Source organism: Varanus komodoensis, unplaced genomic scaffold, assembly GCF_004798865.1.
Source record: "Varanus komodoensis strain SLA01 unplaced genomic scaffold, ASM479886v1 scaffold36, whole genome shotgun sequence".
NCBI lineage: Eukaryota > Metazoa > Chordata > Lepidosauria > Squamata > Varanidae > Varanus > Varanus komodoensis.
In genome coordinates, this window is record NW_025335873.1 from 9,833,864 (window position 1) to 9,897,775 (window position 63,912).

Here is a 63,912-nt window from a genome sequence, read left to right on the forward strand (position 1 = left end):
TGTGCAGAAAAACCCTCTCAAAGGAGGCTTTTAAAAAATCGCATTATTTTCAATGGAGCTTTTTCCCTATTTTAGGGTTAGGGGTGTGCCCCAGGTTAGGGTTAGGGTTAGGAAAATGAGGTGTCCTGGCATGGATCTGATGGTTGGAATGCGCTTAGAAGGGGCAGAAATGTTGAGCTGTGCAGAAAAACCCTCTCAAAGAAGGCTTTTTAAAAATCGCATTATTTTCAATGGGACTTTATCCCTAATTTAGGGTTAGGAGTGTGCCCCTGCTTAGGGTTAGGGTTAGGAAAACGAGGTTTCCTGGTATGGATTTGATGTTTGGAATGTGTTTAGAAGGGGCAGAAAGGGTGAGCTGGGCAGGAAAAGCTACTCAATAAAGGCTTTTTCAAAATCGCCCTATTTCCAATGGTATTTCAGCCCTCTATTAGGGTTAGGGGTGTCCACCAGGGTAGGATTAGTGTTAGGAAAACGAGGCGTCCTGGTGGGAATTTGACAGTCGGAATGCGTTTAGAAGGCCAATCTCCAGGCAGAGCTTGGGGGTCGGGGCCCCAGCATCCAGCGAACGCCCATCTCGTCGCTGGATTCCGAGGCCCCCAGCCTGTCCTGGAAGGCTGGCATGCTCAAGCGGTTTGTTGTCCCAGTGTCATTCGCTGCCTTTTTCCTTTTTTAAGAACTCACAGTGGCTTGCATCTTTCTTCTCCGACTCCCCTGCAGCTTATCCCCGCAGCAACAGCCCTGCGAGGTAGGCTGGGGTGAATGTCTCCGAATGGCCCCACGTCACCCAGTGGGCTCCATGGCTGAGTGGGGACTCGAACCCGGATCACCGGAGTCCCTGTCCTGGGCAGTTAACCTTGGTGCGGCACAGGCTCCTGGAACTGTCCGCGGTGCTGAAGTGCTCCCATGCAGATTCCCTGGGAAAGTGACCCCCCCCCCCCGGTCCCTGGTCAAGCCCTGAGCCACACAGAAGGCCCGAAACGGTACCCCCTCCGGACCCCGTGGGGACTTGGCCCACGACCATCCCCGAACGGTGAGCCTGCGCTTCAAGCTGCGGGGAGAGCACCCCCCAGCACTGGCCGGGTCCCCGTTCCGGTCCCCGTTCTGGCATGCCTGCACTGCGTCCGTCACGCTTCCACCGGATTCATCTCTTCCCTTTGAAAACGGATGTCAAGCGGCCGCTCATGTGCTGGACGAGGGCTAGGGAAACAGCAGGGAGCGAAACGCGTGTGCGCCTTTTCCGAGCGAGCTGCCACGGTGCCGGTGCGTGTGGTACGGCCTGCGCTGGGCTGATGTGGGAGAGGCAGCAGAACCACGGGGGACGCGGGTGCCCGTTTCATGGTTTTATTTTTCAGGTCTGGGCATGAGCGTAGGCGGCTTGATTCAGCAGCTCTGCAGGGGCGGGATCTGGCGGGTTCTGCTTTTCTTCGTTAGTGGGATGATTGACAGCTGATCTAGGCTGGGAACTGTGGAATCATCTCTCCATTTCTACCCTCCACCAGCTACGTGTTTCCAAGTCTGGGATCTGGCCTCTGTACTCACTGTGGGCACGGATCTGTGGGAGGAAGGAAACACTGTCAGGGCGAGAGGCAGAGCTGGGACCGGTCCCAGGTCTTTTTGGTGGAAATAGTTCCCCTCCCTGGGCATTTATGCCCCCCCCCACAGGGCAAACTGCTCCTCAGGCTCCCCGAGGCTTGAAGGAGGGTGCAGGGGGGCTACAGCGCCCCAAGAGGGAGGTCTGGCCCAGCGCATCCCAGGACAAGCCGGCAATTTCTGTGACCTCTGCCACAACGCCCCCTTCGGCAGCGTTTCACGCCGAGGCCCAGCTGCCCGGTGCGCTGTCAGGAGCCCCGAGAGCTGGCTGGGCCTGAGAACCCGGCACCTTTACCTGTGTCATTTGGGTAGGTGACCTGCTCGAGTGGGAACTGCAAGCACTTGGCAAACGCCTCGTATTTTTTCTTCATCGCCTCCGATGCTTCCGGTGTCCTGGCTTCAGAACCAAACGAGGGGTCGCGGGACTGTAAATTGCCACGAGGAGGGGCATGCGAACGGGCAGCCCCACCTCAGCGGGGACGGCCTGGGGGAGCTCGAGCCCCGCTGCCATCCTCCACGCCTGCCCTCTTGAGGGGTGCCTGCCGAATCCTGGGGCGCTGAGGGCCGCTGTGGGCCAGCTCCAGGCAGACGGAGGGCCCGATCCAGCACGCCCCGCCACGGACGCGACTCGGTGTGCGCCGAGAAGCACTCTGTCTGTGGGCCGGACTTCGTGTTTAGTGCACACAGACCAGAGCTGCGAGCCAGACTCCACTCCGGACTGGCAGAGAAGCGGTGACCGGAGGGGAGGCCCCTCCTCGCCCCACTTCAAATGGCTAAGCAGTGGGAACAGCCCCATGTGGTCATTTTCGGGGAAGAGCAGTCAGATTTGCATCTTCGGGAAGATGGGCAGGGATCGCCCTTGCTCCCCGCTCCCACTCCGCCACACTTACAGTAGAGCAGCAGTGCTGACATTGTCAATAACTCCTTGGCAACGATGCTGTAGGTGCTGTAATCCGTGTCCACCAGGTACAGGTTACTCACGTCCTCCCCTGCAACTGAAGCACAGAAGCGCTCGGAAGGACGGTGGAATCGCGCGGTCCGTGTGACGCACCGGCCGAGCCTGTGCCCAGGCCTGGAGTGCGGCCGATGAGCCCAGACGCGGCCGGGAAGAGTCTCGCGTGGCCGGAGCGCTCACGGCTTGGCCCCCGAAGGACAAGCCTCTCTGAGCTGCGGCTCAAGTCTTTCAGAGGCAAGAAGTGGCCGTTTATAAACGGCAGCGGTGACGAGTCGAGTCGGGAGGGATGAAATGCAGAAGAGAAGGAGCAGCAGGGAACGCTGACCTCCTGCACTGTAGCGATTCTTGCCCTGCAGAGCTGACCGAGGCGCGCAGAGCGAGGAAAAGCAGTGCTGAATCCCTTGGGCGATTTGCCACGGGGTGGCAGCTGTGTGGGGAGGGGGCCGCCCCCCCCAGGCCTAAATGGGGGTGGGCAACCACTCAGGCTTACCATGTTTGTATCTTCCAGGCTTCCAGTCCATCTGAAAAGTCAGCTGGTTCTTCTGACAATCATTTCTGGAAAGGTGAGGGGACCGTATGGCGCCGGGCAGGGGCACCAGGCTTCCCATCTGCCCCCAAACACACGTGCAGCACTCAGGGCCCCCTGGACAGATCTGGGGGCCCAGCAGAAGCCCACGAGCCCCGGGGAAACTTACTCGGGCACCTCGAACTCAAGAAGCAGCGACCCGTTGAGCTGAGGAGTCATCGTAACCGGGTAGTAGTTCAAGCTTCCGCTCTTGCCTCGGTCCAGCATGAACCCAACATTGAACCATTTCCCGGAGAGCTGGGAAGAGCAATCCCGGCATCATTGGGGTGGCTGCCTGGCAGACGGGGGCCTCTCCCTATGGGCCGGCCTGCACTGCCGCGCAAGCGAGGGGGGCCCTTGGGCGATGCAGCCGTGGGGAGCCCCTCTCCTTCTCCGGGCTTCCGGGAAAAGCTTCGAGCTCTTTGCCACCGCCGGTCCCATTTGACAGCCTGGTCTCCCCGACAGGGCGAGGGCCCGGGGGGCTTCCTCCCGAGCAGGCGGTCCTGGCCTGGGAGAGCCCGGCCCTCTTACCTTCTTGATGTCAAGGTCTCGGATGAAGGCAAAGGCCCTGGCTGTTGGGAGCGCACACAAGCTGCCCAGCACAGCCGCCCAGAGCACGGCGTTCATCTTTGCAGCAGGATCCTGCGCACAAGAAGCGATGCCGGGCAGCTGCTGCCTCGCTTTATATCATTTATCTCCCCGACGGTCAGTCACGCGACTCCATCTCCTGCCTGGACGTCAGTGGCCTTCGAGCGGGATCACCGGGTCCTGCCGAGCAGCCGTTGCTCCGCCAGTGGGCACGGTCTGAGGACACCCGAACGAGACGTGCTCTGCCCGTGCGGCAGGAAAAGCCTTTGATCGCGCCGGGCCGTGTCCTTGCCTGGGGGTGGGCGGCGGGTCCAGGTGTGGGACAGCTGGAACCATGTGTCCCAAGCCCCGGATGCCTCTGGAGGCCAAAGGGCTGCCGGGGGGCTGCCAGCCGTGCCTCCCCTGCATTTCCCAGGAGGGCTGGGGGGCTCCACCCCCCTCCACGGCAGGGTCTGGCAGTCGCCAGCTGCCCCGGGAGGGCCTGCTGCCCCACGCCCCAGCCTCGGCCCCGCAGTGCCCTCGTGGGTCGGGGCCGGGTCGTGTGGGCAGACTGCCTTGAGAGCGGGGGGAGCCACGGACTGGCCTGCCCCCCCTTCCAGCGGCCCAGCTGGTGGCCGTCCCCGCGGCTCCTCCGGGCTTCCGCTCCTGGGCCAGGCCGGCCCGCGTGGGGCAGCCTGGGCGCAACGGGCCGTGCGTGTGGGTGTTCCATTGGCGCTTCCGCCTGTATGGGTGCTGCAAAGGCCACTGGGCACTTTTGCGCCTGCCTTTCAGGCTTTTATTTCTCCAGCCCTGGCCATGGAGGCCACACAGTTGGCGGAATCAGAGCGCAGAATTGGAGCGGTGTGTGAGGGGGCACAGGTTCGTGGCTTGGCCTGGCCTGGCCTGGCCTTCCAGAGGAGGCAGTGCCTGCTTGCTGTCGGCTTGCACAGCTGGGCCGTGGCCACCCGTCCTCTGCTCCAGCAAGTGCGTCCTTCCAAGCGGGCGGATTTTGTGCCCGTGCTCATGATGGACGCCATCCTGCGGAAGGAGAGAGCCGATGTCGTCGGAGCAGGATGTGCCAGTGGGCCCAGGAGGCAGAACCTCCCGAGGCTGACCCGGTTCCTGTCAGGAGCTGGACCTCTGGCCCACAGAACCAAATTGGTGCATGCTAGTTTCGGTGCGCTCCGAAGTCCAGCCGTGTCTGCCGGGGACTCTGCCAGCTACGGACACGCCTGTTTGTCAAAGAAGTGGGGGGCACAGATGAGGGAGGGCATTTGGTGTCAGGCCAGCAGAGGAGAAAGCAGGCAGGAGGAGGGCTGAGGGGAGCAGACAGTGAAACACGCCTGGCCAAAAGGCCTCGGGGCTCCGCACTTGGGCTTCTGCGCTGCCCTCGGAGCGTGGAGCGCCGGGGCGGGTGGCCTCCCGCAGGCCTGGGCTCTGAGGGAAGGGCTCCAGGCACGAGGCGCTGCCCCCTGACACTCCTCTGCACGTGAAGTGGCCGCTTTTCTTGCACACCTGCCCCGGGAGAGGCCGGATAGCCGCTCCAGCCGTGCGGTGATCCAGGCGTGTGTTTCTCCTGCCTTCTCCCCATCTTGCACAAACACGTGTGCGATCGCTCCCTCTTGTACCACGGGCAACGAGATCAAATCGAAGGTCGGGAAAGGTTCCTACTCAGCCCTCTGTGTATGCACAATGGTGGTCTCTCGTCTCCAAAGGTTCCGCTGTCAGGCGATAACCGATGTTGGTCAGCAACCCCGTGGCAGCCACGGCTATTCCTGTGGCGTTCCATTTTCCGGAAAACTAGGGGAGAAGTTAGCACGCCATCTCGGTGCTCAAGGACCCCTGCTCCTTTTCCATGCTGGAGTTTAGGAGTTAAGCGAGGGGGGACTGAAGACCCCCGGAGAAGACCGCTGGGTCCGTGCAGGCAGCCGGGGCCTCCCCGGTCCTTCGCGCCAGGTGAGATGGCGCTGCAATTTTGGCTCTTTTTGGCACCCTGCCTCTTTCCTGTGTCGGGCAGTGACTCAGGGGCAGTAATTCCACGGGCCGAGGAGGCCATGCCTCCCTTTACATCCCGCTGTGCCCACCCAGACCATCCAAGGAAATCCACCTCTGCCCAGAAATGGATCCCGCTTGGGCCGAGTGGGCTTTTTTCAGAAGACGCGGCTTCGCTGGTGGACCACGTCCCGAGAACCCCAGGATCTCGGGGGACGTCGTTTTGATCCAGCGGACCTGGGCTCCTGCCCAGCCAGGGTGGTGGTCCACACTGGGCTTAGCCCCACCGGCTAGCTGGCCTGCGAGGAGGGCTGCTGGGACCGACCCTTCAAGATTCTGGTCTGCGCGCATGTGCTGGGGGGCTAAATTGTTGGCGTCCTGGAGTTGCATTTAAGAAAATCACTGCTCCTGTGGGGGGTTAGAGAGACTTCGTGCCCACCGGGGCACCTCCCTTCCTGGTGTGCGAGGGACGCCTCCCCACTGATCAGCCCGGGGCATACCAGAGCGCGGAGGCCTGGCTCTCCTGAGCCCACTGGATTTCCCGCCCAGTGGCAAGATCAGGAGCAGCTTGCTTTCTTTTCACAGGCTTGCGTCTCCAGGACCGACTGCCGTACATGCAGCATTTCTAGCTGCTGATGGCATTTGCTCCCATATGTGCTGCTCCAGCGTGATTTGTGTGAAACCGGCCCAATTCGCACAAATGAGCAAATTGGTGAATCCTGCACCAAGCGTGGCAAAGCCAGATGGTGCTTAGTGGTGTAGATTTCGCTGGTGGTTTTACACATATGCCGATTGTGGTCCGTCACAGAGACAGACGCTGAATGCTGAAAAGCACTGATCCCAGATCACAGTTGTATGTCTTTATTTGCCAGGAGTACAAGGAAGGAGCAAATTTTGGAAGGCGGGAAGTTTGAAGTAAATGGGGCAAATTTGCGGAAGGTCTGCAGACTGGGAATTCAAGGAACATCCAACTCCTCCGGGGACATGCCAGCGAAATTCTCTTAGACATTCAGCGTTGGCCACTGGAACTCGTTCTTACAGGAATTGGTGGGGTATTCTAGGATTATCCCCCCCCCCCACACACACACACACACAATACTTCCAAGATACTCAAGCATTCCTAGACGTTGGTCTCTAGCGGCATGCATCTGTGGAAGAAAGAACGCAGTTATGACCGGAAGAAACGGAGCTGGGCCCCCCAGAAGGCAGGCAGTGTCTCTAGCAGGCCCTGTGCTTTCTAGAGCAGCCAGGTGTGCTGAAGCTCTTGTCTGCCTGTGCCTGTGCTTTATGATACCCCCAGAAAGGTATCGTTTGTTAAAGACAGGACTCGGATCCACCTTTTGGATGAGTTGGGACCCCCCTGGACACCTCAGCTGATGCTTATCTGTGTGTTGCCACCCCTCGGCCCCCTAGGAGACCCCTTCCACCCCGGGTGGAAGCAGCAAAGCTCGCCTGCCCGTCTTTACTTGCCCCCGAACGAGGGCAGGCAGAACCCCATGCGCCAGCTGCTCTTACCAGCCCTGGGAGTATCAAAGATCTTGTCCTCGGAGAAACCCAGCGACGTGGCGAGCGTCTTGAATATGTCCTTTACGTCATCCGACACTTGGGGATCTCTGGCTTCAGACCCAAACAAGGAGTTAACTGTGATTTCAGGGCATGGTTCAGACTGGAACAATTGGGCCTGGAGGGCCGAGCACTCCTCTGAGCAGAGGAAGAGGGAATGGCGGGCCCCCGCGATGCATATTTTGGCTGATTCATGGTAAGGCACAGGGCCGGGCAGGGTGCAGAACTCTGCTTCGGCACCTGAGCAGGCAGATCTTTCCATGTCAAGTGCCAGGGACATCGGCCTCAGACGCAACCGATTTCAGATTTATATGGATCCATCCCATAGATCCTGCCACGGACTGCAGTGGACAGGCTGGGACTGGTGCAGGGGCCCCTTTTCCAGTGGGAGAGGTGAAGGAAATTGGGAAAAATCCAGTTGGATCAATGAGCAGGTGACAGGACAAAAGAGGGAAAGATGGAGGGACCCGATTGAACAAAGCCCAGGCATTCCTTTTAAAAATTGTAAGCCGTCCTGAGATCTTGTATAATAGGACGGCATACAAAAGCTTTTAATAAATTAATACATTCCTAGCTTAAGTCCAGCTTTGATCTAGAAATTTTCTGCAAATCCCCACCCCTTGTAAAGTAGAGATGGACACTTCATATGATATTGATTTCTGTTTTTTTTCCAATGTTATGTTTGTCTCATCTCAAAATGCAGCAGTTTTCCCTAGGACCAGTTCCTCGGTACACAGTTTTGCTTGCGTTTCTCCGCACTGGGCAGGGAATGGCTTTCTCCCCGGTCTCTGTTCCGAAGCTATTCCCCAGAAGAAAGGAGGGGGCCTCAGGGGTCTGCTGTGTGAATTGGCACTCGGCGTACAGCCCGCTGGCCCCGTGGGTGTCGGCCCCGCACCTCGAAAGGCTTACCTTCCAGGTGGAGTACGTTGCCATGCGCGGTTTCGACAAGGTGAGCTTGGTAGGTCTTGTAATCTGTCGCTACGATGCTGATGTTGTCGCCCACTTCATTGCAAAGAAAACCACAACAGAGTCAGCACAGAACATGCATTTTCAAGCTGAGAACTTCAATATCCGTAGCTTTCCTTTTCCCTTCGTACTCCCCCGAGATCACAGAAGCGTGCTTGGGCGGTTCCTGCTTTGACCCTGCCCGCTGGCCAGCTCTGCTCATGAGAGGGCAAAGCTGCTCCGAAGTTCATGCTCCATCTTCTTCAAGACCAGTCCTCCATACTTACCTGTATTTTTAAACCTGCCGGGCTGGTCGGTGTGGAAAAAAGTTGTCGTCGTTTCGCCGCATTCTCCATTGCTGCAAAGAAAGCAAAATTACTGTGCGAGCCGCGGAGTGGAACGGTGCCCCCCATTGCCTTCAGAACCACGGAAAGCCTGGTGGGAAGGGGACTCCTGAGCCCACCCCAGAGGGTGGCTTGCACCGGCCCAGGGCAACTTCACCCGAGAGCCTCCCTTGATTATGTTAAGGACACAGGACTGCAGTAAGAGCCGGGCTGGATCAGGCCCCGGGTCTGTCTCGGCCAGCATCGTTTCCCCACCATGGCCAGCCACTTCCGCATCGTGAGCAGGCTGGGGGGGGGGGGGGAGTGCCCCCCCCCCCTTTTTCCCCCGCCCCAAAATAGCTAGCCTTTCTCCCCCCCCCCCGGTGGTGGAGGAAGCACAGAGCCACCCACACACAGAGGACGGCCCCGGTGCAAGGCTTCGGCAAAGCGGAGCAGGGTGGCCGGGAGGAGCGCCCTCCGAGGAGGGCAACCGGGTGCTCCAGCTGGGCAGGCCGGTGGCGTTTTGGTGTCTTTTGCAAGCCCAGAGGGAAAAGACTGGATCCAGTTCAGTGGAGCTCTACTTCCCCAAGCCCAATCTTCCACTTGGCTGAACTTGCAGACTGCAGTTCTCAAGGATGAAGATGGACGGCGGGTTGGCCCCCCCAAAAAAGAAAAGAAAACAGGAAAAACGCATCGGCGCCATCTCAGAAATGCTCTTACATAATCCACTGGATGTTCATCTCTATGTCTCCGTTCGGCAAGAGCACGGCTGTTTTCCCAGTAATGTTCGCTTTCGCCACTGGAAGTGTTTCCGACGCCAACTGAATCGGGTACCAATTTCCAGCAAACTAAACAGAGGGAATTCTCTTAAGGCGCAACAGGTATTGTCGCTTTTAAATTTTAATTTCTGTGATGTTTCTGTGGTTGCTTGCATTTTATAATGTATTATAGGTGCTGCCCAAAGAGCTTTGGCTATCAGGCAGTACAAGAAGAAAAGTAATATTAATATTGCAGTAATTCCAGATTGCAATTTCCAAGGGCTGAGCCACTGCGAGCAAACCTAAGGGCCAGGCTGGCACCTGAGCGGCAGGGATGCCGCTCCCCTGCCCACCGCCCTCCCTCCTCGGTGCCGCCTTTCTGCTTACGAGTGTATAAACGCCTTTTGCACCAGCGTGCTTCGAACGAGCACCTGCACATTTATGCGAAGTGGCACCCTCCCTGCTCGGTCCTCTTTTGTGGGCCAGACGTCGGGGCAGCCTGAGTGGCCAGGGGGGACCAGACGTCCTGTCCGGAAGCATTACCTTCCTGGCATCGAAGTCGGGCTGCATGGGGGTGTCGGCAGCAGAGCGACTGGAGCAGGCCAAGAGCAGCGCAATGCTCCAGAGTGCGCGGCACATCCTCACCCGCATCTGTGGTGGATCCTGTGAGGACACTTTGCGGCAGACAAGGGAGGCAGCGCTCTTGGCCCATGCACAGCCCTTTATAGCCCTCCCCTCGCGTTCCCAGCGGCCACCCAAGCGGATCTGTCTCACCCCCCGGGGGATAATGGCCCGGGCGTGGGAGAGAGAATAGCCTGACCAGTGGAAACGCTCTGGAGAGGGAGAACATCGCGGCAGTCACAGGCTGTTCTGCAGGCCGTGTGCGGGGAGAACCTGCGGCTGTGCGTCCCCTGCCCTCGTCTCGCCGGGGCTCCATGCCCCTCCGTGCCGGCCCGCCATCAAAGCTGCTGGTCCGCCTCGCCGTGGGGCCTCTCCAGAGCGCTCTGCCTCTCCTGGGAGCTGCTGGCACCTCTTCCCGGCCTCTGCTGCTGGGAAGGGGCTGCAGGTTGCGGGCAGTTCGATCGCCTGCCTTCTCCAGACCCCCAAAGGCTCCTGCACTGAGATTTTGCTGGTCTGCAGACGTATTTATGTCCATGTGCCTCTTAACTCCGCGTGCCGACGGGAGAGAGAGGAGCACGTAGCACGTGGCTGATTTCTGGGGGCAGCCGAGCTAGCACGCACGCCTCGCTCGAGCACTGCTGCTGCGCACCGCCGGGAGGTGCCGCTGGGCACTCGATCAGGCCTTTGCTTCTTTGACGCACTGGCGGATTGCGGTGGGCGCATTGCTCTCTGCTTCTCGCTGCGTCCGAGTAGTTGGGTCAGACACTGCAGGACCTTCCCCAGGCCGGCTCCCAAAGATCGTTTAACCAGGAGGCCCCTGCCCAGTCCTTGGATTCTGCAAGCCTCGACCTTGTGATCCGCATCCCCTCCCCTCCCCTCCCCTCCCCGCACCCACATGCACAAACACACACATGAGAATGGGAGTTGCTGAATCTAAAGCTATTTATTAAAAGCATGAGACATTTTCTCTCCCTGGAGGTTGGCAAAGGCCCAGGGGGCTCGGTGCGGAGCAGAGGGGCGCGTCCAGGAAGGAGCCCACGGCTTCTGGTCTTCTCAGTTGCCGGCCCTGGAAGCCTGCAAGACAAACAGTTCCTTGCCAATCACGGACCCACTGAGCCATCCGGGACCGCCGTTGGACATTGGTTCTGCTGGATGGGTCTCTTTAGGAAACGGGCAGACGGTCTCCCCACTCCGTCTGTCCCAGTACTGCTGACACGGACTGGCAGCAGCAGCTTTCCAGGATTCCAAGCGAGAGTTTTACCAACTATATCCGGAGAAGTTACCCCCAGAGATGGAACATGGCACCTTCTGCATGGAAAGTATGAGTCCTGCCACTCAGCTATGGACCATCCCTTAACATTAGCCAAGTTTCTAGTCCTTATAATTCTAAATGCGGGGCTGAACAGAACAGAACTGTGAAGGTGGCATGCAGGGCACACTCTGCCGCTAAGCCTTGGCTACTGCCAGGCAGAAGGTGGCAGGACTCCGGCCTGGATCCAGGCCGTTCCCAGGCGGAGCTGCCGGTGGTGCGTGGCCGCTGCCAGAACAGGCGGTGCCCACAAGATGCTGGTGCCACCCGCTCCCGCCGGCCCCCCTGCGGGCAAGGGCTGCTCAGGATGCCTGCCACCTCCACCCTTCGCCTTCTTCGCACCCCCCCCCCCGCAGCCAAGGGAAGCGGCTGAAGGGGCGGCGTGCCGGTGCCCCGGGGCCACAGGCCAGTTGTGCCCAGCGCGGCCGCCCTCCCTCCGGTTGCAGCTGGCCTGCCCAGGGGCCTATGCGGGAGACACTCGCTCGGGAATGCGGCCAGAGGCCCCTGCGCCCCAGGAACCTCGTCCTTCGCCTCGCACAGAGCCGACGCTCGGGAACGCGTGCATGCGACTCACCTACTCCGATTTATCGCAGGCCACTGCAAGGCAAAACGAGAGGGGCAGATTATTTTCTCTACCAAGCTACTGGCAATTCAGTCAGCATTTGGTGAAGGGGAAAGCGGGGGGAGAGGGCGGAGAAGGGGCTATTCTGTCCGCTCCGATTCAGGGACATCCCCCCGGAGATCAAGTCTTATTCTGGAAGGCACGGGAGATGCCTGCTGCCCCATCTCCAGCCAGCACCGGAGAACTCTGGCTACATTCTGCGCATGCCCAGGGGCATGCTTCTCATGGGCTGCTTCATTCACAGCCCTGCAGTGGGGTAACCGATTCTAGTTTCTGAAATGTTGAGCCCTGGGGGTGAAAGAGAGGAAGCAGAAGCAGCTGGCGGGATGGAAGTGAGATCGGGCCCTGGGACGTTTTGGGCTTGGCTTCTGCACAGCCCAGCACCCTGCGCCTGCGGGAGGAGGGCCGGAGGAGCGCGGCCTCCCTGGGCGCATCGAGCGCCTGACAGATCCCGGCCGGGGCTGCTCCGCTCTGAACCAGCACGCAGCAAGCGGGTCTTACGGTCGGTATGCGAGATGATGATCTGGTCGTCGGTCAGGCCCATCTCCTTGGCCTTGGCTCGGAATTTCTCCTCAATCTCCGGAGTCAGCGGCAGCGTCCTGACTGCAGAAGGAGCAGTGGAGACGGACATGAGTCCCGCAGGGCCGGGCCGGCACAGTGGGGGAGAGAGGCCGGCCTAGTCTTCAGGGCTGGGGTGCCCCTGGGGGTGCAGTCCTCGTTTTGTGGATCCGAAGAAAACCAGGGTTCAGCAGTGTGCAGTTTCGGACCAAAATGGCCGGTTGAGAATGGGATGAGTGGATTTGGGAAGGGCCTGGGGCACTCCCTGCGCATGCCCCCCCCTTGCTGCTGGTGCGCTGTGGGAGGGCAGCTGAGGCTGCGGGGGCCCCTGTGGGACCCGCGGCCCCTGGGTTCCCCCCACCCTGCCCTCCCCCAGCCTGTGCCCTCACTCCCACTGCCCTGGCCCCGCTCCACTGGGGAGCCAAGGCCCACTTAGTGGATGTGCCCCCTCCGCCTTCTGCGGTGAACCTCGGTGCAGCTGGGGGTCCCCAAGGGGCCCCTCTCCGGGCACGGGCTCGCCAGCCCCCTAGCGGCTACGGACAGGAAAATGGCACAAAAATCATGGGCGATGCCAAATAACCGCAATGCCCCCCCCCCCCCCCGGTATTCCCTCTCTAGAGGAAGCTGGAAGGTCTCTTGGAGCACGTACCGGCAACCGACACCATCACGGAGGTCTTTTTCGATTTCGATTTCGATTTTGTTTTCTTAATTCTAATGACGGTAATGGCATAGCTCTTGTTGTCTGTGTCCATTGTGTCGACGTATTTCTCACCCCACTCTGCAAGGACAACAGAATTAGCTGCCTCAATCACCAGAGGGGGCCAGAGGCGGGCGGGCTGCACCGGTCCCCATGGTGGCTGCCGGTCCGGTCGGCCACACTGGCCGGCCACCGCCAGCACGGCAAGCCAAGGGCGGGGGGCCGTGCTGGGAGCCCTGAGGCCGGGCTGCCCCCAAGGCCCCGACCGGCACAGCCAGGACGCCCCGCTCGCTGGTTGTCCAGAGCTGGCGAACCCGGCCCTCCTCTGCTCGGCTGCCAGCGGCTTTGCCGGCTTCCAGGAGCAGCGGCCGAGAGCTGCCGTCCGCATCGCCCGCAGTGTGTCCCCTTTTCCCGGGAGGCGCTGCCGGGCATTGACCGTGGGCCCTTCTGCGTGCTGCCTGGTTCCCCCCTCCTCAGACTCGGGTCCCCCCCAAACCCGTCGGGCTCCAGCATCCGCTAGCAAGACATTTCAAGCATACGGACCACATTTATGGGCGTAGACCCCGTCTTCTTGCTGGTGGAAGTTCATTTCTATATCTTTGCACCCGTTGGGCCTGCGGAAGGAGAGCGGAGAAACGTCAGAGAGTGAGGTTGGTCGTGCCTCGGCAGACGCCACAGCCACTTTGGTATTCCGCTGGCACCGGACGGCACCCTTCCTCCAGCTCCAGGCAGGCCCATTTCACGATTGCAAGAACAGAAAGTCTTCCCCAAAGAACAAGCACGCTCTGAGCTTTGGAAGTGCTTGCATGTGGAAATCCTACTCATGTAATTGGATCGCTAGCCTGAAATGTCTATTCCCCAATGCAAACATTTTGCAACATCTCCGAAAGCGGATGCTGCTGGCTTTAGACACGGTGACCCTTAAGTCGGTCACCACGACATTTTGACCAGCGTGCCTTACAACACGCTTGTATGTTTTCTTCTCTCTCTCTCCAGAAAATCTCAGTGTGTGACATCTGTGCTCTGAAATCCAGAATCTCCGCAATTTCAGCCCAGCCACAAAACATGGACAGCCACATCTTTGGCACGTTTTGGGCATGATAGAAGGGCAGTAGGAAAAGAGGCTGCTACCTGGCCCTGTTTTATCCAGTGTGTTGATTTCTGACTGCCTGTGTTTAAAACTGCCTTTGCAGTTTCAGCTACCTTTGCCGTTTCCCTTCTGTGTTTTAGGAGAAAGGTGGGAAGAAAATTTAACGCACAAACACGAACGAAGAGGAATGGACCAAGCAGCCACGGCACTTACAGCTGGAGGCTGGTCTTAATTTTGATGCTGCCGTCCTCCTGCTTGTGCAGGAAAAGAGGAACTGTCTTCATGTTCTTCCCGTGCTTCAGAATCTTCTCGCATTCCGTTGCAATGCCGGCCACGTACCACTTCCCTTCAGCCTGAAGAGGAAAGGGGCCGTTGGGGACCCTTCTTGGAAGGGGCCGGGAAAGCAGGGGGCAAGGAAGGGGCGCGCCCCCGTCCCGCCCTGGAGGGTCTGCTGGAGGGCTTTGTGTGTGAAGGTGTGCAAGGCTCAGCGGAGCGCTCCGTGCCCCCAAGGACCAAGGACAGCTCCCGCAGGCCGGGCCCTCCCTCCCACAACCCGCATGAGCCCCAGGCTGGAGGGCCTTTCTCCACCCCCGGAGAGAGAAAAGGGACCTGTGGGTTTCACGGGAGCTGATGCCCAGAGGACGGGCCGTGCCGCTGGAGGGCAGCGTCTGAGGCGGTCCTGCTCCACCGAGCCCCCAAGGCGGGCGTGAGCACCGTGTCTGCCTTCCCGACGGCCCTGGCCGGGCATCCCACCCTCTGCCCCTGCAGTGGCCACGCTCGGGTTGCTGGGGGCCCTTCAGGGAGGCGGACACCGCCATGGGCGCTGGCAGCCATGGGCAGCCGCCTCCTTCATGACGCCCTCCCTGAAGCCACCCAGGTTGGCGGCCGACCCGCACGGGTCTTGGCTGCGACTCGGCTCGGCTCTGCCCTGGGCCTCCCGCTGGTCAGTGTCGTGCGCCGACCCCTTTGGGTTCTACTCTCAGGAGAGAGGAAGGACGGACGGAGTCTCCAGAGACTCCCCTTCCCAAGGACCCGGCCTGGATCTGTTACCTCCTTGCTGGCAAAGCCAGTGGCTCCCTGGAAGAGGCCAAGGAGGGCCAAGCCCAGCCCGATCAGACAGAACTTCATCATCCTTCTCTGTATTCGGCAGGTCGACCACAGGGAATGCTCCGGTGCTGGAGGACGCTGGTGCCGTGACGGCGGGGTCTCCTGCTTTTATGCCGCTCTGAAGCACCCCGCTCCACGCCCAGGGCTGGCGTCCCGCCCTGCCCAGCAGCCACGTCAGCAGCCACCCCGGGAGGGGGGATTATTCTTGGCACGGGCACCGTGGCCCCAGTGGGCCTTTTGACGGATGACCTGACACCGCACAACGAGCCGCTGCAGGGGGACGTTTGCCTTGGCCGGGGACCCAGCAGGCACCTGGCCCGCGACCAACACCAAGGGTTATCTAACACCAGGAAAGGGAGACGCCGAAGCGCTGCGCCACCCCGGCACCCGCCGGCCCTGCGGTCGGCTCGGAGGGCAGCGCGGGTGCGGACTCGGGGCGGGCGGGCGGGCAGGTGCTCGCCACATGGGCAGAGGTGGCGCGGCAGCACCGGCTCCAGGGCCTGGGGAGCAGAAGCCGAACGGGGAAGGAACAGGCCGCCTTGAGGGGGAGGCTGGCCAGCCTGTCTCCGGGGCCGTCCTGCTTGGAGTGAGCGCCCATGAAATGCTAGCATGGGGCTGCAGGGGGTGCCGAACGTGGGCCTGGGGCCGCTGCCCCTCCTCTCCGCAGGGGTCACGCCAGCCGAGGGAAGAGGTGAGTGGGGGGGCAAGGTGGAGGCACCCAGGGCGGAAGGGATGTTCGCCTCCCTCCTCCGTCGCGCTGGTCCCCGTGGGGCTGCTGGGCAGGCGGAGGCGGACGCACCTCTTCACACAGCACGTGAGTGTGTGAGCGCCGGGCCCAGAACCTCTCCCGGAGCCGGCGTCGAGGCTCGACCCATGCTCTGCATGCCAGTGGAATGACGTGAAGAGGACCTGGGCTGGGCGGATCCGTCCTTCGCCTGGCCGCGGCCACGAAGCAGAAGTGGAAGCGGAGCGCCCAGCTCAGCCCCTGCCCCCTGCCGGGCCCCTGTGGGCGCCACTTGGCCAAAGGGGGCAGGCGCCTCCACCACAGCTGCCCTTGTCGCCAAGCCACCTTCCTGGCTCAGGGGGAAGCACGCGGCGAGGTCTGGGGGCACGGGAAGGTGACTTCAGACCCAGTCCATCTGAGCAACAGACAGGCGGTTCACCAAGGTGCAGAGGGGTGATTTGGGGGGCCCCCCGGCACAGCCTCCCCCCATCTGCTGAGATGCACCGACGGGCCGCACAGGGCTGCCCGCCAAGGCTTTGATCTGGCGGTGCCGACGTGGCTGCCGAGGACAGAGCCTGCTTTCATCCCGCTGACTCCTTGCCGGTAGCTCTTGGCCGGCTTCCCTGCCCCGGGGCTGCTTCTCTTCGCGACAGAAGTGGCCCATTCAGTCATGATGCGCGGAAGGGCAGCAGGTCATGCGCTGTTTTCTGGCGAGACAAAGGGCACTTTCACTCGCAGGCGTGCGCGTCGGCCTCCTCTGTAGCTGCCGACTCTGTTGCTGGTGCCCTTTGCGGCTTCGCTGAACGCAGAGGGGCGGAGAGGGCGGCAGGTGTGTGAGCGGATCACCTGCCGGCAGGGAAGGGCGCTGGCCCAGGGTGGCTGTGGCTTGGAGGCTCGGCGCGCAGCGAGGGGCACGTGCCCCTGGGGAGAGGCCGGCATGCCCGCTCCCTTTGGGGCGTCCAGGCGATGGGGAGAGAGGCACGAGGGCGAGCAACCCTTCGGTGCAAGGCAGGCCCGCCTTCCCTTGTGGGAGGAGGTTTTTCTACTGGGAGAGCGGGCTGCAGGCAGCTCCGGGGGCAAAGCTTTGGCAGCACCCCGGAGCCGGGGCCAGTGCCGGGGGAGGCGGCAGCGCTTGCAATCCGCTGCCACTCGGCGTGTCCGAGCCTGTGTCGCACCATCGTGGTCCAGTCGGCCATTCCCTGGTCCACCAGCCGCCGGCAAAACGTTTCCCTTGTCCAGGACCAGGTTAGAATCGTGGCAAAGGGAAAAGGCCAGCCGGAAGTCGGGAAGGCTCAGGGCTCCCCGTGGATCCGAGCGTGGCCACCCGAGAAGAGCGACTGCGCTCTTTGTTTTCTCACATTTGTCCGTGCAGCAGAGTTCCTGCCTTTACTTCTTTGGGAACCTTTTGGGCCAAGCTTTCCTGTTTGCTTTTCTGCAGAAGGAAAAGGCCCCCTGGCTTTGCCCACCCTTCCCTGGGGCTGCTCCAGGCCGTGCTGCCTGAGGGGGCTTGTTGGGCCGGACACTTGGCTCATGTGTGACTTGGAAAAGGTTTGGTTCCCCCAAGCGCTCAGTTTCATTCCACCCATGGGTCAGGCTTCCCCATTGTAAGGAGTAAATGCCAGTAGTGACGATACGGAGGCAAAGTACCAAGCAGTACAGTTTAATTCGTTCTTGCAAGAGCGGGCGCCCACCACACAGGTAGCGCGCGGTTTACACAGAAGACATTGCTTCTTATCCCCTTTTCCCGGCTCGCAGACCCTGCCTCTTTTTCCCCATTGGCTGGGCTACTCAATCGGTACAGTCTTCTCCGTCTGCCTACGTCATACGACCCCTCGATCTGGTCCCCCTCCCGCTCATGCATCCCATGTTCATGCTGATGCGCCCATCACCTATGAGAGGTGTGCCAGTTGCTCTTCATGCGTGCGCAGTTCCTTCTAAGAGTTCGACAGACCTGCTTGGCCTTGTAGCTTCTCTCTTGATGCCCACTTGCTTCTTAAATCTTGTGGGAGGATGAGATCGGACGAACAGGCCTTCCTCCAGCTCGTTATCACCAGTTGTAAGAGGCAAACAATTTCCTACTCTCTTCCACTGACGGGGACAGTTTTACCGCTGCCCCCCAATTCTACCCTCTCTGGCATTTTTCAGGACTTTGATGTAAGAAACACGATTACTTTTAGTACGACTATTTACGTGGTTCTGTCCTCAGGCCTTTTGGCCTCCAGGGACTTCAATGATCCCACCCTAGCCCTGCATTTCACCCTTTCTTTGGTTTTCCCCTTACCACTTAGTAACATTTCATTTCTCACACCATCCATCCGCATTTGGAAATACGTTATTCCTACCAGGATTAATTTTCCCAGTGAGACTTTTCCGAGTCCTGCGCCTAGCGCCCTGGGAGGGGTGTCTTCCAGGCTTCTGGCAAATCTGTAGGGTCTGGTTCCCCCAAACTCTGGTTAGGACACGTAACTCTACATTCGCCTTTCCTCCTGGCCTTTTCCTGAAGGCCCAGAATGGATTACGTTGTGATATCGTTGGAAGCGCTAAGAAATGCCTTCAATTAGGCTTGAGGCGGGTGGAGATTTTGGTGGAGGTAGGTAAATATTACTCTACACGCAGCAAGAAATTCCTGTCATTCAAGCTGGGTTCCGAAAAGGAAGAGGCACTTGCGATCGCAGTGCAAACAGAGAGGGCGCCAAAAAATGTATACACATTTTCAGAAAAGAAAGACTGTATTAAAAACTGTCTTATGGTGATGCTGGCATTCGTTTGATTAGCGCCATCTTTTGCATGATCGTGCTACACACTGCGACTGTGACTCAGTTCAACCTTGCAAAGAAATACGTAGATGACTGCTCTTAAAATGTGTATACATTTTGGCACCCCCTGTACATGCTGGCTGCCAAAGAATTTCAGAAAAAGATCCGTCTGTGCTTTATAGACTAGAGGGGTGGGGGGCTCCCCAACACAGAAGGCATTCAAGGCGAAACTGGGCAGCCCTCTGAGTGGGATGGTGCGAACTGGTGTCCTGCAACAGCAGGAGGTGGTCTGGATGGCCTTCATGGCCCCCTCCAGTTCCACTCTTCCATGATTCTGTGGTTCTGCGATCTGTGATTCTGTGACTGCAGCAAAGCCTTTGGCTGCGTGGATCATGGGACGCTCGGGAGGGGGTGCTCTGCACTTGAGTGTCCTGATGCGTCACGGCCAGGGAGGGAAGGGGGCGCCTGCATGTGCTTGTTTCTCTTGGTGCCCGTGTAGAATGAGAGGATCCAAGACGAGCCGACACGCCCGGCGCCTGCTCAGGGCAGGCCTTCGGCTCGAGCTCCCCGAGAGACTGCTGGCCCGCTGCCTCCTGGACGCAGAAGGGGGCCTGGGCGGAGGGCTTTCTCTGCCACAGCGCCCGATTAGGGGCCAGCTCCCCAGAGACGCATGCCCAGCACCAACAGGCTCCCCTGTTTGGCTCCAGGCCAAGAGCCTTTCTCTTGCTCCAAGTCTTAATGGTTAGAAAGTTTTCTCTTTTAGAGTCTGGTGACTGCCGTGGAATAATCGCTTTTGTGATGTAGGTATTTTGTAATTTTTGCTTAGCTTGGGTGATCGATCTAATTGTCTTCTGGTAGCATTTCAGAATTTAAGCACTGGGATTTGCTTCCATTGTTATGTCAAGCAGAATCCCGCTGGCTGCGTGAGGACACGAGGTGGGCCGCCGAGGGGCGTTTGGGTCTTGTACTGGGCTCCTCCCCGGCCAGGTGCCAGAGGGCCAAGGAGGCCTGCAGGTGTGCGCGCCGTGGCTCCAGCGCGGGCGAGCGGGGGCCTCGTCTCACAGGGCCAGCCTCCGAGCCGCGTGCTTCCGCCGTCCCGGGGTCTCGGGCAGGGGACCTTTCCAAGCCCGGGGAAGCCGGAGGCTGCCATCTCCCAGGACCGCCCTTTGCCGGGTTGTCCTTGGACTCGCTCCCAGCCGTCACTCGGGCGCAGAGTTGGCACCGCTCTTTGAGCGCAGACAGCCCACGTGTGACTCTGCTGCCTGATCCCGGCGGGTGCATCCTCTGAGGAAGGGGGACGTTTCAGCCCGCCGTGGGGCCGGCTGCCGAGCCAGGGCTCCCCCCCTCCCCAGACACACAAGAACTGGAGCTGCAGGGTCTGAATCTATTTATTAAGAGCGTGAGGCATCTTCCAGCCCCCCAAGGGCACGGAGCAGACAGGGAGGCCTCCAAGCATCAGTGGCGATGTCTGAGCGGCTCTTCGCTTCTGGTTTCATCACCTGCAAGGCAGAAGGTGCGTGAGAGGGAGTGGGGGGCGTTCTGCACATGCTCACTTCGCCTGAGCGTCAAATTACAACCCTCCCCCCCCCATGCTGTAGACACTCACCTATTCTTTTTTTATGCAGGCCGCTGTGAAAACAAAATATGGGGAAGGGGGAATGATTGTATCTGAGAGGCTGAGGACGGGGGGGGGGCAAAGCCGGGAGAGGGAGAGGCCCCTGTTGCTCACCTGCTGGCGTGCATGTTCCCCCCCTCCCCGAAATTACGCCTGTGCCTGTCTCCCGGACAGCCTCTCGGGACCCCCGCGATGCCGCCTTCCCTGCGGCGCCCGCCTTTCCCCAGCAGACCATCCCCAAGCCGAGCCTGTGGCCCCGAACGACCGTGTCTTCCTCCCATGGAGGCCCACCTGTGCCACGTTTGGGACACGGAGGGTGGCGGGCAGGGCCTCCGGATGGGTTCCCGGAGGAGAGGCACCCGGCCGCAGCTGGCAGCGGGGGGGCCCTGCACTTCCGGGAGCCACTGGACTCTTCTGCAGAGATGGCACCCAAGGCGCCCTGGCTGATGCCCCGGGTCGTTGCACAGGGAACCCCGGGGCTGCTCTGCTGGGAGCCCCGCTGTTGAACGCGTCCCGTTCTTACGTTCTGGGGCCATCTTCTGGATCTGCTCGTCGCTCATGCCCAGCTCCTTGGCAAGCTTCATGAACATCTGCTCGGTCTCTGGGGTCATGTACGGAGTCCTGCCTGCGCCAACGAGAGCAGGGGCGAGCCTTGAGTCCTCGGCCCTCCATGTTCCCCGCTCGGGGCAGGACTCACGTCGTGCCACGGGGCACTGGGCGCATCACAGGGCCGCTTTCCCTGGGGGTTCGGGCAAACCTGGAGCACAGCCATGGCCTGCAGCTGCCAGGAAGGGGCGCGGGCCAGCAACCCGGGGGCCAGAGGGCCTGGCACAGGTCACGGGGACAGGAGAGAAGGCCGTCCAACTAGAGGGGGCGCACTGCCCGGGGGCTGGCCTGCTCCAGAAGGGCTCTCCCAGAGGGACAGGGAGCTGCATCATTTCGAAGGAGGGTCCTCGAAGTCACATGCTCAGAGACTCTTTCTTCCCTGGCAATGCTCTACTGGGTGAATGTTGAGAAGAGCGGGCTTTTGGCAGAGAGCGGCCTGTGCTTTTGAAAGTGCAAGGGGGGGGGGGCAGCTCCCGGCAACTCCACCAAGCGTCCTTGCGCTGGACTGCCACCCCCTTGACCGAAAGGGGCCGAAAGCGGCTGCGGCGGGCAAACGAGCTGGCGCTGCCCCAGCCACTTCTCCCCTCCAGGGGACGGCCGGGAGCTGGCTGGCCACGCACCGTAGAGCGTCACGGCCATGGTGCTGCTCCCGTCCAGCTCATTCCTGATGACGCTGATCATGTAGCTCTTGCAGTCCGACCTCGCCAGGTCCACCGTCTGCTCGCCCCAGGCTGCGGGAAAGGACAGAAGTGCCCGTTAATGGCTGGACCGATGTCTTGCGCTGTGGGGCAGGCTGGGAGAAGAGCGAGATGTAGCCCCACAAGAAAGCCGCTCTTCCTTGATGTCGCAAAAGCCCCACAACTTTTAAAAACCATGACTTGGGGCTGCAAAACCATTATGGGGCCATTTGAAAACCTCCCCCTGCCAAAATCGGTGCCCTAAGCACCTCGGGGGCATACACCCCTCTTTTGAAAGCAGATTGCAGTGGGGACAAGAGTGGCGCCCCACAACAAGCTTCCAGAGAGCCACCGCTTCCCCCGCACGGACCGGATGAGCCGACGAGCGCCCCATCTTCCCGCCTCTCGAAGTCTATCTCCACGTTCTGGCATCCAAATGGCCTGCAAGAGAAGGCAAGAAGAGGTGTCCTGAGCCACGGGGAGACGCGCACCAGGCCGCTTTGCTTCCAAGGGCAACGGGGCCGTGTCAGCATCCAAATTTGCCCTGGGGGGGACGATGATGCCGCCATTCCATTCCCGGGCCGAGGATAAAGGACCCCCTGCACTGTGCCCCGTGCTGGGCTCCGCTCTCCTGTTTCAGGCGCAGGAAATGCACGAGGGCTGGACCGCCGCCCCCATCCCTGGGGGACGGGCCGCGGCCAAGCCGCTGTGGGAGACACCGAGGTGGTGCTCACAGCCAAAGCAGCTCTCCTCTAGCGAGCGACTGGGCAACCCTCCTCCACGGTCACGGCCTGCCACGTTCTGCCTCTCAGGAATGGCCGCGGCAAACAGAACAGAGGGCCCCGGCAGAGGAGCTTACGTGGGGACGTTGGTCGAAATTCGGAAGGTCCCTTCCTCAGTTATGCTGAAGGTAGCCAACACCATTTCCATGTCTTCCAGATGGCTCATCATCCACGAGCAGTTGCTTGCGAAGGCGAGCAGGTACCAGCCCCCTAGAAGCTGGAGGCAGAAGACGTTTGGCCTGCCAGAGGAGCCCTTCCAGAAGCATGGGAGAGCCCAGCGAAAAGCCATCCAAGCTCCCCCAGGAGAGGGGTCCCACCCTGGGCTTGTGCGGGCAGCCCCTCCGCCGGGGCTCCCACCTCAGCTCGAGTCGAGGTGCCCCCAAAAGGTGCTTTTTCGGCTCCCTGAGCTCAGTAAGCATCCGTCCCAGGTGGACGCAGCGTGGGCTCAAAAAACAGCCTTCTGGGGCAAGCCTAACATTCTAATATTTCTAAAGACGATGGGAGAGAACCTCCTGAAGCTGCTTTTTAACCAAAGGAAATAGTTTGAATTGTTCAAGTCCTGCACGGTGCCAGACGTGATCGCAATGTCTTCCCAGAGGTATTAAGGGCAGTGGGCTCCTAGCTTTAGCCCAGTCCTTAATTTGCCCTTACCAGTCACGCAAACCGAGTCGCCCTTCCTGTGGATTAATTGGTAGGCTCAGAGAGGCATTCTGGCCTGGATTTCCAATTTGTGCAGACAAAGCGAGGATGACATGAAGAAAAAAGTTGGGATGCCTCCCTCCTCTTTTGCTTGCCCCCTTCCCCCAGTACACATTTCTGCAATCCATTTTCTCCACTCTAACACTTTCTCAGTATTATTTTCAGAAATATTCCAACTTTGTATGCATTTTATGGGTACTGCAACCTTGGGAGAAGTGGTTTCACAGGATAAATCGCGCCTTGATGGTCCATCGCTGTGAAGCATTTGCATCCAACAGCCAAGCGATGCGCTTCACCCCCATCCTCAAAAGAGCCAGGGAAGAGAACAACCTGGGCTTAGTGGGCCAGCAGGGAGGGATTCTCCCCGGAACAGCGGGGGATTTTGGGAGTGGCTGGGAGACCCCTCGCTGCAGCATATGGGGCGGCACAGCCCCTCCGGGGTGCCCCCTGTGCAAGCAGAAACGCTGGCTCGGAGTCACTCCTGGGTAGATACACCTGGGACCACCCGAGCGATGCTTGCCCTTTTCCATTTCCGCTGTGCAAATGTGCTTCACCGTGACCTCATGCTGGAGCCCTTCCAAAGGGGAGCCAAATCCTTGGGGGCTCTCCAAAGGGCAGGGGGTGTCCAGAGCACCTCGGAGAAGCCCTGCCCCTCCTGGCCCACCAGCCTGGGGTCGTTACCTTTTCCGGGGGGCAGCGCTCTGCGTCGTACACCACGGCAGAGCCGGTGCAGAGCAGGGCGATGCCCAGCGCGACCAAGCAGACCTTCATCTCCCGTGGCCACTCCCTCGTTCCCAGGCAGAGGCTACGCTGGCGCTGAGAGGCAGAGGGTGGGGCCCGTGCCGGGGCAGCCCGGCTTTATAGGGTGCGGGGCCTGCCCCCCCCCCCTGCAGGTCTCCTTGCACCCGCCTCCGCTCTCCCCCAGCGGCCGGGGGGGTGAGGGCACGGACCACGTGGCAGCGGCTGGCAGGAGCACGTGGCCCGGCCGGCCCGTGGGGAGGGGGAGGCCCCGCGGGAAGAGCCGCTTGGCACAGGCGACGTGGACATGTGGCTGGAGGCCAGCTGGAGGAAGCGCTGCTCCGAGGAGCCGGGGGGGCAGTGGGGAGGCTCCCCCCGGAGGCACCGACAAGCCCCGGCAGCCGCTGCCCTCCGCCCTGGGCGCCCCAGGGACGCGCGGCGGAGGGCCGGGTCCCAGCCAGGCTCCGGCAGGGCGATGGAGGTGCCGCCTCTGCTCCCTCCTGGAAGCCGGGAGTGGGCGCGGGAGCAGCTCTGCAGTTGTGCCCCCCCCCGAAGCGGCACAACAGTTCGCATCAGCCTGCTCACCCGGTCTGTCCCAGATCGCCCAGTGCTTCGCCCAGTTCCCCCCAGTTGCCACGCATGCTCTGCACAGCGCGAGGCTTCTAGGCCCGGGCCGGCTGCTGGGGGCCAGGTCTCCCCCCGCCTCTCCCGCCTTCCTTCCGTCTGAGGCTGCCCTGCCTCCCTGGGAGAAGACGAGGGGCTCCGAGAAGAGGATTCGGGGCACCCCATGTGGAGGCGAGCCTGGCTTCGTTCCGAGGGGAAAACTCTGCTCGTGCTCCTGGGCAGAAAAGCAGGCGCGCAGCCAGCGGTTCCAAACCCAGCACGGCGTCTGGCCTGACGTCTGAAGGGGCCAGAACGGGCAGGGGGACAGACGGCTTCCAAATCCAGAGCGTCTCGTCACGGGGGGCCCTGGCACCGCAGGAGCGCCAGGACTTTTGCTGGAGGCCTGGAAGTGGCATCTGGGGAGGGCCAGGAAAACCTGTCCAAAATGCCCAAAATTGGGCCGCGCTGCTGACCCGCAGGTCACGGCCCCGAAAGGGTCTGCAAAGGGCAGGTTGGCCGAATACTTCCAAATTCACAGTGTTGGCTCGGAGGGGTCCCCTGATACCTGCGGTGCATCGGCGCTTCTGCCGGACCCCTGGAAGGGGGGGTCTGGGGAACGCCTGCAAAATCTGTCCAAAATGCCCAAAATCGCCCTGCGACGGCTACCCAGAGAAGCCCGAGGCGGCGTTTGTGTTTGTGAGCGCGGTTTATTCAGGGGAGGGGGGTGCGCAGTGGGGCAGACGTGGCCTGGGGCTCGTGTGGCCGCAGGAGACCGACTCGCGCGGTGAGGGGCGAAAGCGGCGGGCAGCCCCGCGTTCTTGCTCGGAGAAGCTCCTGCTGCGGGGCGAGCGCGAGGTCTGGCTGCTGGAGACTGGGATCCCATCAGCCACTGCAACACAAGAGTAGGACACTGTGGGCAGGTGCCCTCGTATCTGAGGTGTCCCCTGTGGTCCTGCCCCTTAGGCCGGGTCCGGCTTCAGGCCAGCCACAGGCTCTCAGCCCAGCCTACCCTGCAGGGTCGTTGTTGCGGGGAGAAGATTTGGACAGCAGGCGCACAGTGTGTGAGCCCCCTTCGGGGACGGAGCCCTGACAACATGCCGAGGCCAAGCCCGCTCTGACCCCGCACGGTCCCGATCCGTCGGGGGAGGCCGGTGCCCAGCCCCGCGTGGCGAGGAGGGCAGGCCCCGTTCCTGGCCACTCACCTCAGGTGCTGGAGGCAGACGTCTGCAAGGCAAGAGAGAGGCGTGAGCGACGGAGCCCGGGAAGGGGGCGCAGTGGCACGGGTGGGGGGCCCCGGCTCGCCTTGGCCTCTCCGCTCGAGCTGCAGCCGCTGCCCCCCTCGGCTGTGCCCACAGCGCGGAGAAGCGGCCGTGCCGGGGGAGCCCCTGCCGGGCCCCTGAGACCGGGGCGGCTGCCCGCGCTCCAGTCCCAGTGCGCCCCCTCCTGGCCGCCCTTCCTTTGGGCAGCGTCACGTCGGTGGCCCCCGCGGGGCCGGGCACGCTCTCGCGCTGGCTCGGGACAGTTTGGGGGGCAGTGCAGGGGGGCCCGTGGCGACCCCTGCCGGGCCCGGAGAGTTGGAAAGGGAAGGGAGGCCAGCCTGGCGCGCGCACTCACCGGATCGGGGCAGGACGGCCATCAGGTCATCGGTCAGCCCCACCCTGCGGAAGTGTTCCCGGAAGTCGCCCATGACCGCTTCGACCACGCCGGGGTGCCTGGCTGTACCGACGGAAGGGGAGGAAGGGCCCTGTCACGCCTCTGCGGTGTGGCCCGCCGGCCCGGGCCTTTCGTGAGAGTGCAGGACTTTCCTGGGGGCAGGACCAGGTGGCCAGCCCTGCCACTGGGGCTCAGCCCCAGACCGGGCCAGGGCCGGCCACATGCCCGAGCCCCCAGGCCACCGTGTCTGCTCCCCGCTGGACCCCAGCCCCCCTCCCGGCGCCAGAGCGGCAGGGGAGCTCTCCAAGGTCCTGCTTCCTCCGCCGGCTGTAGGTCAGGGCCGGCAGGCCGCGGGGCCCCCCTCCGTTCCTCGGCACCCACCGTAGAGCTGGACGGTGAGGCTGCGCTCCCCCGCGGCTTCCTTGCAGACATAGACGAAGGCGAAGCTGGCGTAGTCCGTGGCCAGCACCCGCAGGTCTTGCCTGGCGCCCTTTTCTGCGGGGAAGCGGGCGAAGCCCATCAGTCTGGCCCGGAGCTGCAGCCCCAAGGCCCGCGGCCCGCCCTCCATCTCTGGCCGTGGAGCCGTGCGGGCCTGCCCCTGAGCGAGCGCCTGGCTGGGCCCCCGGCTGCGGTGAGTGGTGCCTTGAAGAGGCCCTCTGTGCATGCTTCAGGACACTCTGCCCTTTGGAGTTTTTCAGCCCTTGCTCCCCGCTGCCGGAGGCACCCAGGGCAACGAGTTGCGCTTTCGCGCGTTTTGTGCGCACTTTCCATGCTTACCGTCGCTGGTGAAATGCCCGGGCTGCTCCGTCTTCTTAAAGTGCATCTTCACCGTCCGGCATTCCTCAGACCTGGGAAAGGCATCATGGAGAGGAAGAAGAGGGAGGGAGCAGCTCTGGACCACAGAGGAAGGGCCTTGAGCCGCGGGGGCCGTTGTTCCAGGGCCACTGGGCAGCATATTCATGCCGTGTTTCATCCTGAGCTTCTGTGGTGCTGGCACGCCCCCTGCCCCATCCACCGGACCACCGTTCGTTTCCCGGCCTTTTGAAAAGGCCGGCGGTGCTTTCGGCTAAAATCCGCGGGCAGAGTCTGCATGGGCGTCTGCCGGCTTGCCTCGGACCCCTCCAAGTGGCCCCCCAACGGTGCCACGCACCACGCAGCCCGTCCCGCCACGTGCCCTGGCCCTGACCTTGCATGGAAGGGGGGCATGTCTCAGAAGGGGGCCTTCCTCCCCGCCAGTTGTCCTCCCCCCGCATTGTGAGAGCACCCGTCTCTGCTGGGCTGCCCCACGGCGGGGCAGGGACTCACACGGGGAAGCCGGTCAGGATGCTCATATCTCCGTCGGGCAGGGCTGTCACCTTGGCCACCGACGTCTTCATGACCCCCCTCATGCTCTGGAAGGTGGAGCAGTTGGACACGGCCGCCACGACGTGCCACGTCCCTGAGAACTAGAGAGGTCCGGCTCCAGGGGGCGAAGGGCGCAGGGCGGCCCCGCTGCCCCCCGAGAAGGCGCCCCTCGTCAGCGTCCGCAGGCGTGCCCGTTCGAGGCACAGCTTTCGCTCTTTCCCCCCCTGGCGCTCATTTCGACTCCTTCTCCTCGCTTCCCAGTGGATTTTTTTCGGAGCTGGAAAGGGGCATGCTCCTCCAGAGAGAGACACACCCCCCCCCCGCTCACCCCACTCATTCTAGGGTGAAACCCAGGGCCAGAGGGAATGGCGCCTTTTAGATGCAAGTGAGAAATGCGAGCAGGTGACCTGCGGCGTTTGCTTGGAGCGAGGCAAGTTCCTTGCGCATAAACAGAGTTCTCATGCTCCTGTAACTCTGGAGGCTCGGGTGGGGGGGGGGGACTTTGAAAATCCTCGCAGGGGAACCCAAGACCATGTGGCCGCACCATCCAGCCCCATGGGCAGTCACGCCACCCGGGTAGAGCCTGCCGCCGGGGGGCAGCCGGACACCTCCAGAAAGCCAGCTGGAGGCTGTAGCAGCAGCAGCCACAGAGCCTTCCCCAACTGGTGCCCCCCACCATGTGCTGGGCTATCATCCCAGCATTCCCTGGGGACGATGGGAGTTGCAGTCCTACGCCCAGGAGGGCACCAAGAGGGGGAAGGCTGTGGGGAGCCCTTGCCCAGCTCTCCAGCCAGGGAGACGACGCGTCTCCCACAGAGCGGGGCCTGCTTCTCCCACAGCCCCCCGCGCCGTACCTTCTCCACATCGAAGCCCGGCTGCACCGCCACGTCGGCCTGGGCGCAGGACAGGCAGAGCAGGAGCACCAGGAGGCTGAGCGGGCCGGCCCTCATTCTCGCGCTGGCCCCGATCCGTGCGTGCCGGACAGAACCAGTGGGGCAGAGGAAGGTGCTGCGACTGCGGAGGCACCGGCCTTATATCGCTCTGCTCGGGCGCGGCGTGGGCGGGCGCCCAGGGCTTATGCAACCTTTTGGACAGGTGCGACCTGCTATCTGGGCCGGCGGTGTCAGGTATCCCGGAGCCAGCGATAAGCTAAGCGCTGGTCTGTGCCTGGATAGCAGACCCTGGCCCACCCACGGAAGAAAACAGGCCAGGCGAGGGGGGGGGGCGGAGCAAGATCTGCAGGGCCCAAAACGCCCCCAAGGCCTCGGGTGCTTCCGGACTGGCAGTGCAGGAGCAGCCAGCCTGCCTCCTGCCAGATGGCGCTGGCTAAAATCCACCATCCCCACTGGCCGAGGCCCATGGGAGCTGGAGTGCAGAAGCAGCTGGAGGGCAGCGGGTTGCCCCCTTTCCCTCAGCAGCCGACCCACAGGCCCTGGGAGTCCTTCCGCCTTGGGCCTTGCAAAGGGGCAGCGGCGGGGGGGGGGGAACATGGGGGAGGCAAGGTCCCCTTTCCTGGCTCGTACCAACGGCAGGTGGGGCTGCCCCACATGTTGCTTGTTCGGAGAGGGAGCCACGCTCCCCAAGGGAGGGGAGGGTGAGGCCTGTGCCGGCGGGCGAGGTGGGGGCCCGGTGGGGGCAGCGGGCAGTCCTGGTGGGACCGTGGGTGGGTTGGGCTGGGCCACAAGGAGGGCTCGGGGGCAGCCGTACATGAGTCGGGGGGGGGCATCGCTGGGGCCTGTGCCAGGAGGTGCTCCCTGATGCCAGGGAGGGACATCTGCCCCCCCCCCACAGCCAGGAAGGAGGCGGATGGCAAGCTGATCCGCGGTTATCTAAATCCCCTCCTAACCCTCTCCAAATCCCAGCGGGGCGAACAAGGCCCTCTCTCAGGAGCACAAAGCAAACAGTGGATCACTTCCCAGCGCTGCCACGGAAGCGCGGAGTGGGCTGGGGTGCCATGCCTGCTGCAAAGAGCCAAGGGCCCCCTCCACTGAAAATGTGCCCCCCCCCCCCAAGAAGCAGAATCCGGCCCTTGGGCTGAGAGATGCCGCGCGTCGTCGACGCAGAGGGCCAGGGTGGCGCGGGAGCAATGAGCGCAGGGCCAGGCCTCGGGCGACCCGGTTCTGGCCCCTGCCTGCCCGTGGAACCAGCAGGGCGACTGGGCCAGAGATAGATGCTCGGCCTAACCCGCCTCGCAGGGGGGTTGTTGCGGAGGGAAACTTGAGAGCTGGAGGAGGAGGGGAGGAAAGGGGGCGATGCCGGGGCGGGAGGCACACGCGGGCAAGGAGGGGCCGCCTCCAAGCAGAGGTCCCCCAGCAGACATGCCGGCCCATCCCCGCACACGAACGGAGGCGGCGGCACCCCTTCTCCGGCTTACAATTTTATTTTAACTCAGGGGAGGCCTTGCCACACTATTGGGAGAGGAAGACGCACAAGGCTTCTCGGGAGGGCTCGCTACTGCGACTGCGGGGAAATTCAGGGTGGCAGACCAAGGTGCCGAGCGTCCTTCTTCCATCTCGAGATGCGACCCGGGCTGCGGCGCGGGACCTCGGAAAGGAGAGCCAGGGAGGGGGAGGCGGGAGCGCCGGTAAAGGGCCCTGCGCAGATGTGTTCCCCACAGCCGCCCCCGACGCAGCCGAGCCCTTCCCAAGCGGCCCCCTGCCCCCCCCCCCAGCCGGGGGCCCTGCAAGGCAGCTGCCTGCTCCGCGGAGCCCACAGGGAGCACGGAGCCCACGGCCACCGCGGGGCCCTTGGCTTGAGGGGCTTCGAAAGGGGCAGCGGGGGCACCGGCCCACCCTGGTCCCTCCCAGATGTGCTGCATTCCCTGGGGATGATGGGACCGGCAGTGCGCACTCCTGGCCGTCAGTGGCTGTGGGACCCTCTGCCCACTACGCACAGGAGTCCGAAGGGGCTGGACCGCCGCCCTGCCAGCTGACTCACCTACACCGACTCTGGCATGCACTGATCTGCCCGGAGAGAAGACACAGGCGAGGGTCAGGAGAGGCGCTGGGGCACCTGGGGGGGGGGCGCTAGGGGGACCCGGCCCCCGGGATCCCAGCTGTGGGACGAGCTCCCCGAGAGCTCTGCCAGGAGAGCCCGGCTGAGGCTGCTCGGCAAAAGTGCCCCCTCCCGGGCACGAGGCCCAAAGGGGCGCGCAGCAATCACGGGCCAGAGGGGCATCGGCCTGGGGCCCGTGCCAGAAGGAGCACCGTTCCCCTTGGGGGCCACACTGCCACCCACCCACCTCGCCTTGCCCCCCCCGCCCCCCAAGAGCTCCACCCCGGCTCATACCTGTCTGGGGCAGGATCAGGACGTCCTCCGGGGCGAGACCCTCCGCCAAGGCTGCCTGCCGGAACTTCTCCTGCAGCTCAGGCCTCAGCTGCCGGCTCCTCCCTGCAGCCGGACGAGGCGGCCATTGAAGGAGGCCCCAGTGGGCAAGCCGGGAGGGCGGGGGCCCAGTACGCCCAAGCCACTGGGCCCAGCAGGACGGTGTGCCCCCACCGGCAAGACCACACGGCACCCCCTGCTTCCCGTTCACACATTTCCCCAGGCAGCGAGATGCCCGAGCCATTTCGGCAGGACTGCGGGAGCTCTGCGGGCCGAGCAGGCGGCCACTGCACAGGTGCAGCGGAAGAGCACACGGCAGCACCACCCCCTTTGCCCTGGCCTCTGGCAGAAGCCGTGCAGGGCATTTCTGCCAGGCCACAGCCTAGTGAGGTCCCTTGCCCCCTCCACACACATGTGGGGCACAGCCGTGGCTGGGCAGGGCGGGGCCGCTGGGGAGAAAGGGGGCGGCAGGGGGCACGCGTACCGTACAGAGTCACCATGGTGGAAGTCCCTGCGCCCTTGGCGGTCTTGGCCAGCAGCAGTGCGTACTCATGGCGGTTGATGTCCAGCACCTGCACGGTGTGGACGCTTCCTGATCCTGGAATGGGAGCGGGTGTGACGCTCGCCGGCCCCACAGCACCCCCACGGCTGGGCCAAGGGGGCCCAGGGAGCGCCGTGCCAAGCGGGGACGAGCACCCACGGCCCCCGAAGCCCAGCCAGTGCCGTCTCCACGGTGCCGTGGATGCGAACAGCGCAGGGTCGGGGGGGGGGGGGGGGGCGAAAGAGGCGGGCGGCCGGTCAGCAGGGCTGGCGGGGGCCGAGCTCCCAACCTCGTGCCTCACCGAGGGCCCTGCCCGGGACGACGAAGCTCAGCCAGCTGCCTCGGCCCAGCATCGCCGGCTCCGACAACTGGCTGGCGCTGTGCTCCGTGGGGCAGGGTGAGGGAGGGCGGGGGGGGGGGATAGGGCAAGCGGCACGCCTGCCTGCTGAGCCCGCGGCTCCCGGCCCGGCCACAAGGCCCGCCGTGCCCCCAGCCGGCCCAGTGTGGCTGGCGGCGCTCGCTCACGTGGGCTGGTGTAGCTGAAGAGGCCGGGCTGCTCCGTCCGGAGGAAAGAGCTCTTCCGGGTCTCGCACTGGTCCTGCCTGCCGGACACAGAGGGCTGAGCCAGGGATGCGCCAGGGGGCCGCTCTGCCCCACACCGGGGCGGGCCGGCCTCAGGCAAGCTGGCTGTGGGAAGCCAGGTGGGGTTGGGAGCCAGAGGCCCATTGGTCTGGTCGCCCTACCTGGGGTAGGTGTAGGTGACCTCCAGATTCCCGTCTCCGGTGGGGGCCACCACCACGGTGCTCATCTTCATCACGGCCTTCTTCTCCTGGAACCAGGGAGCATCCGAGGCCAAGCCGATGCTGTACCATCCCCCTGAGAACTGCGTGAACAAGACGGGGCTGCAGCGGCCTGGCTGGGGGGGGGGGGCACGGGGGGGGACCCTGTGGCTCCAAGGGCAGGGCGAGGGTGGCTTGTGCTGCAGGTGAGGCTTCCTGGCGGCAGGTGGGGGGGTCTCCCTCGCTGGAGGGATTTAGGCAGAGCTGGGCACCCCGCCAGGGAAACCACAGCAGAGCCTGCCCGAAACAGGGGGCGGGGGGGGGGTCTCCGTGCCGGCGGTGCGTGCCTGCTGCTCCCAGCGGCTCCCCTCCCCTCCCCGCTCGCCAGGTGGACGCCTTCGCGTGCGATTGGGAGCTTCCTCGGCTTGGGAAGGCGGCTGGAAAATGGCCCCGGAGCACCCCAAGGTCCTGCGGCCGCCGCCAGGGGGGTCTCCCCCACCTCCCCTCCCTCCGCAGCCCCCTCGAGGGCAGGCGGGTGGCGAGCGGAGCCGCTCGCGCAAAAGGCCCGGCGGAGGAAACGGCGCACGGGGCGTGCGGAAACGCGGCGGGGGCGCGCCTGCTCTGGGCTCCGCGGGGCTGCACTTTCCGCCACGACGCCGCCGGCGAGCAGCGACGCCGGGACGCCGGGACGCAGGGCCGCGGGAGGGACGCCCGCCCGGTTACCTGTTCCAGCTGGAAGTCCGACTGGGGCCGGACCAGGCCGCCGAGGGCCAGAGCCAGGAAGATGCAGAGGAGCCCCTTCATGTCGGACGCGGCGCGGCTCGGCTCGGCTGCGGGCGGCCCTGTGCGCGACCTGCCTGGAACGGGGCGCGTGTGGGGCTGGGACCCGGCCGGGCAGCTATTTATCCCCACGGGGGGAGCACTGCTCAGCCCTCTCCCCCCCGCCGAGGCCGATTACGCAAGACAGGCAGTGCGTGCAGCGGGGCCAGGGCAGCGGGGATGCCTCCCCCCGTCAGATGACCGCTCCGCCGTGGCCTGGAGCACTGGAACGTTCCAGCCCCCGCGAACATGGCATTCCAGCCGCGGCCCGGGGGGACAGGGCGGTGAGCCAGCGGTGGCAGCGTGCAGGGGGCTGCCTCTTCCAAACCGCCTGCCCTGTGCCAAGACCCGCGCTGGCCCCCCCACAGGCTGATCTGTGAGCAGCCGAGAAAGGGGTTCTGCCGGAGGAGGAGCCGCTCGGAGGCTCGCACCGCGTCCCCACCATGGCCTCGCGCAGAGGGGGAGCATCGGGCACAAGGGGGCTCGGTAGGAGCCCGAGCGAAGGACCGGCGCTGCCAGCTCAGCCCCATCGGGGCTCCGTGGCCCACAAGCAGCCCTGCGAGGGCCCTGCCCCTCTTCGCCAGCACCGGGAGACGGCGCAGCCAGCCAGCCTTGGGGGGCCTGCCTGCCTCTCTGGGCAAAGCATGTCGGAGGGGCCTTAATGGAGTGTCTGGCCCCTTCGGACTGGGCCTGGAATGGTGCAGTGGCGTTAAACTGGGAAGGGCAGGCGCTGGCCACGGTGGCCTGGGCCGACCCTTCCAGGAGAGCCACGCTGGCAGCCCCGTGAGCAGGTCTTCCGCCGTGCATTGGAGCCTGCGGTGCCCAGGCTGTCCCAGAAACACTTTGCACAATAGCAGAGAGTCCTTGTCCAGTACAATGTGACAGGCAGAAGCTCAACAGGCGCAGCTTCACCCTTCCCCAGAAGTGATGTCTGGGAACTTCTACTTGCAAATGCTCCACATCTTTCTTTGCAAGAAGCCGTAACTGGCAGCTGGTGACAAACAGCTTTGGGGGTTAACAGCGAGGGCCAACCCAACCCTTTCTGCCTTCAGGGGTTGGCACTTTACAGCTTGGCTTTGAAGAACCAGTGGGCTTTTATGGCCCTTTGGAATTGTGGGAAAGAATCCCCGATCTCATCCAACCGGCACACGTGCCCCATCTTGCAGCGCCGCTTTGGAGTTGCCTTCCCTCCGTGGGGGCTTGGCACGCGTCCTAATCGAATCCCATTCCATTGCTGTCAGCCCAGAGTTCAGGTCGATCCAGTTTTATCCCCACCGAGCACCTCCATGCCCTTCAGGGCTCTCGTCTTCTGGCAGGAGGAGAGCTTGTCTTCCAGCCCCTTTCGCACTGGGGGCTTCCTTGGAGCAGAGTTCCTCGCTGCCTTTCTCTCCGCAGAAAGGATAACATCAGCCCATGCAAATGCCCGAGTTTGCCCCCGCCCGAAAGGTGCGCCTCCCTGCGCATCCTGATCTGCACGCATGCCCAGCCCGCCAGGAAACGGCCCGGTGCATAGTTAGACAGGAAAGCAACCCTACAGCTTCCAAGCACCCCCCAGCGGCCGAGAATGGCTGCCTCTCAGCCTACTAAGAGGTGGTAGTGAGGAAAAATTCCCCGACAGATGCACAGTTCAACAGGTGCAGCTTCAAAAGATGCATCTCTGGAAGCTGCTATGATTGGAAGAGACTGGTGATTCTTTCCCGGTTAGGGGCTTCCCTGTTGGACACGCTGAGGCTCGGCGCAAAGCCCCCGACAGTGCAAGGCCCGCGGTTCCGTGGGGTAAACAAACATGTGCAAACAGACCGAGCGGGGATGAGCAAATAAATGAGGCTTTGCTAACACGCACACTCTGCAGGGGAGGCTCAGCACAGACCCACAAAGCTGCCAGCTCAGCACAAGCCCCGGTGCTCCGGAACATTCCAGCCCCGAAGCAAGGGGCGGCGGGAGCACCTGACTTCCCTGCAGCGGGTGAAAGCTGTGCGGGCGGGGAGGGGCGCATTCCTTTCTTCCCTCTCCCATTTCCAAAGCCCTGTGGAGAGGAGGCCTTCCTGAGAACCCCAGTGCCTGGGAGCGAGCGAGGGGAGGTGCAGAGGGCACCAGGTTGGGGAATGGTGGACTGCGGAAAGGAAGCCGAGTGCGATCGGAAAGGCAGAGCAGGTGGGAAGTCCGTTCTGCATCTCCCTACCCCGTCTGGAGCCTCCGTTTCAGGACCGCTGAGTGGGGTGCCCTCCGCCTCGGGGGTTCATTGCATTTTGGCTGCAAAGCACGATTTTGGCCGCCAGCTAGAATCTGATTGTGCGTCTTGCAAAGTGGCCAGGCCAGTGCAAGTCCAAACACGGGCCCCCCCGGATGCATCTGCCCCCCGCAAAGCTAACTCGCGCTTGGCAGTGCGGCTCAGATCCTCTCTTCCCACCAGGCCCCCCCAAAGCGTCACCTGCCCCTTCCTGGGCCTTGAGAAGCCCTGCCAGATGGGGCCTGCTGAGCCGAGGGCAGCTTTTGCTGGCCCCCTAAGCTTTGCAAGCCGTCCCAGGTTCTGTTCCGGTCCAGGGTGGCCACACCATCCTCCTCCAGACTAGTGCTCTACCACTGTGTCGGACTACAACTCCCATCAACCTGACGCATCACAGGCAGAAGGCCGCTGGTACGTAAGATGGAAACCAACCATCTTGTGCGGCACGGCAACCCACACCAACTTTTCTCTCTCTCTCTCTCAAGCATTTGAACACTTCTTGAATCCACTTTATTGGTGAGGCCGGCAGGTCTTGGGTGTCCGCGTGAGGAAGGGCCAGACGGGGCAGAGGGTGCGCCATCCCGCACGGGCCTCTTCACATCCTCCCGGTATACTTGGTGTCTGCACAGAGGAAAGGGAGGTTGGGGAGCCGCACGGCCTGTCTCCCCGCCAGGCCGGCTCTGCAGCCCGTGGCGGCCTTTCAGCAGCTGCTTTCGGTGAGGCTTCCCGCCTGCTTTTCCTAATCATGTTCATGAGCAGCGAGCAAAGAGGAGAGAGCAGCGCCCTCAGCGCTCCCTAGGACTCTGCGTGCCTTCAGACCTACTCCCACCATCATAAGGGCGAGCAGTTCAATTGTGCGTGCTTTCGAAAGACTGCTCCGTCGTGCCAGCCTCCGCCAAAAGGAAAACAAGCTGCAACCTGGAGGGCCAGGACTGTCTGGCTGTGGACTCTCCTGAGCCACGGAGAGCCCGTTTGCACCGCTGCAAAACAGCCACTCAATTTGCCCAAAAGAGCAAACTGCGCACATAGCCCTGTTTCCGCGGCCAGTGGAGCTGGAAGAGCGATGCACAGGCATGAACTCACCATCCAGCAAGTGGAACTGGTCGGCCGAGTCACAGAAGCCTGCAGGGTGGGAGCAAAACAGGGTGAATCAGGAAAGGGTCTCCCTCGTGCTGCCAGGGGGCCGCTCAGTTCCCGCCTGAGCCACCTGAGAGACTCTGGCTCCTTCCCCGATCCTTGGACCTGGAGGCGCGGGGGCTGAGTCGGGCGCCTTGGCACGCCAAGCGGGGGCTCCGGCAAGGCGTGCGTGTGCCCCACGTGCCTTGCAGGCACCGGCGGCATCCACAGCTCACCGTAGACGGGGAAGTAGAAGATCGAGTCCTCATTCATGCCCACGGCGGCCACGCGCTGCTCGAAGGTGGCCATGACAGCGTCGCTGACCCGGACGGCTCGCCCTGCCAGAGACGACACGGAGAGGCACTGCCCTCGCTGCTGGCCCGCTTTCCAAAACCTCCACCCTCGGCAGCTCCTTGGAGGGCAGAGACCGCTCTGCCCTTGGCTGGGGTGTGATCAGAAATAACCACCCGGCAGAGCCGCGTTTGCCCAGAGGCTGCCGCCACCGCCTTTCTGGCCAGGACAGAAGGCACCCCCCGCCCTCCTCCAGCCACGCCTGGCTCACAGGCAGCCCTGCAGCCGCATCGCTCGGCCCTGGGCCCCGTGCATCAAGCGTTCCCACCATAAAGCTTTGCCGAGATCTTGCGGTCCTTCTGGTAGTACAGGATGGCATAGCTGCTGTAGTCCGTCTGCACCACCACGTCGACCAGCTTCCTGCGGCCTGCCGGGGAAGCACAGGGACCGGGGGAGCCCGCTGTTGGCCCAGAGGAGCTGTGCCCCCCCTGCCCCGGCACCGCGGCCAAGGCACCCACCAATTTACCCCACCCTCCCTAAATGATGGTGCTCAAATGCAGGAAACTGTGGGTGGCCAGGAACAGACCCCGTGGGCAGGAGGATGGGACGTTCCTAGCAAATCTCCTTTTGTTCTGAAATGTCCTTCACAACGTGCACCGGAAGGCGGATCTCAGGGCTGCAGGAGAGGAAGCCCTGGCAGGCCCACCAGCCCGAGGCCAGCCAACCTCCCCACACAGCTCAAGAGGTGCCCTGGCCCAGCCCAGGGCAACCCGGGCCCCTCCATGCAGGGACGGCAACACCGGTCTGCTTTCTGCTGTTGCTGCATGGATTACAGAGCGATGGACCAGCAAATAATACGCCTGCAGGAAAGCTCAGCATTGCCCCCGGATCTGGCATAGCCTCCAACAGGGGCCCTGCAAGAGGGCAGCTGAGGGTGCCCCCCCTTTCGGAAGAGCCCCCCCCCCATGTCCCAGGGGGTACCTTTCAGCTGGAACCGGCCCGGAGTCTTGGTGGGGAAGTACATTTGCTTGATGTTCCAGCAGTGGCCGTCCCTGCGGAGGCGGAGAAAGAGGCGCAGCGCTGAAGACGGGGGGGCCGGCCGGGGCCACCCTGCAGAGGGCACTGCCAAGAGCAGCCTCCACCAGCCCACCAGCGGGGCGCCAGCAACTGCGGGCCGACACATCCGAGGGCATCCACTCTGCTGCTGTTGAAGTGCCCGTCTAGCTGCTACCATTTACAGGTATCCGATCTATCAATCGGACAGGTGGCTTTATATTGTAGGAACTCAAAATAGAAAAAAGATCCTTAAAAATGCAGCTAGTGTTGACACAGACAAAGTCCAAGGGGATAGACCCAAACAGCGGGGGGGGGGGGAGATTTTTTGTTTCCTTGTTTGTCTTGTTAATCCGTTACAGCTTTGATCAAGCTTTATTGAGCTCCGAGAGCCACCGGGGTGCTCCCCCCCCCCACGCACAAGACCAGGGCTGAGCAGCACCCGCCTCGGCCATACTCACAGTGGGCGGAAGGTGTCCACCAGCAAGCCCGCGGGAAGGGCCCGGGTGCTGGGCACGGAGACCACGATGTTTGTGGCTTCGAGGTTGTCGCTGTTCTCGCTCAGGTGGGCGCACCGGGCAGCCACGCTGACCAGGAACCATTTGCCTGCAAACTGGCGGGGAAGAGAGGCTGTCGCTTCGCAAGCCCAGCCAGTCCCAAGAGCAACCAGGAAGGCGGCCTGCGGAATCCCAAGGCGGCCCACAGAGGAGGGTCCCGGCTCGGAAGGCGCTCGAGCAGCTGTTGAGGGGAGGAAGGGACACCCTTCCCAAGTCCTCCAGGTGCCATTCTTCGAACACCTGAGGCAAGCCGGTGGCCACACTCTCCCGCCAGATGGCAAGGCGCTGGGGTGACCGGCAAAGCCAGCGTGGGGACAGTGGGACAAGGGCCGGGGCGTCCGCTGATTCCAGATCCAGCCCTTCCACATGTCCGTTCATTCCATTTTTAGATCATCCCAAAGCCCAAGCGTTTGCAGTCCATAAAAGGATGCAGTAAAACGCCAGGGAAATTCCCCAAAATACGGCAACGTAAACACCACTTAAAAACAGCTACCCCAACACGCAACTCCGAACAGGCCCACAGGCACCGGGAATGGCCATTCCACACAAGCCACTGGCCCTCCTTGTGTGCCTTTACATGCCTCAGCGCCCCCCCCCCCCCCCCACATCCAGCCCTCCTGGGGCGTCGAGACCAGCGATCTCGCTTTCCCTGCGCACTGGGACACGCGCCCCTCCGGCTGCCCCCGGGTGCCTCACCTGGGCAGCGTCGAAGTTCTCCTGGGCCCTGATCTTGTCGATGGGGTTCTCCGGAGGCGGCCGCTTCCTGGGGCGCCGGGTGCCGGCAGGAGAAGCCAGCAGCAGCAGCAGCAGCGGCAGGAGGAATGCGCTGGGCGCCATGGCTGAAGGGCAGTGGCTGGCAGACCCAGGGCCAGCGATGAATCAGCCCAGCGAACCTTTGGACCGGGCTGAAGGTCAGCGTCACAGAAGCAGGTCCCAGGTCACTTCAGAAGTTGTGACCGGCACACAATCCCAGGAGGGACCCAGGCCCAAAGCACACACAAAACTCCGGCTGCCCTTTCCCAGCCGCTGTGCCCTTGGATGCGCTGTTTGGGCCGAGCTTTGCTTCTGCCTTCTGTCCTTGCAATGCGGCCGCGAGGGGGATGAGCCAGCCCTGTGCACGCCGGTGGCCCCCCCGGATCGGGGCTGCGAGGCCCCGGCAGGCGCCTTCCGACCTCTGCGGGCTCCATGCAGCGATCCACGCAGCGGGCGATGGAAAGGATGAGGGCAGCAGGTGGAAGCGTGACCCAGGTAAGACAGAGGTGTGGTCGACAGGCGAGTCCTCTGCCCAGGTGGGTCAGACCCGTCCTGTCCTGGAGGGGGTTTGGGTGTGCTGCTGGACCCAGAGCCGTCTGGAGTGCCAGTGGGATCCGTGGCCAGGAGCACCTGGGCAGGCAGAACCGAGCAGCCCGCGCCCGTGCCCTGGCAACCCCACATCTGGACAACTGCAGCATGTGCCTGCTGGGGCTGGCCTTGATATGGTCCAGATACTTCAGCTGGTTCAGGGCAGGACTGCTCGCCCTAAAATGCCAGCCCTTTATCATCTGCACTCGTTACCGATGGAAGTTTAAAGCGCTCCCTTTGACATATGAAGCCCAAAATGGGTTAAGGCCTGAATGCCTGGAGGAACGTTTCCCCCTGTGCGTGCCCACCCAGACCTGAGCATCTTCCACGGAGGCCCCTCTCCAGGAGCCACCGTGGCCCCCAGCAGCGGGATCGGCTCCCCAGAGGGGTGTGCCCGGGGCCGGCTAAAACACTGCTTCTCAGTGCCAGGCTAAAACCTTGTTTTCCCTGCATTGTAATTGTCAAACAGGGCAACAGTGTTGTGTCACTGTATCCTGCATTTTATACTGTTGCTGGCTGCTGCTTGTTTATATTTGTCCATGTACTTCACTGCGATGGCTTGGAAGGACTTGGGGTGTGTGTCCAGCCGGGTACATTGTCTGCTTGCACTGGGGGTTTTAGTCTTGTTGCAAACCGTTGCGAGCAAAAGAGCGCGTCGGCTCCTTGCGGGTGGAACGCTGCACCAACACTCGAGCTCAGGCTCCCTCGGCCGGAGCTGGCGGCGAGGGGCCGGGCCGGGCCGCCCCCCCCCCCCCGGGGGCTGGGAGCAGCTGATCTGCGCGAGGCAGCGCAGGCGGGACGGCGGAAGCGAGGCGAGCGAGGGGAAGTGACGGAGGCGCGGCGGCCGGGCGGGCGGGCAGCCGGTGGGGAAGGAAGGGAAGGGAAGGGGGTGACGGGGGACAGCGGTGCTTGGATGGGGAGGGCCAGCGGTGGGGGCTTGGGGGACACACGTCCGGGTGAACAGCGGGGCAGGCCAGGGCGGCACGGGAGAGGGCAGGGCCCGCAGCAGGGGAGAGGGGGGCACGGGGGTGGGGGGCCTTGCGGGGGAAGGAGAGGGCTCTGCAGGAGCCAGAGGCACAGGAGGGGGCCGGGGAGGCTCTATGGGGGAAGAGGTGGAGGGAGGGACAGGGGAGCGCATCCCCTGCGGGGGGAGGCAAGGGCCAGCAGGTGCAATGGTCAGGGCACTTGGCTTGGGCTCGGTGCCCCCACAGCCGCCCGTCCGTGGCTGGCCGAATGTGCTTTTATGCCGTTCCAGGCTGCCTAGGGGCCTCAGCAAGCGTAGGCGGCCTATACACACGTCGATAAAGTAAAATAAAATAAAATAGATAACGAAAGTGGCTCACCTCGCAGGAATGCTGTGCCACCCGAGGCCCAGGGGAAGGGCAGGCTAGAGCCTCACCTGTCTCCCCCTCTGGCCTTCCAGGGACCCGGGCAACTGCAGGATGATGAGACCTGGACGGCGCCCCCCGCCTCGGCTCCCCGACAGCGTCCTCATCGAGATCTTCCTGCACTTGGACTACGCGGACGTCCTCTCTGCGGGGCTGGCCTGCCGGCAGTGGCACGCAGTGGCCCAAGACGAGGTCCTCTGGAGAGAGCTCTTCTACAAGTACTACCGGGTCGCTCGGGACGTCCCGCGGCACCCAGGTGGGCCTGCCTCTCCTCTCTCCAGGGGCGGGGGGCTCTGGGCCCCGCCGGGCTCCGGCTGCAGGGGGACGCCCGCGGCAGCCTTGCTCGCTCACCAGGAAGGGCAGGCACTTCTGCTGGGAGCCGGGTTCTGGGGGTGACGGTGCCCGGAGAAGAGGTGGTGCGGCGCCTCCTCCGTCTCCCAAGCGGGGCCCTCCGTCTCCTCGGTGGGGCTTCTTCGGGGCCGGACGGCTGGGCTCGGCAGGGTGCGGGCGGTTGGTTTGCTCTTGAGGAGGAGCCAGGAAATCCCACATGGCGTGCCCCATCTGTCAAGACCTGCTCTGGAAGCCCCCAGGTTCCCCCACACACCCCTCTGGAGTTGGCAGGTCGTTGCTGGAGAGGGTCCTTTTCCGGGGCAGTCCTCGAGCGGCGGCAGGGGCCCTCAGAGAAGCGCGCCAGGCCCTCCGCAACGGCTCAGGCCTGGGACCAGGGTCTGCCCTGCTGTTTCCCTTCATCTCCCCTCCTGATTGTCGTCTTCACCATTATTACGTTTGTGTGGCTTCTGACAACATTCCAGGCCCTTCCGGCGGCTCCGGTGCATTTTCCCCCATGGCTGGAGCATCCCCTTGATGTCTCCTTGTTTCCCTCAGAAGCCGCGTCAGTCCGCTCTTGCTTCTTTTGGTTCTCTGCGAAGCTCTTCCGGGGCGAAATGAGCCCCGGGGGGGGGCAGGGGGGTGTCCGTGCCAGGAGGGCAGCCTCCCAGTGGGCAGCCGGCGCTTGCGTGAGCGGCCCCCTCTCCCGCCCCAGCTGCCTCCTCCTGGTACGGGGAGTTCCAGCGGCTGTTCGACACCATCCCCTGCGTCGAGGCGGAGACTCTGACGGAGCACAGCGACCAGGTCGTGCACCTGAGCTTCTCCCACGACGGCTGCCTGTTCGCCTCCTGCTCCAAGGACTGCACCATCAAGGTGAGGGGGGCGGCCCCACGGGGCAGGTGGCTGGTGCAGGCGGCCTGGACCACGGGCCCCGTTGCCTGGGGGGAGTTTGTGGTCTTGGGGCCCCAAGAGCGGTCCGGGTGGGCTAGGACGGGAAGGGAAAGAACAGCGCAAGGACTGGCGCGGCGGATACAGCAACCCAGAATCCTCTGTGGGCTTTCAGCATTTCAGCAGGCACTGCCCCCCCGTTTCAAACCTGCCTCCACAACCATGAGGGATAGGAACTTGTGTCCTAAAGCAGAAAGAGCACGAGATGAAATATTGCAGCCAGTCCTGCACAGTGCAGACTTTCCACCCCGCCACACTTGATCTGCGGCTGCGGAAATCTCCCCCCCACGACCCTCTACTAAGACAGGGGGGCGTCTGAATTAAAGGGCCTGAAAACCGCCTTGCTCCCGCCCAGGTGTGGCGCAACGACCTGCAGCCCTCCTTGCTGCACAGCGCCAGCCTGAAGGAGTTCAACTGGAGCTACACGCAATTTTCGGAGTTCAACGCAGACGACTCGCTGCTGCTCGTCTCGGGGGTCTTCGCGGGGCCGCACTCCTCCTCCTCGTCCGGCGAGATCGCAGTCATCAGCTTGGGTAAAAAACGGCCTCGCGATTCGGGGCTCCCGGATGCCCGGCCAGAATCCGTCCCGTGGCCGGGCACCGCGGGAAGAGGGCCCCACACCGGCCGGCCCCTCGGCCTGACCCAGCGGGCGCTGCTTCCGCGCAAGCGTGGGCGGACTCGGGGCTCTTCCGGCACGCGGGGACCAGCCTCCTCGCGCGCTGCTGCGGCCCTGCGGCTCAGGCCGGCGGCCAGGTGTGTGGGGGGCCCCCGGTGGGTGGGTGGGCAGCCTGCAGCCTCTCCCCTCCTCCTTCCAGAGGACTTCCAGCTCCTCTCGCGGGTGCACAACAAGCCCGCCGAGGTGTTCGGCTGCTGGCTCAACGAGACCCACCTGATCTCAGGCAACCTGCACCGCATCGGCTACCTCACCTCCTGCTCCGTGCTGTGGCTGAGCAACGCCTTCCAGGTGCCCGGGGGTGGGGGAGGTGGCTGCAGTGGCGGGGGGTGTCCCGGCCTCGGCCTCCTCACCCCCTGCCTCTCTGCTCGCAGGGGATTGAGTCCGAGAACATGAACGTGGTCAAGAGGCTGTTCAAGATCCAGAACCTGAACGCGAGCACCATCCGGGCCGCGATGGTGGTGGATTGCGGCCGCTACGGCCCCCCTGGCCCCCCGCCCGGGCACAAGGAGCCCCCGCAGGGCGAGGCGGCCGCCCCCTGCAGGGTCGTCGACCTCGGCAGCGACAGCGAGGACGAGGAGGAGGAGGGGCGCCCGCAGCGGGTGGCCCGGCAGCCGGGCCCCGAGGACTCCCTGTGGGCAGGGGCCGGAGGCGGGCTGGGCCACCTCCCAACGGACACGCTGGAGGGGCCCGCGCAGCCCGGCGCGACGGAGCTGGAGCTGGAGACGAAGGTGGCCCGGCTGCTGGCGAAGACCAGGACGCGGCCCCCGCAGCCCGACCTGCTCTCCGGGGCGGGCAGCGACAAGAAGTACTTGATCTTCACCACCGGCTGCCTCACCTACCTGCCCCACCAGATCGGTGAGCGGCCTTGGGGCCCGCCCCTGGGATGGGGGCAGAGGCGGCTCTCAAGGGGCAGTGCGGCGGAGCGGGGCAGAACCCATGAGGCCCGGGGCAGCCGGACTCTGGGAAGGAGGCCTTGCCTCGGGGGCTCCCGGGAGCAGGATGCGGTGCTGGAGGGCCGCGTGGGCCAATCCCCGGGGGTCCCAAGACGGCCGGAGGCTCCTCTGCTCAGCTCCGCCTTCTCCCCCCCCCCCCCACATCCTCCTGCAGGGATTAAGCAGATCCTGCCTCACCAGATGACCACCACTGGCCCCGTCCTTGAGGAGGAGAGGAATTCGGATAGGTTCTTCGATTCCCTGGACCACGTCATTGACTTCCATGGGTGCATCATTGGCATGGGCCTCTCCCCCGACCACAGGTGGGCACTCCGCAGCGGCCCAGCGATCCCCCGGCACCGCCTCTTGTGTAGGAAGCACCTGGGAAAGTTAGACCGGCAGCCTAACTCGGAGTGGGGCCATTGTGAGGCTCTGCTGAGACCCCGGGGCAGAACGCCAGCGATGTCAGGAACAGCCCTGGCCTTGCCTGCCTGCCTGCCGCCTCACCAGAGCTGCTGGACACTGACCGGCAGCTCTCCAGGGTTTCCGGAGAGGTGCGGGGATTGACCCGGGATGCTCTGTGGCAAAGCAGCGGCTCTCCCACAGACCAGGGCGCCTGGCAGCATCACCCGCTGCAGCGTTCCCAGGTGGTAGCGCTGGCAAGGACCCTCCCTCTCTGCCCACCTGCCCCCGCGGAGCTGCCGCCGGAGGTTTCCTGGGCTTTCCCTTGCTAGAAAAACAGAGCGAACGGAAATGGCTGGCGACGATCTGCACATAAACCGGGACTGCCCGTTAGAAGCAGAATTTGGCAGGAATTTGTGCCGGGCAGGAGGCCCATGTGGAGGGCGACCCAAGCCTTGCAAATCCCCGGCCCATTCCAAGGGCTGCTGGGCACAGGGCCTCGGGGGGGGGGGCTCTGCAGCTGGACACGCGGGGACGGGGGGCGAGCTGGGCCTCCTGAACGCAAGGCCCGTGCCGGGCCTGGCTCTCCCCAGGCAAGCCCACCGCCGCCACCTACCCGCCCTCCCCAGGTACCTGTACGTGAACAGCCGCGCCTGGCCCCCCGGCTGCGTCGTTTCCGACCCTTTGCGGCCGCCCCCAGCTGCCCGCGAGGTCGACCTCCACGTGCTGGACCTGAAGACCATGACGGAAGCGAAGCGGGTGCTGCGGGCTCACCGGGCCCACGCGCCCCCCGACGAGGGCTTCATATTCCTGGACGTCAGCAAAGATTTCGTGGCCAGGTGAGCTCCTGGGCGCGTGCAGAAGGCAGAGGTGCCCCACGGTCTGGGATGACGGCGCTTCCCTTCCCTCCAGGCGAGGGGGGCGTTCGCCTTCCCCCTCCCTGCATGCCTAGCCAGCTGCTGAAGGGGGCATGCACGCCTGGCGGGAAGGGAGGAGCTCCCTCAAACGGCGTTCCCCAAACACGCACAGCGGGGGCATGGCCCCCTTTTTCAGAAACCCACAGCGCTGCCCTCTCAGCCCAGAAATGCAGCTCTCCAAGCGAATGGGGGAACTAGGCATGTGTATGTGAGCAGTAAACAGAGACCTGTAGGATTAATTCTGAGTTGCCAAATTTTCTTGCCCCGTAATTCAACATCGTTTTGGCTATCGCTGCCGGTCACTTCTGCGCTGAGGACTAGCAGGCTGATGAGTTTGTAACTGCCGGGCTGGGCTGAATGCAGCACTGCTCCTCCGTGAAAAGGCCCCCGTGCGGCCGCCTTTTGACCGTGCCTGTCTCTCGCCTCCTGCGCAGCGGGGCCGAGGATCACCACAGCTACATCTGGGACCGGCACTACGACATCTGCGTGGCCAAGCTGCGGCACGACGATGTGGTCCACTCGGTGGCCTTCAGCCCCGTGGAACAGGAACTGCTGCTGACCGCCGGCGCTGACAGCACCATCAAAGTGTGGCGCTCGCCCCGCATGGCCCGGATCCTGCAGGCCGAGCGGCCCAGGCCGCGACGGCCCCTCCTCTCCTGGGCCACGAACCAGATGCTGTGAGCCCGCTCACCCCGGAGGGCCTCTCCCTCGCCCCAGCTGCCTCGGCCCGCAGGTGCGTCTCCGGCGGTGGCCCAGCGCTCGCCAGCTGCCAACATGGGGCTCCGCCGCCTCCGGCGAGGGCCGAGACCCATCGGGAGAGCCGAGGGCTGGCGAGGAGGCCCGGCCTGCCTTCGCACGACGCTCACCGCTCGGCTCGCGCAGGCCGGCTCCCAGCAGCGTCTCCAGCGGGCCAGGGCAGCCGTGCCGAGGAGCCGCCTGGTGCCTCACGGCAAGCGGCCCGGCCCAGGGAGTGGCTCTCAGAGCAAAGCTTCATGCTGCTCCGACAGCAGCCAGCCACGCACACCCACACCTGGCCCTGCTGCGCTGCCGGGCTGAGAGCACCACCACTGCCTTTTGGAGCGGAGGACGCCACTGCGGCGCGAAGCCGAGCGAGGGCTCCTGGCTGTGCTCCGGCCCGGAAACCTCAGGATAAAACAGAGCCGGGCCGGAGGGGGGCCCAAGCCGGGCTGAGCCCCTTCCTGGCTCCCCACTGGGAGGGCTGCCTTCTGGCCACCCCCTCAGCGGCCGCTTTTCAGCAGCTGGTAGCGCAAGAGGGGCAGGAGGGCAGGTGTGGGGAGGCCCAGACGCTGGTGCCCGAGACCTCCATATGGAAAGCAGCCACCTCCTCCCAGCCCTCCAAGGACGAAAGCACCCAGATTCACCGTTGCATGCTGTGGACTTGCTCCCGAGAGCGCAGGGGGCGGGAGCTTCCTGCAACGCACAGGGCTTGCTCAGCGCCACCCGGCCGCATTAAAGCTTCTCCAAGCACGAGCGGGTTCCCCCTCCTTGGCGCATTTGCGGGGCGGCTGCCGGGAAGCGGCCTGGGGGGCAGGCCGTGCCTCCCCTCCCAGTGGCCCTGCTCGCCACGCATGGGACCGTGGCGGCAGCCGCCTGCAGCGAGGACCCGTGTGGGCTAGCTGGGGCGGGGAGGTGGGCGAGGAGCCCCGGCCCGGAGAAGGCAGGCGGCTCCAAGAGGCAGCTGGGAGGCCCCACACGCCCGCCCAGCCGAGAACGGCGACGGCACTTCCTTTCCTCGGAGACAGGCGAGCCGTCTTCCACATCGCTTTATTAGTTACTGTGATGGTTCCGCACCTGCGCAGGAAGCGCGTTTCCAGGACTCGCCGCGACGGGCTGCTCAGGGCGCGTGGGGCCACTCGCTCGGTGTGGCAGCAGAGGGGCCGAGCTGCCCGGGTGCAGGCAGGCGCGCTCCGCGAGAGCCTGTTCCGCCGAAGCCGAAGGAGCGAGCCCCTGGCCCAGTCTCCCGCCTCCGGGGGCAGAAGGCCCTCCGTGAGGACAGACCCTCGCACTACCCCCGGGCCCCCCGCTGGCCGTGGCGGTGCTTGCGGGCCCCCCGGCCGGGGAGCAGCTGCCCCTCGGGGCCAGGCCGCCTCTCTGGGGACGCTGCCCTGCGGGGCCCCTCACCCGCCCACCCGGGGGAACCTGCCTGTGGCTGGGCTCCCTTGAAACAGCCTCTCCCGCATTCGGCACCCAGAAAAGGCCCCAGCGGGGCCACGGGGCTTCCCGAGTCCCGCCTCCCCTCTGGCTTTAACAAGCGAGTTCTGCCGTGCCGGCGTGTGGCCGTGGCCCAGAAGGCCCAGGACTGGCAGCTTGCTGGGGGGGGGGACTGGGGGGGGCAATGCCCTGCCTTGCAGCTTGCCCTTCTCCATAACTAGCAGAAACCAAATGAATTATGAAGACAGCTAAGATGCACTCCAGAGATTTAAAAAAAAATGAGCAATACTAAGGTGTGCAAAACTGACTCCGGCGGAGACCGGGCCAGGCGTCTCCTCCCCTTGCGCAGGGTGAGCGCCAGCCTTTGCTGGCCGGGACACGGCGCCTGGCCCGCTCCCCCGAAAAGCTCCGGAGGACCTCACCCAGCAGGCCAGCCGCGTTTCCAGAGAGGCCGAGGGGCCCCGCGGATTCGGCACCGCTCAGCCAGCGCCGCCGGAAGACCCAGTCGCCCTTGTGCGGCCAGCGTGTATCGGGGCGCTGCGACCCCCCCACTGAGGTGCCACCTCTCCAGCTACTCGCATTGCTTGCTTTCGTGCCGCCAGGCTGGTGCGGAACCGGGGTGCCCCATCTGGCCAGCCGTTTTGGCGTCACTGAGCTGCGGGCCGCCGCGTCCCCTTGAGAGAGGAGGAAGAATCACAACGGGCTCAGCCCCACACGTGCAGAGCTGGGCTCAGGCGAAAGGGGGCAGGAGGGGAGTGTGCTGCGAGGAACGGCCAGGCCTTCCGACCCTCCGCACCCGACCTCCTGCCTCTGGCCAGGCCTGCCGCTCGGGGGCTCCGTCTTCACATCAAAACACCCAGCCACTCAGACATCGAAGGTATGAATAATGAGCAGAATCTGACTTTATGCAGGGTAATAAGAAAGGATTATGAATTTGGTGCACAGAAAGGTGCTCGCCCCTCCTTCTGCAGAGACCATGCGGAAAATCTCTGAAGGCAGCAGAGCTGCGGGGGGGTGGGCGGCTCCGAGGCCCCCAAACGGCCAGGCTGACGCAGCCACGTCTCCACGAAAAAGGCTCCGTCGGGCCTGCAGAAAGCTGTCCCAAGTGGCCGCTTCCCATCGCGGCCAGTCAGAGGCCTGGACTGGTGGGGAGGGGGCTTGAGGCAGAAGGCTGGAAGGCCCTCCGAGCACCCACTTCCTCCCCCCGGACTGCCGGGACGCCCGGCCTGCCCTGCAGAGCCGTAGGCCGCCGAGGGAGCGGGCCGGCAGCCGTGGCGTGGCTGCTGCCAAGGATGGCTGCTGCCACGGAATGAACTAGCCTGACTTGGTGGACCTTCACTGCCCCGCAAGCCCCTGCGGCAGAGAAACCTCAGGGCCTGAGGGGCCCAGCTCAGGGACCTGCACTCTGCCCGGCTGGCCCTCCGGCTGCAGCTCAGCAGGGAGGGCTGCCTACCCGGGTGGGTCAGGGTCGGGAACAGCACAGGAAGGCACCCATGGTCGCATCCCATGCTCTTTGCGAGGGCCACAAGCAGCCCGGGACCCACTCCAGGGACCACGCAGAGGGGACTCAGGCGGGGCACGGTGAGGCGGGCCCGGCTCCCGGCCCCCCAGCTTCCTCCCCATCTCTGCTCTGCTCGGCTCCTTCAGCGGGTCCTGCCGAGCCCTCGGACAACGCTCCTCTCGGCCACGTCTGGCCCACTCGCTCGCCCGTTGCCGCCAGCAGGGCTCCGGCAAGGCTCCCTCCTCCCCGGAGGGTGGCTCTTCAGGCGGGCCGCGGCCATCCTGGCCCCTTCCCTGCCGGGCCGGGGCAACCCGTCCACGAGCACGAGCCACGCCGAGGAAGAACACAGAAGCCCCTTTCGTGCGCCAAGGCACCCGGGCCTCTGCGGAGAGGCGGGCAGGGACAGCCAGCTCCCAGCAGGCACACGATCCACGGCAAGGTGGCCGGCGTGTCCGAGGCCACGGAGGCCTGGCAGGAGGCCCCGCTTCCTCCGCCGGCCGGGAGGGTCCTCCTCTTCCGGAGTGACACACGCCGCCCTCGCCAGGGGCAGGGGCCACACGGCAGGAGCGGCGGGAGCGCTAGAGGCCCGCGAGGTCGACGATGGCCTTGACGAAGATGGTGTCGTCCCGCACGTATGAGTGCTTGCTCTCCATCTTGGCGATGGGGCAGAAGAGCGGGCAGCCGCTGGCAATGTTCATCTCGCTGACCGGCCGGTGGAAGGACGAGGAAGTCACGTCGGGGCGGAAAGCGTCGATCACGTGCTCCCGGTTGTTCTGGTCCAGGAGCATCAGGGTGACCTGAGGGGGGCGGAGGCCGCGTGAAGCCCCAGGCGGGGCAGCCCACGGCTTGACCGCGCGGCGCCTGGCGCCAAGGGGGCAGCACGCGGCCGCCGGTCTGCCCCGCGTCTCGCTCCCACCCGCCTCAAGCGCTCCCTCGCGGCCCCAGGCAGAATCCGCCACGCCGCCCGCCTCGGCCCGGCCCGCCCCCCGCCCCGAGGCCTGCGCACCCACCTTCTGGTTGAAAGGCCACTTCAGCAGGGCATCGCTGGGCCCCTTCATCACGACGAAGAAGAGGGACAGGTGGGTGCCGCGCCCGGTCCCGTCCCCGTTGAGGTAGATGCGTAGGCACATCTTGTAGCCATATTTGCTCGTGTAGAAAGCTGCCGGAGCACAGAGACGCGCGGGGTGGAGGTGCGGGCAGAGGCAACGAGGGGAGGGGGGTTCTGGAGCCACGAACAGCTCTGGGGAGAATGGGCCCCTCCTGCCTGCACCAGTCCTCCAACGCACATCTAGCTGAGGCCACCCAGCTCCAGAGGAAGAAGCCAAAGGGCGCAGGACCCGTCCCAGGTGCCCCTCACCCCCCCCCTCCCGGAGCACCCCGCGGTCCACCCCAAGGAACCCCCCCCCCCCCCCCCCCGCAACACATCCGAAGTCCCCCTCCACCCACACGCACCCGGAGAGAAGATGGCCGGTGAGCGGCCGGCAACGGCTTCCTGGCGCTTCCGGGCGAAGTCCGAGATCTTCCAGATGAAGACGCCGTCGTAGGTGGAGGCCTCCAGCTCCTGGACCGTGTGCTCCATCTCGGCCAGGGCCAGGTCCTTGAGCGCGATGCTCCGCTCCAGCTGCCGGATCTGAGTGAGCGAAAGGGATGGGCTGAGGCCGACTCCACCACGGAGCGCCCCCCCGTCAGCACACGGCCCCCAGCGAGCCTTCCCTGCGCCGCCACCCTCCTCCGCCTTCGATCCATCGGGCAAGGGAAGCGAGTCTGCCTGGCCTTTCACTGCCCGCACCTCACCCTGCGGCTGTTCCCTCCCCGGTCTTGGGGCCCCGGGGCCTGTCCAGCCACGTTCCCAGGCCCTGCGCTTCCAGCAGGAGGGAGAGGGGCCACGCTCGGGAAGGCAGCTCAGGTCTCCCAGAGCGAGCCCCAGCCCTCCGTGCCCCTGCTGAGGGGAGGCTGCCACGGGCTCGCACACGTCTCCTGGCCGCGCTTCACACGGCCCTTTGCTCCCCGCCAGGCCGGCCCCCCCGCTGACCTCCCGCACCCCCGCGGCCGCCCGGGGAGCAAACGCAGACCTTGCTGCTGAGCGCCTCGATCTTCTCCTGGTCCAGCTGGTGCTGCCGGCTGCAGGCCTCGGCCGTGAGGGACACCCGCTCCACCTCGCGGTTGAGCACGCAGACGATGTTCTCGAAGGTGATGGTCTTCCGCTCCAGAGCCTCGCACCTGCCCAGGAGCTCCACGGAGCCGGAGAGCTCCGCCTCGGAGACCAAGGGCTGGCCGCCCAGCAGCCCCGCACCGGACTCGACCGACGGGAGGCTCGCCGGGGGCCGCGGCTTGCCGGGCTCAGCGCCCAGGCTCAGCACGAAGTTCAGCAGCATACAGAGGTGCTCCCCCACGCACTTGCTCTCGTGCTCACACAGCTTCTCGTTCTCCACCTGCGCGAGACAAGGAAGCGCTTTTCTCCGCTGCAGCAGAGGCCGATTTCGGCAGCCGCGGCTCCAGCGGGATTTAGCAGGAGGCGACTGTCGGGAAAGGCGGGCTGCGCTGGACGTGGGCTTCCCTGCCGGGGCTCGAGGCGCCCCGATCGCGGCGAGAGCGGAAGGCGCGGCGAGCGGACCGCCTGCCGCTGCCCGGCACGCGTGACTGGATGCCGGCTGGAGGGGGTGGCTCGGCGGGGAGGGGCCCTTCTGCCAGGCAACCGTCCCCGCCGGGGCAGCGCGTGGACCTCCCCGCCTGGGAACGCTTCCTCGGTGCACTGGGGGCGAAGGCTGCCCCTCGCAAGCCACGCCCTGCTTGAGGGGGCTCTGGGCGGCACGGCCCAGGCGGACTGAGGGGCTTCTGTCCCCGGCCCCCCTCCCTGCAGAGACTCGCCCCCCGATCCCCGGCTTCGGGGCACACGGCTCTGCTGTGCTGGGAGGGACGGGGCTTACCACTTCGGAGCAACCGACCGGCTGGAATCGGCAAGGAGCTTTACACTTGCTGCAGGTCTTGAAGTGCTCTAGAAACTGCCGAGGGAGGGAAGCGCCAGTTTGCGATGGAGCCAGCACGCCCGTGGCCTCCCTTGCCCGGGCCTGAGCGCCAAGGGGGTTCTTCGCAGCGCTTCCAGCCTGCCTCCCTTCCGGCCCGGCCTGGCGGCATCGCCTGCGGTCCCAAGGGGCCCCTCACCCGGCTTGCTCAGCGGCAGCGGGCCGGTTCCATCGTGTGCCATCGGTCCATGGGCCGGAACACACCGTGCGGCCCAGCCCGGAGGATGCTCTCTGGAGCTCATCCTGCTCCGTGCAAAGCGCCCGAGGCCCAGGCCCCACCCATGCCGTCTCCGGTCAAAGGATCGGGTCAGGATGTGGGGAAGGCCCCTCTTTAGCAGGCGGAGAAGAGCCGGGGAGCCAGGCTGGCCTCTGCCGTCTCTACGCGGCAGGCTGTGGAGTCGCACACAGCCCGGGCCCCGGGACGCGGCTGCAGCGGGCCGAAGCACGGCTTCCGCCAGAGCGCTCCTGGCTTCTGCGCCACACTCCCAGCTGCCTGGTGCACGAAGGAGAGCGCAGGGCTCTGGGGGTGTGGGGAGAGCTACTCTTCGTGTCCCCGCAGCACACTTCTGGGTAGGGATGCCGCGAGTGGGTACCTTTTCTCGCGGGATCTTCTTCTTTCCACAGCCCTCACAGGTGAGAGGAAATTTGGGACACACCTCATCATGGGCCTGGCAAGACAGAAGGGAGAGACATTTTCAAAATAGGCCTCAGGCACGCAGGCAGAACCAGCAGCCAGGAACCGCCTGCCTTTTGGGCAGCGGGCAACCAGTGGACCAGACTTTTGCCTAACCCAGGAAGATCCTGCATCATCCTCCAGATGCAGTTTTTAAAACTGAACAAGGTACTTTTCAAATGAATTCACAGTGGAACCGCTTGCCCTGTGAGGAGGCGGGCAGCTTCTGACGAGCCACTCACACGCCCATCGAGGCCTCTCTGTTCTGCAGGAGCCTCTTTCCTCCTGGAAAAGCACGAAAAGGCCACCATTTCCTCTTAATCTTCCATCAGGGCCCTTTTACCCCATCCAGGACTCGGCAACCGCCCTCTCAGGGTCTGTTCCTGAAAGCAGCGCCCGGTCTGTTCGGAGAAGGACAGCCTGGGTGCCTTGGCCAGGGAGACACGGTCGGCTGCCGCATCCCAGGGAGCAACGCTACCTTCCGTCCTCCGCAAACAAGAGGCCCAGAGGCCAGCAAAAGCGCCTGGAACTTCCCTCTCGCACCGAGTCTGAAAGAGTGCTTCTAGGGAGTGGGGAGCAGTCTCACCCCACAGTCCCCGGCCATCGCCAGTCCCTGACCTTCCTGTCTCCTTCCCAAGTGCTTCCGACCCGGAGCGGCGATGCTGAACAAGGGAGCAGCAGCTGCCCTCAGGCGTCTGAAAGCCTCGCGGCCTCAGCGGAAGCGATCAGGACCCTCTGCTGCCGCGAGGAACAGAAGAGGGTCTGCTGAAGAGGGGCTTCTCTGGGCCCAGTAAAAGCGAGATGCAGTTATTAACGTCTTTCAACCACACACAACCACACAGCCTAAAGGGAGGAGATGAGCAGAAGAAAAACGAGCTGGCGCGCAGGGGGCCTGCAGGAGGCGCAGCGGACGCGCTCCCCGATGCTCGGAACGGGCTGGTGCAACCTGCCCCTCAGCTGACTGCAGCCGAATCCGGGGAGAAGCTCCCCAGGCGAAGCTGTCCGGACGCCTCCGCCTCAGGGCGTCACAACAGCCGGACCGGGCTCCTTCCCGTGGGTGGCTGGAACATGTGGGGCGTTGCGGGACTCCAGTCTGGCCAAACATGCACAGGATCGCAATAAAATACCCGTCGTGTGGTGCTCAGAATTCAAACACATCTCCAGAGCAATGCCCCAGTTTGTCCACCTGCCTCATGTTTTCTGAAATCAGGTGGACAGACACTCTTGTTTTGTTTGGGGTTTTTGGCAAAATACTGAACCCACCCCTACAAGGCAAGTGAACCTAGCCAAGGCGGCCTAAATCTTTAGGATTTAAGGCAATGCCTTGCACGCACCTTGACGAGCTTAACCAGCTTCTGCGTCCGCAGACCCAACCCTCAACTGCGAGACGGGGTGCCGTTATTCTACTCCTGGAGTCTAATTCTACGCTGCAACATTACACCACGGGGAATCCCCTCTCCCCCCCCCACCTCTCCCGGCTGCAGCAGGGGGTTGTCTTACACACGCTCTGGCCGTCCCACAGCTCAGGGACTGAAATTACCACACGCCTCACTCGAACCGTGTTGCAGGGGCCTAGAACCGCAGCACGTGGGGGTGGGGGAAGAGATGCGACGAGGGGGATTAAATAGGGGGAAGCAAAGGGTTGGGCAGAGTAGGGAGCAGCGGATCACATGCGCAGCCAGAGGCGACCCGCTGCCCTGCCCAGGCGCACCTCGTGAGGAGAGGAGGCAGCGCACTGCACTCCTCCACGCCTGTGCAAGGCCTGTAGGTCGACAGCCCGGCCCCAGGCGGCAGAGCAGCAGGGCACCGTCGGGAGGAGACCCACGGCCCCCCTCGCTCGCCCTTCCCTCAGGTCCCCCCCACTCCATCCGCTGACCAGTGGGGAGTCGCAAGACTCTCCGTCTCCCTGTCTCCGCTTGAAATCTCTCCAGCAACTGCTCCGGCCTCCCTGGCATCCTTGGATTGAACGGCCCTGATAAGGTCGAGACCTTCAGAGCTCGGCAGCTGGAACTCTTAGACGCCACGAATGCTCCTGTGATGGGGCCGTCTAGTTCGGCTCATGCCTCGCAATTATCCAGGCGCCTTCGTGACGCATGTTGCTGGCTTTTTGTGAAAAACTAGCGTTCGACGTGCAGGGAGCTGGTGAGGACCTCGGCTGCCTAGGGACCTGGCCCCAGCACAGCTGGTGGGAGGAATTCTGGGACCTGCCCCAGATGTCCAGACAAACGCAACAGGGAAGGCTGGGGAAGGCTGGGCTAGCTCCTGCGGGACTCTGCTTGTCTGGGAGAGCTGCAGTTTAGGATAGTTGGGGGGTAGCAACCCCCACGGGACCCCTGGGCAGGGGTTACCCCATCCCAGGATTAGCTGCCTGCAGCTCTGACTTCCAGCTGCACCGTGACTCAGGCCACGGGAACGCAACAGCACAGCAGCCGGAACTGAGTGGTGGTGGGGCTGCCCCGCGCCCGGCCCCCACACGAGGACAGCTCCCACGATGCCGCCCCGTGCTCAGCGCCCGCCTTGTCCTTCACAGACTCACACAGACATCAGGCCTCCCCTCCGACGCCTCCTCGCACGCTGCAGTGACGGGTCCCTGGCTGGCGACGAGCCGTTTCCCGCCCTCCGGAAAACACGGGACCGGCAGGCACACCACCTGCGCCGGCAACGAGGCCGCCGCCTCACGCTCGCAAGCGCCCCCTCTGACAACCATCCAGGCACCGGCAGCCCTGGCGCAGGGATCCAGAGGGACACGGCCCCCGTGGCCAACGCTGCAGCGAAGGCCCACGTTCTGCTTTCTTGGCCCATCTTCTTGGCGCACATACCAAAGGACCGGGGGGGGGGGGGGCAGCGACACCAGCTGCCTAGCAGGCCGGGCGATGCGCGGAGGCGCCCACGCCACAGCCGAGCCTCGAGCAGGGGAGTGCCGCGACCACGCGTCCCGAGCCAGGCCGCAGCCCCCAGTGCGGGGAGAAGGGCGAGCGCGGCAGTCCAGCATGCCCACGCGAGAGGAGCCGCCGGGCGACATCCCCCCAGCGCTGGGGGCCTCGGCGGGGGGGGCGGCTCCGGTCCATACCTTAATCTCAGGGAAGTAGAAAAGCGCTTTGCAGTATCTACAGCTGAGGTTCCTCTCGGGGCATTCCCGCTCGGCATGGTGCTCCTTCCCGCTCAGTCTGACCAGGGCCTGGCACGCCGGGCACGCGACCAGCAGGAAAGGGCAGCTCCCCTCGTGGCAGCTCTGCGGCGAAAGGAGCGGCGCGCTTCAGTACGTGGCACGGGGAGGACGGCGTCGCCACCGGGCCACCCGCCGTGGCGACGCAAAGCTGGCCGCCGGGAGCTGCCGGGAAGAGCCGCCGGAGCGGGGCCCAGGAAGGCCAGCGTCGCCGCTCGGCGCTGCTGCTGCTGCACAGGTGCCGGTGCTGGCGGCCGCAGGAGGCACCGGGGAGGACCCTCGGCAGCCCGAGCGCCAGGGAGGCACGCGGGACCCAGCCGGGCGCCACGCTCCCCACGCCACGGCCCAGTCGTGCTGCCCCCGACTAGCGACACTGCCCCAGGGAGCCGAGGGCTGAGACTGGGCCTTCTGCACGCACGGCAGTCCCTCCCGAGGGTCCCTGGGCAGAGAGAAGAGGGGGCGTCAGGTCCCTTCTGCCCCCTGCAGCCAAGGGCCTCCGGGGCAGAGGCGGCGGCTGGGAGGCTGGGGCCTTCCCTTCCCTAGGCCAGCGTCCCCTTCTGCCCTGCGCCCTCCACCTATGCCCTGCTGACTGGCTGCACTTCTATTCCCCCGGCCAGCCAGTTCAACGGCCGGGGCGAGTGGAGGGGAGACGGCAGGCAGGCAGGCAGGCAGCCAGCATCCCCGGGGCTCTTCTGCATGGGGGTGCAGAAAGAGGTAGCTCGCTGCCTCGCCGGGACTTTCCAGCCACCCACTTTTGCATCTGAAACTTGCCAGAACCCACCTCCCACATGGCTGATGCTATCTGCCTGCGCGGCTCCAGCGCGCGAGCTCGGCCCGGTGACGCCACACAGCGCAAGCGGCGCTCCTTGGAGGCCCGGCTTCCAGTCGGGGCCTGAGCTGAGCTGGCTGCCCCCCGCCAACCCCACCAGGGCTTCCGCACAAGGCAGTCGCCATCTGCCAGCACTTGGGCCCGCTCCAGAGCCACCCAGACACCCAGCCTCCGGCTGGATGTGTTGGCCGATGAGCCCCATCCTCCCCAGCCGGGAACACTGGTGCAAGCTGCACCCAGGCGCCAAGTCATGCCAGAGGAAACACGGCTAGATCCCCAATTCTCACCCCCCCACCTCCTCAGACCTTAACGTGATGTTCCCGTTATTACTTTAGTTTAAACCAAGACGACCGGGGTGTGGGGGGGTCTCTGCTCAGCCTGCGCAGCAGCCCTGCACCACCAGCCCCTTATCTTAACCCAAAGAACAAGGGCTTATCTGCATCTGTCTGCGGAAGCACCAGCGGAGGGCCCTGCAGAACGCAATCCCTGCCGGCCGGGTGTTACATGAGTCTTTGTGGTTGTTTTTATTCTAGTTCTAACATACCGGTGTGGGTGCGGGCAGGAGGGGAGGCAAAGGCAAGCTGTAAACATGGGAAAACACACGATCGCAATCTGCACAGCGCTGAGCACGTCCCCCTGATACTGAGCGCACCGCCTGGCCCGTCAGGTTTCGCTATCTATTCCTTCCTCGTGTGTTAGCTTATACCAGCACCCATGAGGGGTAGAAACTTGCACAGAGCCTTCCATCCAAGCATCCCACAGAAATGTTGTGCCAAGAACACATCCACTGCAGAAACGAAGGAAGGTTGTGGCCCGAGTTTTTAAAGATACAATAAAAGGGACTTATTTCTGGATTTCCATTCCATCCTGAGGTTTAAAGTGAGGTGCGGGTGCGGGGGACAGAGAGGGAAACAAGTCCAGCTCTGACCTATGCCAGAAGACGGAAAAGCTTCCCAGATCTGCGAAGACGCCTGCTGCGATTTCTGAAAGAGCTGCATGCCCCTGGGTCTTGCTCGGCTTTTGTGAGGCAACGCTGTGACCCCCCCCCCTTCCCTTAAAGAGAAAGCAAAAGTGGAGAGGCGGCTGGAAGCAGAGCATGGCCCCGGCGGCGAGGGTGGGGGCCGCTTCCCTTCGCCTCCCACCTCCTCCGGAGGACAACACAGGGAAAACCTCGGACCCAGAGGAGCCTTCTCCCTTGCACAACGCGGCGGCCGCCGCTCCGGCTGCATAGCAGAGCGAGCCGGTATTTTAGGGGCTTTCCAGGCGGCTCAGTCGGAGGCAGGGCCCTGCCAGGGACTTTCCGGACTGGAAGCACCGGCGCGCCCTTTCTCCGCAGCAGCGAGAGGTCACCACGCACCCTCCCCGCCCTCCCCGCGGGCTCCTGCCAAGGGCAGACTTGCATCCTGCCCCACTCCTGGGCCCGGGAAGGGCCGGGAATGCCGCTTCAGCCACGCTCAAGCCACACCGGGCAGGTCTCGTCTCGCAGCACGTCCTGCCCTCCCGGGTGAGGAGGGGGGGGGCTCCCCTGCCACACTAAGAGCCCCCGGCCGACCCATCTCAGCCCGACGGGCAGCAGCTCCCAAAAGCCCGAGAAACGCCAGTTCGGCGGGCAGCGCTCACTGCGTGCAGCTGGTCCCCAGCCCACACCCCGGCCTCCTTCCCAGGTAGGAACGTGGCCCGCAGAGCCCCTGGCGGCACACAACAGCCCCGGGTGCCCCGGGTTCTGCGGGCAGCTGCATGGGCTCCTCGCCTGTGCCCCAAGACCTCAGAGGCCTTCGAAGCACAAGGCGGGCGCCCCGAGCTCTGCCCCACAGGCAGACACTCCCTTGCCTTCGAGAGCCGGAGGAGGGGCCAGGGCTCGTTTCGACCATCGCTCTTGTTCCAGCAGCGGCCAACAGCCGCCCCCATGGGAAACCCACAGGCAGGTCAGGGGGGCGGCCGCAGCCTCTGTCCCCCATACGTGTCCCATCAACCAGCGAGTGTGGCCGTCTGCCCGGGGGTAGCACAGAGTGCCCCCAGCACAGCCTGTGGGCGGCCCTCTCCTCCACCCGGGGTGCTTGCCCACGCACCCCAGCACTGGCGGCCCTCCCTGGAAGCAGCTCTCTCCGCTTCTGGGAGAGCACAAGAGGAGGCCACCTCCGCACACGAACAAGATGCTCGAAAGGAGGAAGGATAAACCAGGCCTCATGACAAGCACACCGAACGCAGAAGGAACGCGGAATACGGGCAACGGGCAACAAAGCCCAAGAGACCCCTCAAGGGTGCCTCAAGGGAAAACACAGCGCGCGCTCTCTCCACGACATCTCCCTGGGCCGCCTCCATACAGCCACCGCAAGCAGACGGCCGGTGGGAATTCTACACCAGGTTCAGGTTCTGCCAGTCTTCTGCAACCAGGCACCCTCCAGTTGGGCTGGAGCACCGTTCCACGAACTACACAAACGCAAACACGTGCACACAGCATCGCTCATTCTCCTCCCGAGAGGGAGGAAGCCGCGGAGGGCAGAGGAACAGCGCCCACCTCCTCCCGCTTGCTTTTTAAAAAAGCCGCGTTCCACCCTGGGAACCCTCTCCTCTCCTTGCCGCACTTCTGCATGCGAGTCTCTGGCATTTCGGGCAAGAGGGGGATTTCCCAGGAAGCTCTTTTCCGACAGCTATGAAGGGGCGGGGGCGCTTCATGCAGATCCTTACCTCGTATTCTTTTATCGTTCCTTTCCACGTACAGCCTTCATTCACACAGATCGCCGGAAGACTCTCCACTTCTCGGCGAGCTGCATTATCTGGGAAAGCCTCAAAAAAGGGAACAAACAAATATTAGCAATACACACATGCGTAACTTTTAAAGAACACGGGGAACTGATTCCTTGTGCAGATGGTGACCTGGCTGCGGGAGGTGAAGGAGAAACAAGAGCCGAATTCCAAAAAAACCTCTCCGGACCACAGACGTGTTTCCCACGCAGCTTTGATTTGGTTCTTATCTGCCGCGAGCGGGGGGCACAAGAAGAGGCTGGGGCAGCTGGTGGCAGGAGCCCTTCAGGTGCGAACCAGCCGGCGCATCAGCCACCGGTGGCAACGGGAACTGCCGCGGACGACTGTCCAGCACCCCCTGGAGAGCCAAAGGGCCAGCGGCCTTAAAGGCAGTCCCCACCCCGCCAGGCTCAGTGCCCTCGTCGTCCGCAAAGGGAGGGAGCACCACAGCAGCCTACCTTGCAGGCCTGTTGTGAGGGCGGGGGGAAACGGCCGTGCACGCCACCCCGCGTTCCCCAGAAACAGAGCGGCGCAGAAGCTGGTCCCCCTCCGTGCGCCCTCCTCCGGCATGTTCTCGCTTACCGAACCAGTCTCCAAGATCGACGTGCCCTCTTCGTAGATCCCCTCCTGAATACACACCGCGCACTTCTGTGGCCCTGAGCTGGCAGAGGACGCAAACGGGCAGTCAGCAGGGGCGGCCTGAGGGCGCTCCGGCGTGGCCCTCGCAGCCAGCCATGCAGCAAGGCCGCTCGGTTGCCGGGCCAAGGAAACGGGCTCCCTCGTGGAGGCCCAGGCATGCGTCACTCCTGCTCGCCATCCAGCAGGAAATGAGAACAGACTTCAGCAGGATTTCCACTGCAGCCTGCTGAGCTCGCTCGGACGGGGTGGGGAAACAGCTGGGGTGCCTGGCCGTAGCGAGAGCTGCTTCCAGGTGGCCAGGCTGGGAAGACTCTGCAGGCTGGGAGGGAGCACTGCTCCTCCTTGGCTGTCAGGTTAATTTTGTTTTGCAAACGAGTGATGCTTGCAATACTCGCAAGCCAGCCAGCCAGCCAGCCATGTACAACTTTCCTTGCAAAGTTGTTTAGTTGCACAGCTCCTGCCCTGTCCCCCCCAGCCCCCCCTCATGTTTTTTGGTTGGAAAAGAGACACGTAAACAGCAAAATCCAATGCCACCCCCAGCCGGCTGGTGGCTGCCTCGTCCTTAAGCTGCTTCTTGAGGTGGCTTCTGGGTTAGTTCCAGAGGGGCGAGGACGGGAACTTGGCCACGCTGCAGGACTCACCCCCCCCTCCAAGCACCTCTGGATCCAAGGCCTCGCCCACACGAACCGCTGACCAAGTCGGAACCCTGTTCAAGGCTGCACCGCTTCAGGGTGCCCGTGTGGCTCCCCATTTTGCTGGGCTGCATCACGGCAGCTTTCCCCAGCCCCTCAGACCAGGCGACGACACCCAGCACGGCCGGGTGGTCGAGAGAAGGCCAGGAGGGGCAGCCTGGCGCAGCCGGGACTCATCAGGTTGCAGAAGGCTGCACTGTGCGACGCGAAGGGGAGGGTGCATGTACTGGCACGCACGGGGAGAGCTGGCAGCCCACCCCGGCTCGAAGGAGAGCCTTCGGGGCAACCCCTCCCCCTGCGTTCTGCAGAGCCAAAGGGACGCTACCTGATGATTTTCTTCAGGCAATAGGAGCAGTACCGGTGGCCACACTGAGCTTGAAACGGCCGCCTCAAGATGTTCCTGCAGTCTGAGCACAGGTACTTGCCCTCCAACTCGGTGCCCAGGATCTCCTTGGGAAACCCCGGCTGGTTGACCTCCAGGGAGCCAGGGGGAGTCAGGTTTGCTGTGGCCATGTGAACCAGACCATCCAGGTGGGCTTCACGGCCCTGGAAGGAAGGAAGGAAGGAAGGAAGGAAGGAAGGAAGGAAGGAAGGAAGGAAGAGCCGCATGTTTGGCCAGCCACACCATCGAGGAAAGGAGAAGGGGCCGACCCACACGGGAGGATGGCTGGAGACCCTGCGGCCTGCAGCCAAGGCACCTGCCCTCCGCCGCCAGCAATGGCCCACGGGGCTCCGGCTATCGTCAGGGCAATTCAGAACAGCAGCTGACAGGCCAGAGGTCCAAAGCCCAGCTGCCCAAACTCTGCAGCAGGACTGGCGGCCCTCTTCCCCAGCCAGGCTGGGGGTGGACCCAACGCCAAAAAGCTCTGCGGCAACCGGCTTCACAGACACCCCCTCAAAGAAGGCGCCAGGACTCCCGCCCGCCTCCCTGCGACGCACGCGTAGCCCTCCCCGACCTCACACCCACCAGATGTCTTGCGCTCGGCTTCTGCCGTCCCCAGCCATTCTGCCAGGGGCAGACGGGGGCTGCTGGTGGGGAGGCACCAGACTGAAGCAGCTGGGGGAGTCAGGAGAGGCTGAAAGGGAGCCTACAGTGATGCCAGCTGGGGACGGGGCACCGAGTCTCTCAAAGGCCAGAAAACGGCATAGGCCGCAGCCACAGCACCGCCGGGTGACCAACAGGCTGGTATTTCCGCTCCCCCTCTTAGCGCAGCCCTGCCCCCCCCCCCCAGAACAATCCCCCACAGATCTTCTCTGACCCTGAATTCGGCCCCTGCGCTAAGCCATCACATGTGCCAACTGATGTCCCTGGGGATTACTGGAATCATCCTCTTTTCATATCTCGGTGTTTTCCAATACGATGCCAGCTGCACTGGTCCTTCCCGAGAAAGGCAGACTCTAGAGCAATTCTTTCCACGCTGCATGTGGAACATCATGGAATGGAATGCCAGTGGCTTCCGGGAGCGGCAGAGACGCAGTGTCCCAACCACGGTTTGTCAACACGGCAGTGGAGCAACACGCTAGACACCTGCGTACCTGAGCCTGCCAGTCCTGAGAATCCACTCCAACCTGTGCAACCTGGAAGGCTTGGAACACCTGTGAGGCACTATATAATTATAAGCACTGCCATCTTGCTTCCCAAAATCAGACAGGTTTACCTGTCCCCATCAGTGACCAACGGGCTTTACAGTCAGGAAGCGGCTGTTCTTACATCCCCGCTTTATGGAAGAGTTTTGCGTAACTCACACGCTTACCCGCTACAAGCAGCCTTCCTCAACCCCAGGAATTTTGGAATTCCACTCCAAGCCACAGCACTGGACAGGAATCCTAGAAGTTGTACACCTAAGCACCTGGCAGGCACTAGGGCTGGGAGGAACCGTCTCTGACGCCCTCCCTCCAGAATTCACGGACCTCCAGGCATGCTTGGCCTGCTCCCACAAGGGAGCCGAGCCAAGAGAAAGCCCAGCGATGCTCGTGGACCCCCAGCCACACAACCAGCAACCTGCCCCAGGTGCCACTCTGGCCCAGGTGGCCAGCCTTCTCCCTCACCTGCTGCCACCGCCGCCACCAGCACTCAGGGGAAGGGGGCGCAGCGTCGGGCCGCCATGCCCAGTGGCTACACTTCTTCCTCGCTCACGGCGACTAGCCGCAGCGGCAGGCAGGTAAGAACGGGGCTGCTTGAGCAGCACATGGGACTCAATTCCTGGAAGGCCGGGATGCGCTCTGGGCTGCCACAAAGTGGACTGGCCTCCAGGAAGACAGACCCATCGGATCCAGTGGATTTTCTGTCCAAAGCAGATTCCTCCACATCAATAGCAGGCACCAGGCTGGAAAAGACCAGTGAGACCTGGCCCAGTAAGAACAGCTTGTACAGAAGAGGAAAGACGCAGCCCTCAATAGCCATGGAGAAGGGGGCACTTGGCCTGCTTGGCCTGGACAGCAGGGCTGGACCATTTGCAAAGGACCACAAGAAGTCCAGAACTGCCAAGTTTAGGATGCAATGCAATTTCTTGACGGCTATCTCTTCAGAGTGCCATTCATGTGCAAAAGCTGAAAAGGGGACATGACTTGCTCATTTCCCACCCAAATTGCTACCGAACTTTTGCAACAAAATACTGAAAGGATATGAAGCAAACCTGAATCACCACCAAGCCAAACAAGCTGAAGGCCTCTATGTACCACCACTCACCTGCCCTCTTACAACATCCTGGGTTGCTCAGGGGACATGGCTACCATTCAGATGTTTTGTCCAAGGGTTAAGCCCCGAGTCACTACGCAGCACTATTAAAACACAGCAGCCTCAGTACACAATTTCAACATCTAACATAGTGAATCCAGGTGAAATGAGGCAGCATGAAATATGGACCTCCTATATGAATTTTTCTTTGGGAAACAGGCGTCTATCCTAGACACACACACACACAATATTCACCGTAACAATTAAGTCTGTGAGGCAACGAACTAAACACCCCTGCACACGAGCGATCCTCACAGAACGATGAATTGGCCTCCAACCGTTTGATGTGCTGCTTGTCACCGTGTGTGTCTGACTCACGCAACATGAACTGCTGTCAATTCAACGGGCGCCCCAAGCGTCTGAGGGGGCAGCCCCACGGCCCCCATTCAGGGCCTGAGGGGCCAGGGGGCGTTCCGGGCGCTCAGCGCCAGGATCGGGGCCAGGGCTCCAGCCTCGGCACGGGAGCGCGCCGCGGAAGGCAGGGAGGCAAGGCGGCGGCTCCCCCGGGCGGGAGCGGAGGGCTCCGCCGGCGCCCCTGCGGCGCCCGCCCGCGCCTCCAAGGGCTCCAGGCGCATCCCGCGCCGGGGCAGAGCGGCGCCCGCACAGCCCGTCCCGCGCCGCCGGGGCACCTGGCCGCG

The 63,912-nt window shown here is 63.7% G+C and overlaps 6 protein-coding genes across 14 annotated transcripts in view; 1 reads left to right on the forward strand and 5 right to left on the reverse strand.

Moving 5' to 3' along the window:
* Window positions 1-20,197: 20,197 nt before the first annotated feature.
* LCN6 (lipocalin 6) lies at window positions 20,198-23,892 on the reverse strand. Its single transcript, XM_044439744.1, has 6 exons — window positions 23,803-23,892; window positions 22,500-22,639; window positions 22,011-22,081; window positions 21,584-21,694; window positions 20,881-20,982; window positions 20,198-20,241 (listed from the first exon to the last, which is right to left on the reverse strand). Exons 1-6 carry the CDS (start codon window positions 23,890-23,892, stop codon window positions 20,198-20,200), a joined length of 558 nt encoding a protein of 185 aa, XP_044295679.1.
* A 1,372-nt stretch (window positions 23,893-25,264) lies between these two features.
* Window positions 25,265-28,409, reverse strand: LCN15 (lipocalin 15). The gene is made up of 7 exons (XM_044439745.1): window positions 28,314-28,409; window positions 27,421-27,560; window positions 26,893-26,963; window positions 26,497-26,610; window positions 26,077-26,178; window positions 25,665-25,686; window positions 25,265-25,351 (listed from the first exon to the last, which is right to left on the reverse strand). Exons 1-7 carry the CDS (start codon window positions 28,407-28,409, stop codon window positions 25,345-25,347), a joined length of 552 nt encoding a protein of 183 aa, XP_044295680.1. The 3' UTR covers window positions 25,265-25,344.
* Window positions 28,410-29,930: 1,521 nt separating this feature from the next.
* On the reverse strand, window positions 29,931-32,907 carry LOC123028199 (lipocalin-like). The gene is made up of 7 exons (XM_044439746.1): window positions 32,827-32,907; window positions 32,068-32,240; window positions 31,850-31,926; window positions 31,268-31,381; window positions 30,748-30,849; window positions 30,397-30,422; window positions 29,931-30,003 (listed from the first exon to the last, which is right to left on the reverse strand). The coding sequence occupies exons 1-6, from the start codon at window positions 32,905-32,907 to the stop codon at window positions 30,397-30,399; spliced, it is 573 nt and encodes a 190-aa protein (XP_044295681.1). The 3' UTR covers window positions 29,931-30,003.
* Window positions 32,908-35,645: 2,738 nt separating this feature from the next.
* On the reverse strand, window positions 35,646-39,182 carry C8G (complement C8 gamma chain). 2 transcript variants are annotated; one of them, XM_044440045.1, is made up of 7 exons: window positions 38,863-39,182; window positions 38,071-38,222; window positions 37,538-37,608; window positions 36,885-36,986; window positions 36,502-36,603; window positions 36,233-36,271; window positions 35,646-35,770 (listed from the first exon to the last, which is right to left on the reverse strand). In XM_044440045.1, exons 1-7 carry the CDS (start codon window positions 39,001-39,003, stop codon window positions 35,745-35,747), a joined length of 633 nt encoding a protein of 210 aa, XP_044295980.1. In that variant the 5' UTR covers window positions 39,004-39,182; the 3' UTR covers window positions 35,646-35,744. The 2 variants fall into 2 exon arrangements, with proteins under 2 accessions (XP_044295980.1, XP_044295981.1); XM_044440046.1 differs by having other exon boundaries at window positions 36,885-36,983; window positions 38,863-39,178.
* A 1,475-nt stretch (window positions 39,183-40,657) lies between these two features.
* FBXW5 (F-box and WD repeat domain containing 5) lies at window positions 40,658-46,588 on the forward strand. 2 transcript variants are annotated; one of them, XM_044440153.1, is made up of 8 exons: window positions 40,658-41,151; window positions 41,938-42,095; window positions 42,526-42,703; window positions 43,070-43,134; window positions 43,218-43,701; window positions 43,954-44,101; window positions 44,810-45,019; window positions 45,532-46,588. In XM_044440153.1, the coding sequence occupies exons 1-8, from the start codon at window positions 40,950-40,952 to the stop codon at window positions 45,776-45,778; spliced, it is 1,692 nt and encodes a 563-aa protein (XP_044296088.1). In that variant the 5' UTR covers window positions 40,658-40,949; the 3' UTR covers window positions 45,779-46,588. The 2 variants fall into 2 exon arrangements, with proteins under 2 accessions (XP_044296088.1, XP_044296087.1); XM_044440152.1 differs by having other exon boundaries at window positions 40,659-41,151; window positions 42,986-43,134.
* A 1,565-nt stretch (window positions 46,589-48,153) lies between these two features.
* TRAF2 (TNF receptor associated factor 2) overlaps window positions 48,154-63,912 on the reverse strand; it is a 19,427-nt gene continuing 3,668 nt past the window's right edge. For 4 of the 7 annotated variants that reach the window (XM_044440028.1, XM_044440026.1, XM_044440025.1 and 1 more), the window contains 10 exons: window positions 60,863-61,083; window positions 59,789-59,867; window positions 59,150-59,248; window positions 55,537-55,698; window positions 52,387-52,461; window positions 51,698-51,772; window positions 50,843-51,202; window positions 50,223-50,400; window positions 49,781-49,929; window positions 48,154-49,567 (listed from right to left, as the gene is read on the reverse strand). In XM_044440028.1, coding sequence (XP_044295963.1) covers window positions 49,349-49,567; window positions 49,781-49,929; window positions 50,223-50,400; window positions 50,843-51,202; window positions 51,698-51,772; window positions 52,387-52,461; window positions 55,537-55,698; window positions 59,150-59,248; window positions 59,789-59,867; window positions 60,863-61,050 — 1,584 coding nt within the window. In that variant the 5' untranslated portion in view covers window positions 61,051-61,083 and the 3' untranslated portion in view covers window positions 48,154-49,348. Of the gene's footprint in view, window positions 49,568-49,780; window positions 49,930-50,222; window positions 50,401-50,842; window positions 51,203-51,697; window positions 51,773-52,386; window positions 52,462-55,536; window positions 55,699-59,149; window positions 59,249-59,788; window positions 59,868-60,862; window positions 61,724-63,226; window positions 63,690-63,912 lie in introns of those variants that run through there. The other 3 variants (XM_044440029.1, XM_044440024.1, XM_044440030.1) reach the window with 3 other exon arrangements.

Coding starts and splice junctions, on each gene's coding strand:
- LCN6 (XM_044439744.1), bottom strand. CDS start 23,892: ATGAAGGTCTGCTTGGTCGCGCTGGGCATCGCCCTGCTCTGCACCGGC. Junction 22,640..23,802: donor AGCGCTGCCCCCCGGAAAAG/GTAACGACCCCA, acceptor TTCTGCCTCCAG/CTTCTAGGGGGCTGGTACCT. Junction 20,242..20,880: donor CCAGAAGATGGCCCCAGAAC/GTAAGAACGGGA, acceptor TCTGCCTTGCAG/GTGATGAAACCAGAAGCGAA.
- LCN15 (XM_044439745.1), bottom strand. CDS start 28,409: ATGAGGGCCGGCCCGCTCAGCCTCCTGGTGCTCCTGCTCTGCCTGTCC. Junction 27,561..28,313: donor CGGGCTTCGATGTGGAGAAG/GTACGGCGCGGG, acceptor GGACCTCTCTAG/TTCTCAGGGACGTGGCACGT. Junction 25,687..26,076: donor GGCCGTCCTGCCCCGATCCG/GTGAGTGCGCGC, acceptor CTTGCCTTGCAG/ACGTCTGCCTCCAGCACCTG.
- LOC123028199 (XM_044439746.1), bottom strand. CDS start 32,907: ATGAAGGGGCTCCTCTGCATCTTCCTGGCTCTGGCCCTCGGCGGCCTG. Junction 31,927..32,067: donor GTCACCTACACCTACCCCAG/GTAGGGCGACCA, acceptor TGTGTCCGGCAG/GCAGGACCAGTGCGAGACCC. Junction 31,382..31,849: donor CTTCAGCTACACCAGCCCAC/GTGAGCGAGCGC, acceptor CTCCCATTCCAG/GATCAGGAAGCGTCCACACC.
- C8G (XM_044440045.1), bottom strand. CDS start 39,003: ATGGCGCCCAGCGCATTCCTCCTGCCGCTGCTGCTGCTGCTGCTGGCT. Junction 37,609..38,070: donor GTGGACACCTTCCGCCCACT/GTGAGTATGGCC, acceptor CCGCCTCCGCAG/GGACGGCCACTGCTGGAACA. Junction 36,987..37,537: donor GGGCCGGTTCCAGCTGAAAG/GTACCCCCTGGG, acceptor GTGCTTCCCCGG/CAGGCCGCAGGAAGCTGGTC.
- FBXW5 (XM_044440152.1), top strand. CDS start 40,950: ATGATGAGACCTGGACGGCGCCCCCCGCCTCGGCTCCCCGACAGCGTC. Junction 42,704..42,985: donor GATCGCAGTCATCAGCTTGG/GTAAAAAACGGC, acceptor TCCTCCTTCCAG/AGGACTTCCAGCTCCTCTCG. Junction 44,102..44,809: donor GGCCTCTCCCCCGACCACAG/GTGGGCACTCCG, acceptor CGCCCTCCCCAG/GTACCTGTACGTGAACAGCC.